At 42.1% G+C, this 71,324-nt stretch overlaps 4 protein-coding genes across 5 annotated transcripts; 3 read left to right on the top strand and 1 right to left on the bottom strand.

Moving 5' to 3' along the window:
- Positions 1–1,610: 1,610 nt before the first annotated feature.
- prodhb (proline dehydrogenase (oxidase) 1b) lies at positions 1,611–13,799 on the bottom strand. Its single transcript, XM_040154529.1, has 14 exons — positions 13,694–13,799; positions 12,357–12,568; positions 10,184–10,218; positions 9,945–10,094; positions 9,634–9,698; positions 9,406–9,522; positions 9,157–9,230; positions 8,398–8,479; positions 7,872–7,964; positions 7,265–7,411; positions 7,018–7,193; positions 5,990–6,091; positions 5,784–5,872; positions 1,611–4,792 (listed from the first exon to the last, which is right to left on the bottom strand). Exons 2-14 carry the CDS (start codon positions 12,563–12,565, stop codon positions 4,602–4,604), a joined length of 1,530 nt encoding a protein of 509 aa, XP_040010463.1. The 5' UTR covers positions 12,566–12,568; positions 13,694–13,799; the 3' UTR covers positions 1,611–4,601.
- Positions 13,800–16,207: 2,408 nt separating this feature from the next.
- On the top strand, positions 16,208–35,532 carry scarf2 (scavenger receptor class F, member 2). 2 transcript variants are annotated; one of them, XM_040154526.1, is made up of 11 exons: positions 16,208–16,948; positions 19,614–19,672; positions 19,771–19,872; positions 20,485–21,004; positions 21,542–21,760; positions 22,017–22,145; positions 22,512–22,615; positions 23,949–24,063; positions 24,398–24,495; positions 30,343–30,498; positions 31,621–35,532. In XM_040154526.1, the coding sequence occupies exons 1-11, from the start codon at positions 16,839–16,841 to the stop codon at positions 32,856–32,858; spliced, it is 2,850 nt and encodes a 949-aa protein (XP_040010460.1). In that variant the 5' UTR covers positions 16,208–16,838; the 3' UTR covers positions 32,859–35,532. The 2 variants fall into 2 exon arrangements, with proteins under 2 accessions (XP_040010460.1, XP_040010459.1); XM_040154525.1 differs by having other exon boundaries at positions 23,925–24,063.
- A 9,864-nt stretch (positions 35,533–45,396) lies between these two features.
- selenoe (selenoprotein e) lies at positions 45,397–47,495 on the top strand. The gene is made up of 4 exons (XM_040155980.1): positions 45,397–45,504; positions 45,827–45,903; positions 46,182–46,260; positions 47,277–47,495. The coding sequence occupies exons 1-4, from the start codon at positions 45,397–45,399 to the stop codon at positions 47,418–47,420; spliced, it is 408 nt and encodes a 135-aa protein (XP_040011914.1). The 3' UTR covers positions 47,421–47,495.
- A 704-nt stretch (positions 47,496–48,199) lies between these two features.
- Positions 48,200–50,304, top strand: zgc:112294 (transmembrane protein 17A). The gene is made up of 4 exons (XM_040154631.1): positions 48,200–48,326; positions 48,919–49,025; positions 49,558–49,671; positions 49,984–50,304. Exons 1-4 carry the CDS (start codon positions 48,200–48,202, stop codon positions 50,302–50,304), a joined length of 669 nt encoding a protein of 222 aa, XP_040010565.1.
- Positions 50,305–71,324: the final 21,020 nt, after the last annotated feature.

The raw sequence follows: 71,324 nt of genomic DNA, 5'->3' as shown, positions 1-71,324 counted from the left end.
ACTCTATTCAGACCGATGAGTTTAGTCGTCGCCCGTCCCATCTGTTGTGTTTACGACTCATTTGTTTACTCACTGGTTCAAATCAGAGCTTTACTGCGGCCAGGGGGATTCTTTCAGTGCAGGGCTATGTCCAGGCTCTGAGGTCAACTTAGCTCAATGATTCATTACATTTCCCACTAAGTGGCTATGATGAACAACACAGATTCCCCTCATTTCTCCCTGTAATGAAAGGCAAAGTAATGGAAAATTGCCATATGACAGAGCCAAAAGGAGATTTGCAGACAAAACGCAAGTTTTGACGGTGCTGTTTGGTCAGGTCAGCCGACTATGTCACTACCTGTGGATCTACTACGTCGTTAACCAGGACTTACAACTGCTAATTTACCGGACACGGTTTGACAAGTCAAACTGTTTGCTTGTGGTTGCTGTCTACAGGGAAATGGCTGCAAACAAGAATAGGGCTTGACAGGACAGGTGGTGATGTGAAGCACGCCTGCAGTAGTTTCACATTATGTAAATGAGCAGTACAGGCACAGCTGGAGACATTCACAGTCAAATAAAACTGAAACCTGAAGCCCAAAGCTGCCCACTACAATATTTTAATGTCTGACAGATGGGAATTTGCAACTATTTGACCAAGTTGTTTTCCACAGGCTTATGATTTGCCCATCCATCCATTCATCCTTTTTTTTTTTTTTTTAATATATATACCAGCGTGTACTAATTCTAACAAAGGAAGCTTATGATAATATATTTTGTTCATATATTTTGTTATATGAGATAATCTTCACGCATCAATTGCTTTTACAAGTTTTACAGACCTAAAAGAATAACATAAATAATTAGTGCAGCACATATCCTCAGTCGGAGGTCGCTTTCGTCATGTGCAAAACAGTCAAAGCTGCTTCAGCTTCGGGCTACAGCTTAATTTAGACCTGACCCCTTCTACACACAGAACACAGTGAAACCGAACTAGTCTACATGAATAAATAATTTTAGAGATAAATGCATTGAAAAAAGAAAGAAAAAACAGGGAAATGCTCATAAATACCTTTTTAATGGGAGTGACCGAATGTTCCTCATCAAGTTTTAGTTAGTTAGTTAGTCTCTAGCGATCTGTCTCATGTAACACACGGTATCACTGGGGGAATAGTTTGACGGGTAGATACGAAGCTTCCGGCAGCAGCCGGCCGGTTGGCTTGGGTCAGCTCAAAGACTGGAAACAGGAGGAAACAGCTAACTCAGCTGTGGTAGCAATAACAAAATCTGCCTACCGGCACCTCTAAAGTACACTACTCACCAGGTTACATCTCGTTTCATTTTTTTTCCCTTCCTTTTTTTTGAGGACGGGGGGGGGGTTGTTTTACTGTCTTGTTTCCTTGTTATACTGGGGGTTATGTCCTAGACTATTTCGTGGCCGGGCGCACTGACTTCCTGGAGTCTTGTTAAGCTGCATATTGATTGCACAGACATGCGAGCGGTATCAACGTTTGCATCTCTCAACAAAGCAAATATGTGTGTTTCCCAAAATGTCAAACTATTCCTAACCATATGTCGACTATAGAATATAGACTTTGGTATTTCCAATTATTCGGTTTCTATTTGTGGGATATTTATTAATTAGCACTTACATTCGGGTTTGTGCCACAGTTGCTCTTAGGTAATTACTTTTTACTGTGTGCCTTTTATTATAAAGTCATGCCAATTATATTACCAGGGAAATGTCAGTGTCTTGCAGAAAGTTGACAATCCTTTCTCCTTGTTAGCAATCTGAGCCATGTTAGCCTCAGATGTTGCTATAAAATATTGACATGTCCTGCAGCATTTTCCCTGATGCCAGTATACTGAGTTACACTGTGCTTGTCATTCTGGATGGCCGTGCAGAGACGATGTTGCAATGTCAGGAAAGTCTGCTGTCTATTGTCGAAGGTCTCCTTTCGGCACTTTCATCCTACCTCCGTTGCATTCAAGTTCAATTTTGTACAGAGGGACCAAACGACTTAAGCAGGTCAGCGAAACCTTTTTGTCTCGCAGAATACACCGTGTGATGATCAAAACTGGAAAAGCAGCTAAAATGGTATCTCCTGTTGGCGTTGAAGTCGAATAGGAGTCGAAAGTCAAGTCAGCAGGCAGTTAATGAGGGAATACTACTACCGTTGCCACAGTCACATATAAGAGTACACTGACGGACTCAAATCACTGCTGTGAATGTTTAGGCGGGGGCTACATGGAAAACATTGTGCTGGCAGATTGAAATTCCCTCGAAACTGTAGCGGGAAGAGGTCTTCTGCTGTATATCGCGAAATGATTTTTGACCTTTTTCAGCCCTCCTGGAGTGAAACAAAGTTTTTAACACCACCTCATACTGTGGGTGTGATTACAGCCATTCAGTTGCATGCGCCCAGGCCTCGTTTTCTGTTTTGTGCACTGTGAGCCACTAATCTCTCAATTTGCTGTCAAAAGATAAAAATGCACAATACCACTGGCCAGCTCAAAGCCATCGTACTCCTCATTGTCAGTTCATCTATTGGCACACAAATGCCGATTAGAGATTAAATGGCCACCGGGATGCGGCAGCGAGCCAATCTGTCCATTGTGTTTCAGTAAAAACAAATATTTTCATACTGGGAAACCTGGAAAACAATGCTCAGTATGTTTTCGAATCAGGGCCTGTCACAGCATACGTCGCAGTACTTTGGAAAGCACCCGACCGCTGTGTGGTCCCACTGAAATCACAAAGCCAAGGGCACAGTCAAACAAACAATCCCAGACGTCAGAACATGTGGCGCCAACGGCAAAGGAGCCCAGAGAAATCGGTTACGTATGCCGTCCTTCACGACTTGAATAATACAATGTCAACATTCATTCCATAAAGTAAATTAGTCTCAGCTGACTCCATTACAAGCCTGTGTGCTTTAATGTGGGGAGAAATGCTGATAAGTCCCAAAGAATATGCTGAGCCCATGCTGCTTTTGACTGACTTGTGGAACTTGTGTAGAATTTTCCACAATATAATGTGTCCTCTAAATCATCTTTGCAGATGAATCTAACCAGGAAAACTCCAGCGCCGTGTAAGAAGGGATTTATTGGCAAATGTATACCCGAAGGCACATCTTACATCAAAAGTAGACTTGATTCTTAATTAAACCGATAGAATACAGCTGCAGTGACAGCTCTGTGGCGCTTTGCCTCAGTAAAACTTAACAACCACTAAAGTTTCTTCTAAGTAATGATTCATGCACCCAATTTCTGTGATCTGTACTGAGCGTAACATCATGGGTAATTAAATGATGGTCTACAGAGCACTGGCTGCTCTCATAAAAATGACTAGGCCATAATTATCATGGAGCTTGGTTACCCTCCGACTGAAAAACTAATTGTGTATCAATAATCAAACAAACCCAAAACAACCCAAGCTGTACAAACAGCTCACAGCTACAATACTGCAGTCAGTAACATCCAGTCCCTCTTTTAACTACATTTTTATGTACACTTTTGCTATTCATACAGTACATAGTTATTTACTCGAGCAATTTCACGGGTCCATAAAGTGAGAAATGTAAAACCAACATATAGGATAGCCGGCATCAAACACATTTACATCATCAAAGATAGGAGTTACACAGTTTTAACCTGTCAAAATGTAATAAGACCAAAAGGCAACCCTCTTACTTATTATCCCCTTGCATATCATCTATGTCACGGAAAAAAAAAAAACCCCAAAAAACCAACAGCCTGCCAGACACGCAGGCATCTGTATTAAAAGGAGATTCACTCACTGAATCAAAACAGTGTGTTCCCTTGTAACACCTCAGTGACCGAGAATATTCTATAGCTTGCTTCGGTACATACAATAACAAAAAACACTGCACTCTTAGAAGAAGAGGGATGTGCTGTGAGGAACCATTACGATTTTATATTGATTCATAAACAGGCATCATTTCCAAACCAGCAGTACAACCTCAAACAAAGCACACAAATATGGAGTAGAGAAAAGCCTCCTTGGGGTACTGCGTGGCATTCCCAGAGTCAAAAAAACATAATACAGCAGGGGAATATTGATGTTTCCTTTACTTCCTTTTAAATCAAGCCTGTTATTTTTATTATTGCTGTCCCTCTCTAAGATAAATAGGGTGATAAAAACAGACGCCCGCCCCAGTCTCGTTGACATTTTAGGGAGTCCTTTCGGAGCAGTAAAGATGCCCAATTGATAGATACCAGAGTTCTATAGAAAACGGAGGGACAAAGTGGTGGTTGCTTATGGATGCAGAGGTAGATAAGGAAAGAAATAGAGAGAACATGGACAGTTCATATAAGTAAGGATAGGGGGTGAAGGTGGGTAACATCAGCAGAACAGAAGGGGGGGGGGGCAAGAAATGGGGAAAAACAACAGCGGGAAGACAGAAAAAGGGATGAACGCAGACACAGTTCATCAGCAAGGAAACTCCGAGACAGGGTAGAAACAGGAGATTCACATCCCAGCAGAGCTGTACTGAGGGAGAGACAGAACAGACAGCCACAGCAGCAGCCGTCAACCAGAGGAGATAAAAAAAAACTCGACACATTGACACACTCCCTGCTCTGTCTCCTCTCCTGTGTTTTCAGTACACCGGTCTGTAGAGAAGCTCCCCAGAGGCAAGTCTGCGTTTCAGCTCCTTCCAGAGCAGCTCCCTCTCCTTTTGGGCGCCCTTCATGAAGCCCCTGTTCTCCTGGGCTCTCCGGGACAGGTAGGGCATCACCTCATTCACCGGCCCATAGGGGACATACTTATAGACGGGGAAGCCTGCCTGGCCTGCGGGATGAGGTGCATGGGATGGGAGACAACAAGAGAAAAAGGGTCTTTGTACAACGGCATGGATGGAGAGGATAAACATAGACAAATCAGACTATTTCTCTCTTTGACTTAATGAAGGTGTTAAAATGTAATTTTGTTTTTGATTGATTCAGCCAATTTCAAGTGTTGCAATTTCAGAAAAAAACATCTTTTATACAGGTTATCAAGGACAAACCCCAGAGAGCACATCATAACTGGACGTGGCTCCCCTCACTGAATGATTGCCTCAATCCTTCTTATCAGGCAAGTGTTCAGTATTTCCACAGACATCCTCGGTTTGCTGCATTGGAATTAGAAGAGCTGCTGTTGTCAGCCAGTTAGGCTTACGTACTCGGACTGTTTTGCCAGGGCTTGCTCTTTACTCCGTCTCTTTTTTAACCAATCCACAATTACTGCCGAAGCATCAGACATGATGAAATAAAACAAGGTCGTGAAAAGAACATCCTCAACCACAGCAAATCGTGAAAACCGAAAATGGCACCTTTTTATTAAAAAAGAAAAAAGACGCAGCAGTGACTGCTCTATCCCTCGAGAAAACAAAAAAGAAACACGAGTGCCTGTTGACATCAATACTGGTCAAGGCGGTTTCAGCTTTAGCCCTGACATTGAAACACAACTGCCCGATGCTGCCGTGTCTGTCTTTGACTGACAAATAAAGTGGTGACAGCAGCACTTCGTTAAGACAGCTTGTCAATACTGAGTTGTCTTAGTTCATATGTCACATTATGGGCCCCAGACTGACGTCCTTGTGTGCGCTTCATGCGCTTCATGCGGTCTGTGGGGTACCTGTGTGACTCAAGGGTATTAGGAGGCGCAGCTGAGAGTTACAGAGAGGGATGGCAAATACTGATTCTGTAGAGCCTGGACTGAAACTGTCAAACCGACAGCCTTATGTAGGGCAGGAGAGATCCGTGCATAGTCATTGTGTGGTTGCGCAGAATTTTCTCACCCAATGGGAAGCTGATCTGATCGCACATGCCCAGTAGTTGACCGAAGTACACCTTGTTCTCTGTGGGAAAGAGACCCAGCTCATTCATTCTGAATGAGAGAGCGAGAGAGAGAGATAAAAATAACTTGGTTTACAGAGATGCAAAGCTGTATAAAAAAGTCAGTCGTGTTTTCAACAGTGTGATTGGATAGAGTTGAAACCGTTACCTCTTTAAGGTGTGTTTCACTGTGTCTTCATTATGAGAAGCAACCATTACGTTGGTATTGTTTCTGTTGAGTGCAATCTCATCCAGCACATAATCCAGACACCTGACACAAGCACGGACACATGCAAACACACACAAGGAAGACGTGATTGTGAACGTCTTGGCTGTTAAATGGGAAATGCCGCAATTGCTTTCTACTAAACTACTGACTATAAAATTTTAAACTGTATAGGATATAGTACATTGCATGCATATTGTGGCTTACCTTGTTTTCATTACTCATCCATGTAAATCTTTCTCTTTGGCATGTAAGATTTGTTGTATGGTGCAGGACTACCTTTACACATCTAAACAGTAAAATAATTTATCAGAAATCTTACCAATCTATTCTGGGAGGACCTCTGGATTCTGATTTCCTAGCGTAGCTGTGTTAATACGCATGTACGTTACAACCATCTGCAAATTCTGAATCCCTCCTCATGCTGTGCTGCTTCGGCCAAGCTTCGCGTCTGTCCTATATTACTGTTTACCTCAAATTCTAATCAAAAGCTCGAGGAGGCTGACCTTTTCCTCGTTTTGTGCAAAACACACTGATCTCCACAGGGCGATCTCTTTAAGCTTGCCTCAACGTCGGAAAGCCGAAAAACTTGTTACAACACCGCACGCCCAAGGCTGCAAGGTTTCTGTAACTTGCACAAGGACGACTCAACAGGGTGACCCAGAAACTCCAGGAAGGACCACTTCCCTAAAATGAAATCCCTGTGCTCTCAATTTGAGGCGGATTTGTGCCTATGAGGTGGCCGGTTTAAATTCGTGAACCACACGGGAGTGGCACAAGTGGGGGGAGAAACTTAACTCTGAGCCGTTCGCTATCCAGTAGCAAGAGGCTATATTAATAGCAAACAGCTTCAGTGTGAATATGAAAAAAGGAGAGCTTGGCTTGGCAAAAAAAAGATCGAACTTTGCAAGTGCAGATTTGGACGGTCGTCAGTGGTTAAGAAGCAAAGAATAAAAAGTCTTGACTCCTACCTGTGGTACATTCGATTGGTGGACTCATAATCCGGGTTTATAGGGTCCTCATAACCCATTTCTACGGCCCTCTCTCGCTCCTGATACATGTAGGCCCCACGCACCAGCTTGGCAGCAAAATTCCAGCCCTCACGCCGTGACACTTCTACGTCCACGGTTATGTTGTCGTAGGCCTCCTGCAGGACAAAAATCAAGATGACTCGCGCTTTGGCAAAGGTTCATCTGGATCAAGTGCTTCGGGTTTTACCTTTAGGTAGCATTGGTACGTGTTGAAGATGACAGGCCTTCCTCTGTTGTAGATCCTCTGCATTTCTAACGTCAGTCTGCTGATGGCCGGCTGGAAGTAGCTTTGCTCCGCGTCCACCATCAAGCGAACGCCATTGTCTAGGGCATGCTGGGACGTGAAAGATCCCATTAATTTAGTATAATATCACCTAACAGTGATTATGATTCTTAAGTTCATGAAAAAGTAGTGGTTTTCTTTAAGTAAACAAATGTGATCAGTGGTTCTGTCTACACATAAATTGGGACTTTTTAACTATTTCTTAATACCACTGATACTCTAGATTTGTTATTGTGCTCATTCTTAAAAGCGGTTAGCAGCACTGCAATGGCTGCGTGTATTCAAAATGGCTCTCTTACATAACATGGGTTTTACACAACAGCTAACAACACATTTGTACTGAGATCTATCCATATTAGTGAGGTTATGTATGTTGTAGCATGCCGGCATGTTGAAAACGTGTCATCCTTGATCCTTGCTTATTGACAACAAATGCATTTTCTGCTAATTGTGTGTGCACTGTATTTGCCTACAGTGATCAGTACGTATGCCGTAGTTTATGCGAGATTACCTTGGCTAAGATGTCCACACGCTGTAACATCCTCTTCATTTGTTTCTCCTCCTCCATAGTGAATTTCTCCAGCAGAGGCTCCAGCTCACCTTGCTGAGTAAACAACCCAGCAGAATAAACACCGTGAGATGCTAACGAACCCAATATCGCACGGCATGACACCCATTAGTGCTTCTTACTTCATCCACCCTTCAGCTGTCCTGAGTCCAAGGGCAACAGACATGCTGAGGGTAACCTGCCCATATTTTACAGACATGTGATTAACCCTGACCCAATATTGGCCAGTATCTATATTAACATCCCCACTATCCATCATTCTGGTTGAAATCCGGTGCCGCTTGTTACTTCAAATCTCCGGCCGGCTGTAAATTGTACACACGTCAAATTTGGAAAAGCAAGTAGCAAGTCAATTATCGTCTCCGGGGAATTTGGGTCTCGAATCATATTTAAAGATTAAGGATGGTTTTTTTTAGCTGCATTTCATCGGAGTAATTGCCACTTTCTTTCGGTGGGTTATTCTACTCACCTTTACGTTTGGGACAACCAGGAGGTCCGATACCTTTGTTCTGGCATCTATTAGGCTGTTCCAGTCGATCACGTCAATGGTTCTGTCAGGGCAGAGGGCAGAGAGGTATTACGGCACCAGTATATTGCTGACTCCAAAATATTACCGGTATTCATTTATTTCTCTAGTCACTCTGTAGCGACGCATGTCCTTGAAGAAGAATTTTAAAAATAGCAGTAATAAAATGGTGGTAAATACAAAATATTACAATTTTCTTTACTTTTTCATCAGATGACTTATAAACTACCGAAAATGCTGACTGTTGTCCCATCTCTACCGTCATTGTAATTATGCGGCAAAATCTGAATTTGGCTAATAAATTCCAGCAGTAAAATAAGAAAAAGTCATATGTGATCTTATTCTCAGCAAATAATTTGCCTTTAAACAGCAATGATGTGCGTACTGTAAAATAAACCATGACAATGAATAAATCAAGAATAAATATGATTAAATGTGTATTTAGTTTTGCATGCTGGAAAAATAGTGGTGATTCTTATGTGATTTATTGATTACATGTATGTCTACTATAACCACTGTAAAATCCATTGCAATCCATTAGGACACAATTTGTGTTTTTCATCATCATTTTTCATTGAATGAATTTTCCTCTAATTTGCCTTGAACGTAAAGAAATACTTCCCCATGTGCAACAGTGACATTGTCGTACCGCTGCAGCAGAGGTATTTGCTGTCTATTGTGGTTGTCTGTGTTCTTGCTTACCCTGAGGTTTCCTCTTTCCTGCCAGTAAACCAGCCATAGAAGTCACCTTTTGCACCCAGTTTGGTCAAGAATTCCTAGATAGATATAAAGATCCACAGTACTGCGCTTCAGACACCGTAGCAACACCTGTAACAATATCCTCACACACTGCGTGTGTGTCACAGAAGTGTACAGATAACGTGGCACGTAATGTATCACTATAATTAAACATCAGAAATGAAGCGGAGGAGGAAAAAAAAAAAACTCTACCTGTAGTTGTTTCAGCTCCAGCCTCTGCTCTAAGGCTTCCATGCCATCTTTGCCCTGCTGTGATGCCAGGAAGGTGAAAAATCGCTGCCATTTCACCAGCACCTCTGAGAATTTAAGCTTTTGAAAAAAAAAAACAGGACACCAGTCTGTCACACCTTCATCACAGGAGTACACAAGAGTATAAACTAAACTGCTGCATTGCCCCTTTAACTGCCCCTTAGCGCCTACCAGAAACTGAGGTCGTCCTAGCGCGGTCATTTTGACGGCGGAAAAACCGTCCATCGAACTCCCACCTACAGGTCAAACAGACATGATGCTAAATGCATGTTTAAGGACAGTGCTGCATGTAATAAATAGAGTGGATTATGGAGCTGGACCACATGTCCATTGGTTGAGGGACGGAAATATTTGCAACATTTGGTAGAAAACACCTGAGTAATGCATATGAGCCAGTATAGAGTTACAACTTAACACAACGTGCCAAAACAGACATTTTGTAAAGTTGCATTACTGATGTAGTTTAGTTTCTGTTCCCTTACCAGATGCTTTGATGCATTTGATGAAGGTTTCCATATTCTTGTCACATTTGGCCTCGTCGGCGTAGAAATACGTGCGGGCTCCTGTCACTCCCCCACGACGGTCCCCAAACTCTTTGTGCGCTTTATATTTTTTCTCTCCGTGGTCCTTGCCTGGAGGTGAAAACAAATTTGCGTGCCTATTACTTCTAATTACATCATATACTCTGTCCACAAAATGGGAACAAAACAAGGCAGCTTACCTATGCTCTCCGCCTCTGCCGCAGATACACATGAGCTAAATTAGAGGGAATAGAAAAGGATCAAATAAGTTAATGTGCCCTGTGTTTGGGCAATTTTAGAAATTCAATTGCATCATAATTTCAGCAAAATGTCAAGCATTGCTGGGTTGAATTTAGGACCTGGGATTCTTTCCGTGAACGTTTTGTGGCAGCGGCATGCCAGAGGCTAACGCTGTGTTTAGTGACCCTATGTATGCTGAACTGTCCTGCCGTCAGCCTGCTGACCCTACGGAGAGGTTCAGCTGTAGCGTCACTCCACACTTGACCTATTCCCCCCCTCTCTTCATAAGGCACCGGGGAGCTCGTGTAACTAAACAGATGACTGAACAGCAAGCACGCAGGATTTCAGAGACGTCAGTGGGCTTCAAAGACAGTGAAAACTAAAGGGAGTTATCTTCTTTTAACGTTACGTGCCGTGTGGCGGGCACTTTTACTGTAGAAACGTGGATGAAACTGCAATTGGATCCACTTTACACAGATCGTACTGTCTTAAACACATTTTATTTAATATTAAATATTTTATTTAAAATATTATCAAATATAATATTTGATATTTCATTCGATAATGAAAAGAATGGTAGTTGCACCTCTAAAAAACAGAAAGCAATCTCAGAGATCTGAGTAGCATTGAATAGCTATGGCTGACGTCCCTGTTGTTAGTACTGGGCCCAGTGGTTTACGTGTCCAGTGATATAAATTTGATTTCAGCAATTTTCTACGTTGCACTGCCAAAAATTCTTCAGTCGTGAATATGACTACTGGCACAAAATATTGGTTATAGGCAGCTTTGTCACAAAAATGCCAGAAGCCATCCTCAAAAGCCTGCATTCGTCAAATCCAAACGGTAAAATGCATATTTTTTAGTACGGCCTATGAATCTGAAGGCCGGGATTGTGCGTGTCATGCTGTCGCCGTCAAGCCAGGACTTTCTTCTGTTCCTGTTGCAAGGAACTGACTAATGTTGCTGTTACTATCTCCACGGATCATTGGAGTGCCCGTCGAACGCTGCCGTCTGAGATCAAGCTGGCTTAATGTGCCTCGTCCTCCACCCTTGACGGTTTGAAGGTGTATTTTTTTTACCCAAACAAAAGCTTTCTAGGCCAGGGTTTGACACCTCTCTTGATCTTTCCAGGCGGGCATCCCCAAGACAAAGCAGTGATATCTTGTTACCAGTGATATGGTAAAAAATAAAAAATAAAAAAAAAACCTACATAGCAAATCATAGCAAAGGGGCTTGCCTGGGAGCTTTATAGCCTTACAGCATGTGATAACTCTATCAAACAATAATAGAAGGTATTCTGTTTGGCCTAAGATGACATTGCAGTCAGCTGTCACTCTGCATCCACGGACTTAAACACCAGACACTTAAATACTTCCTAACGGCCTTGTTTATTCACGGCATCGGGAGTTTATAGAGCTAGAGCCGTTGTGAGATCTGAAAGGTCAGACTTTTCCGGCTGAGTATTTTACTTATGCTAAGTAAATCTGACAAGTGCACTTGTCTCTTTCACATCACTGAAATGAACATCAAATATATTCACTTTAGGAATTTTATTCACTTACTCGACTGTGAGGCAACTCCTAAATGGGCCAAAATGTCCACATTTTTATTCTAGACTCCGAGATTGGCCTAATTACTCAAAATGCATGAATGCCCACAGCCAAACTTAACTAACATTGCTGCTGCTGCTGCCTACAGAGGCTGCTTGCGTAAGGTTTTGGACCGTCATCCAAGTTTACATCGGCTCACAGATCAGATGGCCACACTGTCTTGTGCTCCGCATGTGACAGGATTCCTAACAAGTGAGAAATTCTCTCCGGCCGCCCAATGGAGAACAGGGGGCCGTGACCGAGCCGACAAATCATGTCGTAAACAGTGTTCACTTCCTGGTTGTTATAAATATTAATTCATTTTTGGCATGAAACAGGAGGAGAGTATTGAGTTGTGCAACACTAGTTTTTACTCTTGATATTTGCACTTTGATATTAGTTTTTGTTAATACCCATGATTCCTCTGTACTTTTATTCTAACTGTTGAAAAAATCCCTTGAAACACTGACAACACAGGCCCAGAAGCATCTTTTTTTGTCCGTAATATCTACTGTACTGCATGGCAATGCCGCAGCTTTCATACTCCCTCGGCTCTTTCTGTTCCGCCTCGTCCTGGCCGATGTCCTCCTCGACACCGTAGTCCAGAACGGAACCAACGCCAAAGGCCTGGTTCTTCCGGATCAGCGGCCCGATGGCCCTGTGGTCCTCGCCGGCCACAAACTGGCCATAAAATGTCATCTTCATGAGCAGGTCGAAGCCTCTCGGGCCGAGGATCTTCTTGCCTAGATCCATTATCTGCACAGGAAGGAAGAGGAAAATATGATCACTTGCGCCTGTAATTTCTAACTGATAATCCTAATGAATTCTACGTATTATTCGGCCTAGTTTATTTGATTCATAATGTCCCAGAGAAGAGAGACCGTGTCTAGGAAGGTTTTGAAGGCCCCGGGTTCACCTGACAGACTACGGGAGAAAGACAAAAAGCAGCAAGTTGATCTTTCATAAGCTAAGGAATGCAAATCATGTTCTTAACCCCGAGCTATGAGCTACACACAACTACAACTAAAACGGGGGGCAAAGAAGTAACCGTTGCAGCTGAGGTGAAAACCAGAGAAATGCCAGATGAGATCACTGCTTCGCAGTCGAAGTTGCCACTTGTTTTCACGACTACACAACCAGCTTCCGGCTGATTCACTGAGGGTGCATAAGTGTGTGTGGGGGGATAGAAAAATGAACCTGAGGGGCTGCAAGTCTGTCAAAGCTACTGCAGCCCGATGCACCACAACAGTGGCCTGAAAGAAACAGCCTTTTTATTCATGCGGAGTGCGCCTTGTGCCCTATGGAGGCCCACGCCGTGTAATAACATTACACTGCTGTAAAGGTTAAGTACCTGCTGCCCCCGTAGAGGTAAAGTAACAAGGACTGAATGCTTGTAAAAACAGGTTGTCATTTGAGATGGGTGTTATCCTTCAGCGCGGGGCCCAAATACTTGGGCCTATGGTTTCAAGCCGGAGGACTGTATACAGTAGGTCTTCCAAACGGTATGTGGTTCCAGCTTGACACTGCTGACTGGGGTCGTTTACCGCGAACACAACTGATGGCGTCTCAAGTCCAATTATATCTCGCAAATAAAACGTCTCTGTCTGAACGCGGGGGCCATGTCGGCCACACAGATGGTGGCCTCTGGCCTGCGGTACGTTCTGTTCTCACACCCGCTTCTGCTTTGATGTAGACAACCCCCCCCCCCCCCAACTTTGCCCCCGTCTGTGCCGCGTGGAAATGTCCCACCTGGAGTAGACGAGCGCGGTAAACTTTAATATAGTGACTCCCGTCAAGATCAACCGGGACAAAATGTGGTAACCCTGCCCAACCGTCTCCGCGGATAATGGTCGGTCTGCACGTAGGGCTACACCTCATTACCTCTTTATTCTTATCAACCAGGAAGTTATAGGAGCAGAGTTTGAAAACCAGCAAACTTCTGAGCAGCTCCAGCGAGTCTTTGCTTCTGTACGCCTCCTGGGTCCGGTCAAAGTCCACCGAGACCTCGCCGTCTCTGCCCCCTCTCCGCGCCGGGTCGGGTCGAGCGCCGCCGCCGCCGCCGTCCCGCCGCTCCGTCTCGGTCGGTGTCGAGGCGGCGGTGCACCGGAGTCGTCGGCCGGAGAGCAGCCACTTACCGGGAACTGCCGCCGCCGCCGCCGCCGCCCGCGCCAGGGCCGGCGCGCTCTTGACACGGGACATCGGGCCGGAGGAGGCGGGTGGTCAGCGGAGCGGCGAGGTCGCGCACGAACACCTGTCCGGGGCTGGCGGTGTCAACAGACGGCGAGCCGAACCGCCGCCTTAGCATTATTTGGGTGGTGCAAAAACCTGTGACGCACGAGTTCTCGCTCATCGCACCCACTTTTTTTGCACAACACACCACCTGCACAGGTGCACTCCCACTGTTTTCCTGACTGAGCGAGTGTTGTTATAGAGGACCAGTGTGTTCCTTGTACTATACTCTTCGAACAGCTACATTTTATTTGTTTTAATCGGCCTTTCATCCTTTTTGGCTCAACTTCACCGGAAAGCCCACGACCGTGGTGCAGTGGTGGACAGAACCAAAGTACATGTGCTGAAGTACAATTTTTTTTTTTTTTTTCCTTAAGCACAAACTTGAGGTGTGTCAATTTTTAGGCTACTTTACTGAGTGTGCTCGGGAAACTTTTTTCTCCACCATAAACATCTGCAGTTGCACTGCAGATTCGGTTGATATAATTACCCAATAGTAGCCCATGATGAGTTCAAATGAGCTCTTCCTCGTCCGGTTACAATATTGAAATGCCGCTCACAGTCAGATAGATATTCATTTTTGATTGATATCTAGGCTGGGCAGAGCAGAGATTCACGAGAATCACTGGTCCCAGATCTTGCAAGGTAAATCGTACGGCATGTCGATTTATACTGCAGAATAGAATAAGTATGAGAACAGAGACTGGGCTGAATATACACTGTACAATGTGCCCTAAATAAGAGACTGTACATTGGCACAAACGTATGTTCTACGCAGTTAAACCAATAATAATACAGTACATAATATTCCGCTCTGAAAGGGAAGATTTTGTACCATGAGTACTCTTGTAATTTACCCTCCATTTTGCCAATGATACCTCTCTGTGAGTGAACCTTGCTCTTTTAAGTATCCATCCACGGTACTTTAAGGGCCTAAACGCGTCTCAAGCCGCCGATTGCCTCGACACGGTCACTTCAAAAACATCTCACCTGGGGGGGGGGCGCTGAAAGGGAGAGGGACTGGCTGCTACGGCTGATACCCGCAAACCAAGCCCCCAGACTCGCCCTCGCGTGGTCCCACGCGCTTTATCTCTCGGCGCGCTTTTCAGTACAGATAGTCTCGCGCTAGAGTCCCATCTCAGTAACTGTGGGAGCCACGATTCGCCACGCGGAACGTTGCCGCCATGCGTAGCAGTGCACGTGAATTACACAGAGACCTTGACCAAATTTCTTACAGTCACAAAATCAAAAAGCATCATTCATTATAACTTTGAAGTTGTTTAATATTAATCATTTATAAAAATAAAAAAAAACCTGTCAAACTGGCCTGAGCATTTAACTTTTTTTTTAAATTTTGGCAGTGGGATTTGTTGATTTATCGCAAATTATGCGAGTAGACTTCAATTAAAAAAACATGTCATAATATTTCTTTGGAGGGTCGTGAATAAATCTGTTTTGGACCCGAATCCCTCCGAAGACCCCTGGAGATCAGCAAAGCCCGCCACTGGAATGAGCTCCTCGGAGAGAAGGCTAGACCCCGGGGCGCAGGATTGTGCAGCTATATTTTGAAGAAGATATTGGACTGAGTCATTATTAAATCTAATATAATCAATAAAAGACACAATATTTCTTTTGGCTCCGTTCTGCAGCTCCCAGGGATGAAGGGGCCTTGGATTTGCATTCGCAGGATTTAATCCAGGAGGTGTCATATGCCAGCATCGCTCCTGTTAACAGATGGGGGAGCCATTGTTTCACATGTAGTTGTTACACTCCTGCCCCCCCGCCCCTCCAACTCCACACACACACACACACACACACACACACAACCGCACTTTCTTCATCCATAAATTTAAGACTACCTCAAATTACTGTTACGTTAAAGTAGGTTACTATTTTGAAAATAGTGTCTACAAATCTTTAATTTTAAATTTTGTGTGACAAATCCTAGATATACTTAAAAAGTGCAACTGTCAGTAATAAAAGTGACAATAGTGATAATTTCCATTACATAAAAGAGCAGTTTTTTTCATCTTAATTGCCTCATTTTAGTGTTTTGTTTTTGTTTTTGTTTTTTTGTGAAAAATTAGGCCACCAGACATTTTGACCAAGGCCATTAAATCCGACCCTGCTGCACACGGGCGTATGTAAATTTTGGTGGCGCACACATGGCGCACGAAGCCAAAGATAGAGTAACAAATCAGGAATTTCCCTCCTGCCACTCCTGAGAGCTCAAGAGAGGACAAAAGTTACGGATTAGGCGCTTCTCCTCGGAGAGGGAAGAGCGAAAGGCAGCTAATTCGCCTCAACTTTTTTGGGGCCAGATTATCATCAATCCGAACGTTTCCGGATGCGTTTTGAGGACATTATATTGAGGGAAAAAAAGGAGGAAAAAAAAAAAAAGTTATTTCTGTGTCACTATGAGTCTGGACCCATCAGCTTTTGCATGATGGCTTCCTTTAGAAAAACTCCCCTGGAATAAATGGCGCACTGCAGCAGAGCAAAGTTTCTGAAGAACACTGTGATACTCGGGTCCCGGGTTTGTGACTTTTCCGCCGGTGGGATAGCTGTCGTCGGACACTTCGCTGCGGCAGAGCTCCTCGATGGCGTAGGCGCTGGTGAGACTTTTTCCAACACCTCGAGGACAAGGAGTCCGCGTTCGTGAGGCAGATACATCTGGATTATGCGCGTGGAAGAAATCGGAGTGTTCTGAAATACAGTGAAAACCCACCACCGTTACTTTTGGAGGAGGGAAATGCGGAGTAAAAACGGCGTCTAGAAGGATGCTGCTGCTTGTACAATGGAAGTGAAGAACTCTTTTGCCGTTGTTGCGGTGGTTTTGCTCTTCGTTTGCTCCGGTTTCGGCCAAGAACTCAACCCTAAAGGCAGGAATGTATGCAAAGCACCTGGGTAAGCATCGCTGCATGAGAAAATCGAATTTATTCCACCGGTTGTAAAGGCAAAACCAGCTTGTCTGGAAGTTTTCCTTGTGACATTTCGGCCTCATACACCCACATTTCAGGACTTTCTTTAAAATAGTCCGGTAAGAGTCGGAATCACATCGGAACAACTGGTTCTCATCTGGTTCCGTCAGATTTTTTTAGTTTTTTTTTTTTTTTTTTTTTCATCATTTTCTTGAAGGGGAATTGCGTCTTCAAAATTGGGCAGGAGACATTAATGACTTCATAAAATGGACATTTTGTGCGGTGCTGGCCGTGTGCACGAAAAGCGGTTCTCACTACAGTGAGTCGCTGCTAACTCGTTGTGAAATAAACCACTGGCTTTAATCCAGAGGCTATTTAGATTTATTTTTTTCAAGTGCATTATATCAAGAACCACTCGCAACACCGTTATTTTCGACATATCATTTCACTTTGACTTCTTTCTTTCCTACATATAACATGTTCATTGTATAGCAGGAGGCGGAGTCCATTGAAGAAAGCGGCTATACAGATGTGTGCATCTGGCGCAGGAGTGTTTTATTGCTCTGTAGGGGGCGCTTTTAGTGACCTTCACAGCATTCGTGGCACCTTTTGATAACACACTGTGGCTGAAGTTTTGGAGAGTTTAGGGAGGTTTATGAGAAAAGTTTAAAGGAACACATTTTGGCTACCAGGTGATATTTCAGTATAAATATCAAGTGTGCGAAACAGTAACAGAATTATAATCTAGGAATCCACATATGTAGACAGCTTTCCCTCAGAGGTCAAGGTATCCAAAAAGCATTTCTTGATGACCTCTAGGAATCTAGCCGAGCCCGTGAATGTCTGGTCACTGGTGCGAAGGAAAACCATCCAAGTCCACAATTGCTGACTGCAGCCTCCAAGCTTGTTGGACCGACGTCTGTGAATTTTGAAATTGTGGCAGGCAAATGTATTCTAGGGCTCATCCTCCGATATGCTATAACAGATGTACTTTAAGAAATCATGTGCTTGCAGTTTGTTGGAGTATCTCTTGTTTCCTGTAACATAACATGACCTCCTTTACAGACTTTGGGACACATGAGCATGAAAACTAAAAAAAAAAAAACAACAAAATATCCTGTGCATTCAAGGTTCTTGGGGCAAAACTGAAAATAGCTTATAGGAAAAGCCAGACTGGTCAAAGTCAGCTTGCAGAATGAAATGCAGTCAGAATGAAATGTAAAAGTAATTAGGAGCTGCTCTTCAAAAGTTGAAGTTGTGCTGTCACCTCATAGATTTCCCTGTGTTTCCCCGTGTGTCCAATTTGCTGTGTGGGCAGCAAATTGTCATTTACCAGAAAAATGCAGCCTATTTTTGTGTTTTGTGAAGTTTTCAGTGTGACATATATATCGTACTGGCTTCCACTGCTCTACAAGTTTGACTTTTTGCCATCCTTCCACTATTCAACATTCATAGCAGTGAACTTTCCACTCACCGCTCACTTGTTTTTCCCATTATGTTTTTATTTTTTCTTACTCGAATCAAATGAATAGAAGGAAGCAGTTCAGCATTTATCATCACCAGTCAGTTTTTCCAATCTGTGTCTCCGCATTGCAAAAATCCGCCGCTGAATCTAGCTGGAACGGCAATACATCCTAAATCAACTGATGCCTTCAACGCTGATTGTTTTCTAGAATCAACTGTTCCTAAAAATGTCTGGGAACAAAAAAAGCTGTTAGCCATGTGATGTTTTAAGTACTGATGCAGAAAAATGTGTTTTTAAAATCAGTGAAAGAGCAGTTATTGAAGTCCTTGGCAAAGGTATTTGGTGCATTCTATACAGAATAATGAAAGGCAAACAGGAATGCAGCTTTGCCTCTAAACATTAATTTAATTCCGTAAAATAGTGAATGTAATCTTTCTCCCTGAGTGCTTACATGGATTGGCTGTGTCTTGAAGGTCAACAAGGGTCAACTCCATACATTTTAACTGGACTTTGTCAGAATTTGGAGCAGGCCAGCTACTAAAACTTAAATCCAGTGCCATGTTATATATATAAAGTGCCAAAAGGCTTATTTATTCCTTCATAACAAGTGAAAGCATACAGAGGTTAGGCCTGTGATCTCTACCATGCATCTATTTTGGGATTAAAAACAGCATTGCTCCCTGCTCATTGACTGAAAGCAAACTGCCATCTTCAAACACTTTGGGGGAAGCTGACGTGTTGCAGGGGCCCCACAGAGGTCACAGGCGTGGGAGGAAGAAGAGAAGCATCCGTCCTTTCCTGACAGGCAGAAAACGTGGCTGCAAAATACTCTCTTGGAATATTCATACCCCTCCTTCAGTATTTCCCAAAGGCCGGAGAAAGCTCTAGAATCTGGTAAACAGGAGATTCAGGGGTTATGGGCTTTTGAGAACCGCATACAATGGGATGTGAACAGCCCGTATTCAGAAAATTACGCAACCACGTGCTAAGCATATGCGTCATGTACAATGCCCATGATACGTTTGCCGAATTTAGCATCAGCCACATCAATAAGAACTGTGAGATCAAAGACGGGTCGGTTGGGTGTGGATTTTTTGTCGCTTTTGATATGTGTTTGTTTTACTGTATTTTAGTTGAGTGCTTTATCTTTCCCCTCTCATTCTGAATCTCATTACCTCTTTTCCAGGTCGTCGGGATCGGCGTGCTGCAGCGGATGGGGGCAGCTAGGGGATGAATGCCTGACACGTATGTAGCCTACGGACTGCTAACATTTATCAGTGCATGTCATACAGCTCATTGTGCAAGCCGATTGAATAATGTGGCCCTGTTCTTGTTTACCCAAGCTCTCTGCGAAGGCAACTTCACCTGCAAGGAAAATGAGGTGTGTGTCAGGCCCAATGAATGTCGCTGTCGCCATGGATACTTTGGAGCTAGCTGTGATACTAGTAAGGGACTTTTTTTTACAATTTTTTTTTTCTCTTTTACTGAAAATGTTAGAACTAAAGGAGAAGTAGAATTGACTGGGCCTTTTAACCATGCCAGCAGCATGACGATGTTGGTTGGTCACTGGGTTGGTCCGGCAGTATTGGACGGATTGCTGTGAAATTTTGTACCAATATCGATGGTGCTCAGAGGATGAATCTAATGATTTTGCTGGTCCCGTAACTTTTCCTCTAGCGCCACCAGCGGGTTGACTTTTGTGATTTTGAGTGAAATGTCTCTACACCTATTTCAGTGGATGCCATTAAATGCGGTATACACATTGATGTTCCCCCTAAAGATGAATTGTAATAACTTTAATGATCTAATGCCAGCATCAGGTCAAAGTTTTCATTTCTCTTTTATTTGGGATTAGGACCAAATACTTACAAATGCAAAACTAAGATGGTGACCATAGTAAACATTGTACAAAAACATAAACATTACTATGCCAAAGTATAGCCTCACAGACCCTGCCGCTGCTAGCATGGCTGTAGACTCTTACTCTTGATGGAGGATATTTAACAAGTCAGAAGACTTTTTGCCTGTTTCCTGATGACAGCACTGTCTTTTAACAGAGTGCCCTGCCCAGTTCTGGGGCCCTGACTGCAAAGGGAAATGTAATTGTTATCCCAACGGCCAGTGCGATGACTTGACCGGCGAGTGTACCTGCAACCACAATCGTTGGGGGCCAAACTGCGAGAACGCATGCTTATGCCAAAAGGGCAAATGTGATCAAGAGACGGGCAAATGCACATGCCACCCTGGCATCTGGGGTCCCCAGTGCAACAACAACTGCTACTGCAGCATCAACTCTGTCTGTGATGCGATGACAGGCCGTTGCCTGTGCAACCCTGGCTGGACGGGGAGGAACTGTGCAATCCAGTGTAACTGTAACAATTCACCATGTGACCAGTTCACGGGACGTTGTCAGTGCCGAGAGAGGCTGTGGGGCCCACGGTGTGAACGATACTGCCAGTGCATCCACGGCAAATGCAACCAAGCCGACGGCTCGTGTACCTGCACACCAGGGTACCGTGGGAAGTTCTGCAGGGAGCCATGTCCTGCTGGATTCTATGGTCAAAACTGCAGAAACAGGTGGGGGAAAAAAACTTGGCGGAGAGCAAATGTACCATTTCAGAAACACAGGAAACATGCAGTTTTACAGATGCCTAATGTTCAAGTCCCTTGTCCGATCCATATTATGGTGCGGTTTTGTGGTTTTGATAGGAAATAAGATTTGATATATGTTACAGCTGATAAGCCTTAAAATATCTGAACATGTCCTTAATGGAGTAATAATAAAGTGAGATTTGGGACTCGGTATTCACATTATCCCATAATCATCAGCAACATGTAAAAGCAATTCAGGTTAAGTGCTTTACCTTTCATGGATGGGGCTGTTCTCACACGATAACAGTTGCTAGAAACCATAAAAAACGCAGAGTTCAGTGTTGTTTATCTCCCTCTTTAAATGATCATTAGAGCAACAATTTAACGCATGCAAATACAGATGCCTTTCATTATGTTTCAGATGCCTTAACAGTTAGTAATTACATTTAGATGAGATGGAGGGACTTTTGTGGAAACAAGATAACTGAGAATTCTTTTTCTCTTTTCTTTGGCTGGCCACAGGTGTGGGCACTGCAAGGGCCAGCAGCCCTGCAAGGTGACAGAGGGACGCTGCATCACCTGCGACAGAGGCTGGAATGGGACGCGGTGTGACCAGCTCTGCTCCAAGGGCTTCTTTGGCGAAAACTGCCAAGAAGTGTGTCCCACCTGCAAAGACGGTCACCACTGCGACCCCATTCATGGCAAGTGCTCTCACTGTAACCCCGGCTGGATTGGGGACAGGTAAGAGAAAACACGCAGCGCGGCTTTGGCGTGTGTGAAAGAGACTAGCAAAAAAATATTGTTTGTTCATATTTTGTTGTTCCGTCAGAACTTTTTTTCCCCTGGTGCTTATCATTTCAAACGTTAAAAACATAATTGCAGTACATTAACTAGTAGCTACTCTAATACCATTTTTCCACACTGTGGTAATGTCCATGACTCATACTTGGAATTTTGAAAATGACTATAATCATGGCATTCCTTGTGTGTGTCATAGGTGCGAGGTGCGCTGCCCTAACGGCACCTATGGCGAGAACTGTGAGAACAACTGCAGTCACTGTTTTAACGGCATCTGTCATGTTGTCACCGGAGAGTGCCTGTGTGACGCGGGATTTTATGGCACCTAGTAAGTCATAAGACATCTCATACCCAGAAAAACTCAGGTGTGTGCCGTCGGAAGCACACAGTGCTCGTTGAAAAGGACTGATGCCTTTCATATTACGTTTGTCACACACTTATATATCTTTGGAATGAAGGAGTAAGCTTGTGCTTGAAGGAGCGAGCTGGCATAGATACTGATAAAGTACACGCTTGGAATAAAAAAGTCAAATTCCTACAAATCACATCACATGTCCATCACAGAAAAAATGCTCGGAACAAAGAACTGATCCTATTTATCCCTTTTCACTTTTTCTATGTCTCATTTTTACACATCTGTCACTTGGAAAGGACATTAAACAGATGTTGTTTTTGTCCCTTCTCTGTGCTCAAGCTGCAATATGACCTGTCATCCTGGCCAGTACGGAGTGAACTGCAACCAAACCTGCTCTTGCCATGACAAGAACTGTGATCCTGTGTCTGGTGCCTGCTATCTTCGTAAGAGAACCTGCATTTGTTTTTTTTAAAGAGCAACCACATGCTTTTTAAGGGGTTTTCTGTGAGCAGCGGTTGTCTGAAACTAGTGTACCTTTTCCAAGACAAAACAGATATTTCTTACTCTCATACTGCACATACAGAAACAGTTCAAACCCTCTGAAATTGCTTGTCCAAAAAGCCAGATGCCAATAGTGCTACCTGTGTATCAAATGTCTAACTGTTGACGATAAACACTGAGTACCAACAAACACACCTATTCAGGTCAGTGTGTGCAGTCGGAGAGTTAGCGTAGCGGGGCCTTGATAGCGTTTCCAGACCCAGACCGGTGTCCTTTTTATGGCTGTGTTTGTTGGCTCTGTTCCTGTCCAGCTCAAGAGAGAGAGAGAGGAAGGAAGAAGAAAAAAAAGAGGGGGATGAAGAAAAAGGGAAAAGAAAAAGAGAACTTGGAAGGGAGACAGAGAGTAGAGGAAAAAGTGGATGTTTGGAAAGTGATGATTGGACGCAGGCAGGGAGAGGCATATCATTGTGTAGGAAGCGAAGGTAGCAGGGATTTTGGCCTGTGAACATGATGGGCGGCAGCAGGTTGGTTAGTGATATCATAAGACCTCGTCACTTCTACCGTACCCCCCCCCCACCACAAACCAGCAACACCAACATGCCACGCCTAGACTGCCCAGCCATCCATCGCAGCCTTATGTGACAGTCTAAAGACCTGGGGGCCACCACTACTTCACCTCTTAACTCATGGTTTTGCCCCTCCGCTGGAGTCATCTGGCCTTTGTGAGCGCCAAAATGTCATCCGTGCTTACGCAATACGGCACATATTATCTTTGGGGTGTATCCCACTTGAAGAGGGAGGGAAGCTAATAAATCACCGCGTTATCATGAAGGGTGTGTATACAGAGCGAGTGAGGGGAAGAAGTTGCTTGCAGGAAATCAGCAATGAAAGGGTAAGTGGTCCCATGTCTTGAGGGAGATAAGATTAATAGCAAATTATTTATGGTGAATTTCAGCCTCTTTCAATTTCATTTCCTCAGATATGCTTCATGTCAAAGCAGCTACCGACAATCAGATATTTACAAAACACCATGCTCTATCTTTATTTTCGAAGCGCACTATCACATTAATAAAAAATTATTGCCCTTTTTAGAGTGAGCTCAAGCCCGTACTCAAGTCATTTGAATGGAGCTTTATAGTAAATCATATTAATTTAGCATACTCCAAGGTTTTTAGTGCTACGTGATGACAGAGAGAGAGATTTGTTGAAACTGGCATTCAGAGCTTCCCTGTGCCAATGTGGCACACCCAGAATTCTCTGCATCTCGTCTTTCAGAGCCCAACCAGCGGATGGGTGTGATTGCGGCTGGAACCCTGGTCTCCTTTTTACTGATTGTCCTCCTCTCGCTGCTGTGCTGCTGCTGCCTGTGTCGACACAAAGACGACCACAAGTGAGTGACGCATAGGTATCTTCACTTCAGTAGTCCACCATGGGGGCTCTAGTTCGTAGTAGGAGGTTTGAATCAGTTGTGAAATATAGAGAAAAAATGTTTCTTTTTTTGCTTTTTCTCACACGTACCAGGTTGTTAAACGAATAAATGCATACTAGTTGTATTTTAAGTAGTTTTATATATTGACATTACAGAGTGAGTAGCGACGTGAGCAGCCAAGTGAGCCCTCATAAGAGGCACAAGGCCAGGTTTAATATGCCCCTTTTGAATCATTCATTTGGATTTCCATGGCGTCATCCCTTTTCAGTCCTAACCAAGACAACTCTACCAACAGCAAAAAAGCCAAGCGGATCCTGTGTGGACGATTCAGCCGAATCAGCACTAAACTTCCCCGGATTCCACTGAGGCGACAGAAACTGCCCAAAGTAGTCGGTAAGCCCCAAAACTTTTTCTCATAGTCCACCGCAGCGCTGCCGGAAGCTGCTTTAGTTTATGCAATCTTTGTCTCTGGTGCTTGTACAGCAGAGCCTGCTACAAGTCGCGTCATTGAGTTAAGAAAGTCCCGTCATTCTTAAGTTAATTAATAACCAATACATAATTAACATCAGTTACTCAGATTTTGAAATAACAATGGAGATGTCAGAGACTATAAAAACTGATTTCCGTGGCTATTAGTGCTTTTAAATGTCTTCAGGTTAGCACGGCGGAGACGATGACAGCGATGAATGGCAGTCAGAGCGCGCGTTTTACTTCAGTGCCACCTTAGTGTGCCTCTTAGATGATGAATAGGGTTGAATAGTGTATGGTGGCTGCCAGGCGAGTATGGGGTTTCATTTGAAAGGAATGCGCTGGTTTTAGAGCCCCTTATTATTCTTGGCACCCTCAAATGCCATGTGTTCATATTATTACAACCCTAAACTGGGGCTTTTTTCTTCCCATTTTCTTTGCTCGTTTCCATCGTCCTTTCTTGGGCCGAGGAGGAGGCTGTGTTATTAAAAGAAGGCCAGTGGTTGTCGGGGGGCCCGGGTGGTGGTGAGTGACGCGCTATCAAAGGCCACACTGTTTGGCTGGACACTGCAGCCCTGCTGCTCCATGTGGAGGTCTCATGGTGTGTGACAGATCTGTCTGTGACCTCAGTCGTGTTTTTTTTTTAAATAGCAGACAGAGGAGATATGCTGATCTTTTAAACCCCATCGCACACAGTTTAACGTGGCTGTTTTTGTTCAGGGTTTACGGGTAGTTTTAAAAAAAACACACTTGATTATCTGAAATTCTTTAAAAATTTGTTGTCTCGCACCCGTTAGCTATAGGTGTTATAGGAAGCTCTTCTATCTATATTATTCTTTGCTGTGACCGTACGTGCAGTTGCAGGCTAATATGTATTGTATGTGCATGTATTGTCATGTGCTGCAAATCAGACCACAGCGGCTATACTTTTCTGTACTTCACAAATTTTTCGATGGAATCTCCAATATTTCCGAGACATGTAATAATTCTTCTTACTGTACAGACCTGTAAAGGAGCCCTTATTGTGTAAATGTGCTTATCTACTACGTGAAGTGGGAGATGAATTATGTTTAACTAGCAACACTGACAGAATATAGGGATGACATTTGAAGGTGTGCTAAAGCAATCAGTCAATTAAACAATTAGTCCAGTGACCAAAACCTAATGTACAACAATTTCTTTTTTAAATAATCCACATTTATCAAGAATAAAAAATGCCACACATTCCCTGGTTCTAGCTTCCCAAATATAATGATTTGCTCCTTTTTTCTGTTTTGTTTCATTGTAAACTGAAAATCTTTGGACTGTTGCTCAGACAAAACAAGTAATTTGAAGATGTCAACTATTTTTCTGATATCTTGTAGACAAAATGATTCATTGATAGGGTCGGTGTTTGCTGTGGATTAAGAATCACTATGAAAAAATTCCAATGTGATGCTTTAAAAGAGGTCTTTTGAAGTTGGTGCGGTGCGGCAGGAGTTAAAACATGATGACCTGGTTTCTTTTCCTTGTGTGAGCAGCACGTGCCTCCTCAGTTATCCAGCTGATTATTTCAGCCAGTATCTGCCTCATTATATCTCAGTTCGAAATACAGTACTCGGACAGAGTTGCCTTTGTCGTGATACTGTGTGACATAAATATATTTGTCTGTGAAGAGCCAGACCATGTGAAGCAATGTGCCAGAGGCACAACGTCATCCTAGTCAAACGTCTTTACAAACGATCTATTTCATATTTGTGCATTTACAGTGCAAGCAAATTTTTTTTAAAGAATTTTGAAGCTTTTACAGTGAAGATTACTTCATTTTCAGCCAGCAAATGAGACATACATATACCAATCAAATGTAAGATCAGATCTCAGTTCCTAGTCGTCTATCACAACTGCTCAGTGTCTCTCTTCTCCTTCCCGGTTTGCCCTAACCAAATTGTTTTTACTCTGCTTTCTGTTGGGCTACCCACAGAAGTGCGGTCTGCCAACATTAAGAAAGTCTAACTCTGACTGGGTCTACGCTGTCCTGCACACACACATTCCAGAGGGGGCCCAATGGGGCTGGAAACAGGAAGTGGTCAAATTTACCCCAGCCCGTGTCAGAACTGTGATTTATCCACACCAGGGTCAGTGGCAACAGATGTGGCAAGAGAAAATGAAAAAGGGACGGGGGCAAGCAGGGTAGGAAGACAACATTTACCCATCTGTTAGCATAGTTAGCCTCAGAGAAATAGCCACATAAACACACTGTCACCTATTCCCCTTTTGGCAAAACTCAGACTGTTTGCTTGTAGTTGGGATTCCATTCTAAGCATATTTACCCCACGCCCTACAGATTCACGTCTGTCCGGCATTCCTTGCATCCTCTGTGCTCAAATGCTTCCCCATGGGTGAGTGCTGAGAGCAGCACAACCTGGTTTTTTTTCCCGCATCTTTATTTATCCAGGGAAAGTTGGCCGGGTTTGCAACTGTGTTTGCATTAACACTCTCTGCTTCACCTTCATGCAGTTGTGAGCTGCCTAATAAAAAGGGCAAAATAAACTTTCTCACACTATAAAGTCGCTCTTAAGTGCGTGGGTTTAGACGAACCAAAGGAAAAAAAAATTTGCTCAATTTTTAATAGTGTGAATCAGTGTGTATAATGCTACATCTATCTATATTTGTTAGTAAATATAATTAGTGACTGGTCTATAGGCTCTGAGGCCATGTTGGATGTGTAATGTACATTTGTTCAGAATGATTAGACCTGTTTAGCAACGCTATCCAGTAACTCCGACATGGGCTATTTCAGGCTGAAACATATTGATTCTTCTTGTTATTGGCAACTACTATTCCCATTCTGTGCCCAGATTTCCACAGCTGGGCCAGACATTCAAACTAGCAGCTCTTCTTATTCCGGCCCAGCTCGCTAGCCTCTAGACGTCCACTGCCCCAGGTCTGTAAACGCGTCCCCCCACCGAGCAACTGTGGTGGTAGAACTCTGCAGCTGGGACATGTCAATAATGCCCTGTTGTGCTTTGGACTCCATGTAGGGAGAGATCACAGTGGCATCCAGTCGGCAGAGCAATCTGCCCCACTAGACCCACAGTCTGGAGGAAGCAGCTTTCAAGGGCAGCAGTTGTTCGTCGCTACATACAAGTAATGTTGTAAAGTGCCCATGTGTTAGCTTGTTGACTAACTTAACTGAAGTCTTTGCATAGGCTAGCTGCTCTACATTCCTCAGTTCCTCAGAGTCTCTGTCTATCTGCCTGCTGCAGAGTAACAACCCTGCAAGGGCAGAAGTGCAGACAGAGCACACACTCTGTCTCATTCATTTATTTATTGCTCTGACTGAGTTTGGGCTAAATATTTTTGTGTCTTCCACTCTTCTAGATAAATGTTTTACCGGCTTCTGTAATATACTGTATACTGTTAGTATGTATGTTGTTAATAATCCACCGCATTCACACAAAGCAGATTTTCTTTTTTGCAGTTAATCCGATGGGAATAGTAGTGCCATGTTAGACTTTAGAGTCATTTGTGTAGCCACTACCGTCCAACAATGACTACAAATGTAGATAGAGCAGTTTGGCGTTTCTGTGGTAAACAGGATATCCTTTACGTGCTCACATAGACTGGTGCCCTTGGATCGAGGTACCCTCTACATACAGATCCAAAACGTTTGTTATTTTGGTCTGTGTTTCCTCTTAAACACACATCTGTACTTGCTTATCGTAGACATATTGCACCTGTGTTGACATTATCCACCCTACCAGTAACACAAAGACATTAGACTCCCAAATTTGAACAAGTAGTTCAGAGGTTTAGATCACTTGTTCTGTATAAATGTCAGGAAATCGTTTTAAGGAACAATGGTTTTAGATCAGTGTAGCACTCTACATTAAACTAATGAGTCTTATTTCTCAAACTTGTAACACACACACACACACACACACACACACACACACACACACACACACACGCACACACACCCTGTAAAACCCACTTCTGATTTGACCATGAATAAATCTGTTTTCTGTTTGGGAAGATGTTGAAAGCAAGAAAGGCACAAAAGAAAGTCACATGGTGTGAGGCAGACGGGTGGACACGGGAAGCAAGACAATAAAGACCAGACCGGTTTACGATGAAAAATAAATCAGACATGTTCAGTTCACATTTTTTTGAGAGAGGAACAAATCATCTGCTAAAGTTATATGTGTCTGAATGTTGTTAATTTCAAGATTTTCTTGATTTGTTGCATTTTAAAAAGTACATGTATGTCAAGCATTAATAAGGGAAGCTGCAGTGAGAATCCAAAAGAAGCTATGTGAAATCTGAGTGACATTGGTTTCTCATATACTGATATTACACATGAAATACAAAGTAAATACAGTTTTTCATCCGATAGTGGGTCTACAAGTCGCCCGTTCTACAAAAACCCCGCCATAGATCTCATAAAGTGGCTCATCTTTTTAGTTACAATCAAACAGCTAAGGAGCTAGGATTTGTTCCTGGCCTGGGTACTGGTACAGTTATGGGATTCCTTGCGTGGAGGGTTTATCTGAGGTTTAAACAAATGGATGGATGGACCCATGTGTCATGGGGCATGTAAACAGGAGCATCTGATGTGGTCGGTCATGTCGAGTTAACTCCCAGTACAGTTAGGGCCAAAACTGTTCAAGCCAGATGGGGAGATCGGCCGCAAGTATCCCTCCGAAACCACAGCTGTCCTGAAACTGAAAGGTCAGCAGAAAGCTGCATTGTCTGAAGGGGAGGAAGGAAGATGGAGAAAGCAAGAGGCAGACAGCGAGAGAGAAACATGACTTGACCTACATATTGTTGTGGGAGAGGATCCTGTGGAAGATGATGAAAGAATCCATTTGGGGCTCATCTTGCTCAACATTTAAAGACCGTAGAGACGACCAGAATAAGAGATGACATGACGTTAACATTGCAATACTGACTGTGTACAGGCTAGCAGGTGCAAGACTACCCGTTTCTCCTTGCTTTCTGTCTTTATGCTAAACTAGGTTAAGCACGTCCTTATTAGCTTCATGATTAATGCACAGAGATGAGAACGGTATCAATGCTCTTTTCTCGCTCTCACAAAGAGATGTATATTTTTTTTCACTGTATACCGAACCATCACTTTAAAGAAAATCATATATTTTTTAAGTCCTTTAGCCTTATTTCAGCTTTCAGTTCATTTAGTAGAATTGGAATATGTACTTTAGAGAAAATAACAATAGATCATAGCTCACATACTCCTCTAATTTATTTATCAATTCATAATTGAATGAATGATTTAGTAAATGAATATCTACACCTTAGTAGCTTTATGTGGTAATCATTTAAAGGAGTACTGGATCTCTTGGCTCATCATTTGTTTAGGCCACAAGGAGCTGTTGACCCACCAAAAACAATGCTGTTAGTCTTAGGTTAACCAAGAATTTCTGACTCATATGATGGTCACCATCCTGTTTCTTATCCGTCTTTAAACCTGCTAAGATGAAACTCTGGAAAACCTGAATTGATTTAGCTTTTGGCATCAAAATATGAAAATACTGAACAGCTTATGCAACAAAATGTCTGCATTTGCTTTCAAAAACCCATAATGTTGGAGTGTTTGTTAACTCATGTGCAAAACCAATAAAACCCAATTTTTCCACAGACTCACTTAAACGAATGCTTTCTACAACTCTGCTGCAGTTGGGAGAGTGAGTGAGAACAGACTGTTGTTCTTGTAACACAGTACAATACCCTTTAGCTGACCTTTTGGCTTCTGCGTTTGTTTTCTGTTCTCAGTAGCCCACCACGACCCAGAGAACACCTTCAACTGCAGCTTCATTGAGCCCCCCTCAGTAGCCGAGCAGCCCTCCCCCTCCTCCTGGTCGTCCCAAGAGTCCTTCTCTTCCTTTGAGAGTGGAGACGAGGGGCCAGTTTACTGTGTGCCCCATGAAGGTGAGTCATCGTGAGAATAAATAAACAGTTTAGTTATCTGGAATGACGCACATAAATCCATAATTTGTCTTTGGCATGGAGGGGCCTTTACACACACAAACACACAGACACACACACACACACACACACACACACGCACACACCAATAGACACGTTTCTGACGAAGTCAAGATCCCCACTGTGCCGTGCAGCGACTCGCCCATCGCTGTAAATCTCATTACGGAGATAGTTGGCCCTTTATCATATGCCATCTAGGTCCAGGTTTTGCTTCGAGAACTAGGAGAGTATAAACAGGAAATGGAATAGCCAAGTCAGCATATGGCACAAATCCAAACAATGACTAACTCCTTGAAGTTTGGTGGAAAACACCCATTCCATCATTTTCTATTCTGAAAGTCGGACAGTGCAAGTCAGGTTTTGTTTGTGGGGATTTTATATGTTTTTTTGATTAATGTATTTTTAGTGCTCTGTTAGTAGTTTGGTTTAGTTCTCATTCTCCCCATGAACGGTTCAAGGACTTTGAAACAATTGATTCCAAGTAAAAAGCCTCAGGCACAAAATAATTATTGTAAACAGCATGAAGGGGATTTCAATTAGAGTTGCACAGATAGGATCTTTTGCATTGGAGCCTACCCAGCTGTCAAGTATGTGTATACACATGAAATAATGAAGCGGTACAGATATCACTCTTTAAATAATGTGTATGAGTGCTTTTCTGGTGGAAAGAAAGTAATGTCTCCTTCCAGAGAAAACAATGAAATGCTGCTATTTGTGAAAGTTTAAATAATATGTAGTCTGTTTTCTACTATATATTGACAACGGCAAGATTTTAATTACTTGTCTCGTATTGTTCAGTCAATTTTATTTATCGACCTCAGAATCACATATAACAAGTTAGCTTCGAAGTGCTTTACAATCTGCCTAACATACAACACCATCTATCCCTGGACCCTTGATTCAGTAGAATTAAAAATAAAGAAAGAGACAACAAACTTTTTTTTTTTATTGATATACAGCAGTTTCATCTGTTTGATACAGTCATTTTATTTGTTTAAAAAATTTGAATTAAAATGAAATTAATAATAATTGATTAATACCTGTTGATTTGCCAATGATCCACAGAATCTATGAATGAAAGCAAAGAGAAGCGCAGCCCCAGCCCAGCAACAGAGAGGCTAGAAGCTGTCCCTAATGAGGATGATGCAGGGGAGTACACCTCCCTGAAAGACACCAGTGTCACAAAACCAGAAGGCAATGAGCAGCCCCTTCTCAAGTCTTCTGACAGTGAAGGCTCCACCAGTGGCTCTGAGTCCACAACTGCAGCTCTCTACGCCCGCATTGCCCGCCTCTCCAAGCAGTCCAAGGAGGATGATGGTAGTGGCAAGGATGGGGACGGCACTCCTACACCAGAGGCCAAGCGCAATGGAAAACCACCACCTTCACCTGGCAAACCCAAACCACGCCCACCAGATCCATCCACTAAGCCCAAGATATCGTGGATACACGGAAATACCACAGGGTCTCCCCAGCCAGAGCAGCAGGGGCAGGGGGGAATGAAGGCACTGGGAGTGCCAAAGGAGAACAAGAGGAGCTCGAGTGATGGCTCAGCGAAGAGCGAGGAGCATCATAAAATGAAGGAGAGGAACCGTGAGCAGCAGAAGAAACAAGAGGGCAAGGAGGCAGACGCCAATGGCTCCCCCAGTAAACACAAACCTCTGCGAGGTAAGAAGTCTGGGGACGAGCACAGCAGTCCCAGTCACATGGAGCACATTAATGGTGTTGTTCAGAATGCCCTGAAGAAGATTAGTAGCTTTCACAGCTCCTCATCTGCAAAGAAGAGTGCTGACAGTCCAAAGGAGACACCCAAGGAGCCACCCAAGAGCCCTAAGGTCATCCATCCTCATATGAACTCTGAGGCTGCCACGCTGCTGGCTGCTCAGCTCAAGGAGAAAACTCAAAGCATCAACCGGAATGAGGGGACAGGCCTGACAAAGACCAACGGTCTCTCCACACCCAAGGGAAACCGGGAGAAGCCCACACCTCCACAGAAAGCCAAGAGGACCCCCTCCAGTGGATTGAGCCAGCAGAGCTCCACCAAGCCCCTGCTGCCCACCTCTAGCAGCCTCCAGAAGATGGTGGCACCCGTCACTACCGACCTCGGAACCCCTGAAGCCAAGAGCCCGGAGAAGCAGGACTTGAACGGGTCAAGGTCAGGGGACCCAACGCTGGATCCTACACCAAGGAAGACTCCGATAAAAAAGCCACCCAGGAAGAAAGGCAAGGAGGGTACTTTGGATACACCTGAAAGTAAATCACCCCAGCAAAAGACAGCCATCATGCCACCACAGGTAGTGAAATAAGTGTTTCTTAAAGACTAATTGCACAAAGTTTGTGATGGATTTCAAAAAGACTAAAACGGATTTGTTGGAAGGTGAATCACATAGTTTATCAGTCAAGGAATTTAAAACATTTTCCTGTGTGAGTGTGCTGTGACTTCAGGACCAGTCAAGAGTGAGAAATGCTTTTAAATCAAGGGCATATTGGTGAGTTGTATTATAATGACCTCTATACACCATTGTATTACATTTCAAGAATCTTTTTTTGTGTTACAACTAAGTATCAGTCTCCCACCACAACCTGTGGCTAAGCTGGACACAACTATGAGAACAGTGGCGCTCAGACATAATCCATAGTTCATTCATCTCTATTCCTCTGCAGTATGTCCACCACTATATTTATATATGAATTGCTTTTGAGGTTGCATAACTGTAATTTGCTATGCAGATGTCAGAAAAAAATAGCTATTTTTATGTACACTCTCCACAGGTACTGAAGGTACTAAACATAACAACATTTGGATCCTCTGAGGATTGCAAGCTATTTGTTTTTGTTTGTTTGTTTTCCTCATTTCAATGCAACAACATGCACAAATACAGTTAGATATAAGTTAGATATAATCCTCATTTTTGATGTCAAGACTATTCTTCGCCGAAGAGGGTCTACTTAAAATATTGGCAATTAAGAGCAACACTTTTGCAGTTTCAGTGTGATTTGTTGGAGAACTTTGCCTTTAGCAAATAAAGCACATTTTTTAATTTCTTCCCACTTGTTGCTACTAGAGCACGTTTCAGGTTGCTACCCCATGTTATTAGAAATGTTTTTCTTTAATCGACTAAATCTGACGCCCCAAAGTGCATAAGTTATGTTACATTAAGGACCTAATCGTTTTCCACACTTGTGAGTCATCTTTAATTCCTGAGCTTTATTTTTGCGTTCAAGGCTCTTCCAAACAGAAATATAACATTTTTGGATTTAAAGTCTTAGCTCTCGTTTGTCCAACTCTGTCAGATAGTTTGTTGAGGCATAAACAAGCCTTTTGATCTTTCTGCAAAATGGGCTATTTAGAACCTCTTTCTTTGGCTAACACCAAATCACCAGAATGTGCTCTTACTGTATGTTTTATTCAGTCAGCTAAACCACTAAACCAAAAAATGAAACGCCAAGCTATCCTATGTCCTCACTTTATGTCATGCTTATAAATCACTTTAAACTCACTTAGTTCCTCTGTATTACAGCAACATCTGCAGTTTCTCTACGCTGTAGTTAAGAAAACATACCGCAGGACAATATCATCCTGAAAATCAGACGGAATAGATAGTTTTGTTAAAGTAGTGGCTGTTAGTAGTGTACTCTACAGATCCTATTACTGCCTTGTGCCATGTGTCTTTATTTGCTCTTTCAGTTTAGTTGAGAAACTAGGTCAATATCATTTTACATGAGTTGTTTATGCCATCAGGATATTGTTTGAAAAAAAAAAAAGAAATCTTGTCAAAGATGTTTTGTCCATTAAGGATCATATTTTCTTAAGCTTGTAGATCCATGCTGAACAAGGTGCTTTAATTTCATTGTTGTTCATAGGGTAAGACTATAAGACTAAATGGTACCGTGCCTCGAGTGTTAAAATGTGCCTCAACTGTGGATCAGTTTAAGCAAAAGACGTTTTGTTAGCCTAAATGTTGCTGCCAACTTTTATTTCAAGTGTTTATCCTAAAATAAGTCAACCAAACAAGGTGGTGGGGCAGGCTACTTAAACTGGACTAATTTAGTTTGTCAAGCGGACAAAGCTTTTTTTAAGTTACTGGTGGATAGCTATTTTGAAAGTAGCACTTAAAACATGAGCTTTGAACAGGGGATGATAGATTAAAGTATGCAGCAAGTTAATGTTCATTGGTATGTTTTGGGCTGAAGAATATTTTACATTCACAGCTGATTTGAAAAATTGTCTTGGTTTTATGTTTTTTTATCAAGGTACAACACATTTCTTTGGTTATTTTTTCAACATTTTCTACTTGTATACTTTGTGTACTTTTTTATTATCTTTGTAAGCTGTGCTTATATGACCTTTTTAGTTCTTCTGTTTTCCTTGGTGTCAATGAACTGGCTTTCATGTTGTATTTGCTTTTTTTTTTTTTTTTTTTTTTGGTATGTCGCTTATTCTGGGCTTTGAAGCAAACCTACAGTATGAGTACTTTCCTCCTGTAAAGTTTACATTGGCTTTGTAATTGTCCTCTGTTGATGTTATTGTTTGTGTAACACTTAACTGCATGATGCAGAGTGTAATTATATGGCATTAATAGCTGCACAGGAAATCTGTAATCTTCTTGTCTTGTTCCCTCCAGTTGTTATTATTTCCTTACATAAAAAAATAACTCATACAGAAAGGATTGTACAATACAACTATGATACCACTGTTGAAACAATTGCATATACTTAAAACTATAACATTGTGTAATTATGAAGTGGCAATTTTTACCTGACTGGCCCATGCCTATTTCTATAGGCTTACAGTGCAGTTTTGTAAAGATGGGCCTGAAAAGCTGCAAAAACGTTACCAACTGTAGGCCTAAGGTATACAGTATTTTGTCTTTTGTGGTTTGTTTTTAGCAACTTTGATTTTCATTTGTGTATGGTCATTAAATTGGTGTTTCCTCATTTACTTCTTTGGAATAAAAAAGCAATACATGTAGCTCTAGTCCAACCAGAACTTAAAAATCGGTCCTTATTTAATCGATTCACAATGACAGCCATTATATACTAATTCACTAAGACCCCCTGCGTTCTCATGGGGTCATAAACTCTTGTTGGCTTCTTCTCCCAGTGTCTTATTCCAGTGTACCGTCAACTAGAGCAACAATAAGGGGAAAAGAGATATATTGAGTAATACACCACATAAATCTCCTGTTGTATTCTCTAAAGAGATTCATCCAAATGTTGACTGATATTTGACCTTTTCCTGTGATTCTGGGCTACTGGGCTGCTGAGTCCCGAGGACGAGGCAGGAGTCCTACAGAGTTCTTCAGTCACAGCGGTTCTTCAAAGAGCCTGGGGGAACCAGGGGACTGTTGATTTGGCTCCTTCAGGATAGGGGGGACAAGAACTCCTTTCATAGGGGGAAAAACATTGGAAACTCTGTGCTAAGGAGTAAATCACGCGCTGCATATGTGTCCTCTTTTGGCGGGGAGAGGAGTGATATAGCCAGGGCTGGGCCGCAAGGCAATGAAGGAGGATGAATGGATGGATGTAAGGATGGATGGATAGGTCATGTGAGGGGTAATTGGAACCAGAAGACAAGGCAGCTTTGTTTTGGATTCTACTCTTTTGACATTGTGTTTTACCTAGTACATACATGTGTATAATGATGTGATAAGTTTTATTATTGCTCTAGAACTTAAGTTTGGATCCGCTTTGGAACTCATCACAGACTCATACCTACTTTGTTGTAGCCTTTTCTTAATGTTGACCACTTAGGGATTTTTGACAAATTGATAAACTGAGACGGTTGACATCAAACCTTTTACATAGCACTAGGTTAGGACTGTCATTGTGAGCATGATAGCATGTTGATGTTAGCGTTGAACCTCAAAGAGCCACTGTGTACAACATCACAGAGTGGCTAGATTCAGTACCGGGACGGAGAGGAATGCTGACAAAACTGCCTCCATCTGCCCATCCTCGTCTCACAGATGGAGAAGATTCTCAGCTGAGCATACCAACACATGTTCTCTGACTTTTCATCCCTGACATGTTGTGGGAAAGACACAGCTTGGAGATGTGCATTGCGTGTAACCACTGCGCAGGATTTCAGGATAAACTGTGCCGATTGAGCATGTGTATGACTTGTGACGGATTTCTACGCTCGCTGCTCTTGAATGGAGTTAAATGGGAGAGGCCTGTGTATGATTATGGAACTTTGCCTTTTGATATCCCCTCTGCAGGTGGCTAAGAGTAATATTTTACTCGTTTTATTGACCGGGTATTGAAGGTTGACGTGTGAAACATAAATTCGCTTTGGCGTTGCAGCACAAAAGAAAACAAAGGAGCGACTATACAGGATAGCGCAAAGCGTGGTCAAAAAGTCAGGGTTAGGAGTGTGGGAATGGGGTTCAATGACATGTCTGCTGCCAGTCTAAACATGACTTGGAGCTGAGGCGCCATCAAAGTGCCAAGTCTATAGAAACAGCGAGGCTTTAAAACTCAGGCCCTATGAGTCAGCCAAAAGCCCTGGACTCAGAAAACCTATTCCAGTCCCTGTGTTTCCATGGCAACGGGAAAAGATTGGAACCACATCTGGTAGCCATTTCAGTCCCTGCAAGGAGGGGAAGAAAGAAATTTATGAGTGAGGGGGAAAAAGACAAATATTTTCTGCAATGCAAAGCAGAAAGAAAGTGGAGTCAAATTACACTTAAAAGGGGCTGAAATTATTAATTCTACCATGGACTGAGTCGAGCAGTTTGTTCGATGCCCATGTAAGTTCAGGATAATGGATTAAGCTTTACTCCATTTGAGTTGTAATCTTGAAGTTGGAAGTGGCTTTCAGTGGAAAGCGACTTCCATTAGCATACATGCATATATATGTCCCAGAAACAACAGGCAAGATTCCATGTGGTTATAGAAAGACTTCTCGATACTAATCCCTTTATTTGTTTTGAAAACTTGTGGTTGAAATGCCGCTAGTGTTTGTGATCTTCGAAAGTTATTTTATTGGAAAACCTCAATGTAACAGAGTCTGAGGTCTCGACATATACAACTGAAGTAGCTTTTTTTCTTCTATTGTTCAAAAGGGCCGACTGTTTCACTCTCTGACATAAATGTGTGTCTGTTGCAGCCCGATTTCCTAAAAACGCAGTCGTTTCCCTGGCTTTTACATTGCATCAGACACGGCCAGAGGAGATCTGAAAATGCCGTTTTCATCTGTTATCCCTGTCGACGCGCTGTCTGCGAGAAACACTGTCTAATTGCAGTCCTCCTTACACGTTAAATGTTGTTTCTCAGCCCTGTGGAAATGCAGGAACTATGAAATGACATTTACTGGAAATCGAGCTGGTGCTTTTCTTGAGCCAAAACCACCGAGAACTGAGGTCAGTGCACAACCAGAAGAAGGGGGAAGTGCAAGCATCAAATGTGTGTTTATAGATTTCCAGTGACATCTAGTCACTCTGCGATTTAAGACTGTCATTATAATAGACCTGAAGCTCCCTTGCAGTAGCACTGAGCTTAAATTAGGCCGCTCTTAATGCACAAATGAAGAGCAACTACACAAGCCGACCTCCCAAACAGATGCTCAGACAAGCTGGTGACTCGCTGAAATTAGGTCAAAAGAGCTGAAACTGAGGAAGTCTCTGTTTGGGATGGATGAACTTATCAGTATTGTTCTTAAAGTCAGTGTATGAGACTGAAAACTAGTGTTTACTTTAGTTCAACCCACTTAGCTGGGTCTATGACACCTCAAACTACTTTGAGCCAGACTGGGGCATCATTATTATGGCAGTGTTAGGACACAGAGCTTCTGGAAGACACATAAATAGAGTTGTCATTAGTCACTAGTTCTGTAAATGTGGAAATACAAATGAATATGAATAGCCAGAAATGTAATTAAGCCACAGTCGCTGTCTCGATCCAGATGGAGATTTTTCTTTTTTTTCCCCCCCTTTTCTTTCACATGGAGGGGTGTGCAAACAGTCGTCTGGGACTTCAAATTGCCCTGAATTTTTCCCCCTTTGTCAGCATAATTCTATGGAACGAGTGTATTAGGGGAGAAGATTTGGATGGCTAACAGAAAGCAGATCAGTCAGATGATCTTTTTTTCCTTTCTTTTTCTTTCTCTCTTTTCAAACCCTCTCTCCTTCTCTGGTGCTTTTTCTCTGTAGCCTATTTTCCTTCTCCCTCATTCACTCCTTCCTCCTTCGCCCCTCCCCCTGTCCTTTATTCCCTCACACACCCATCCATCCGCTATCTGTGCAGTAAAGTGGGACTTCAGACTTCATAATGTGGCTTGAGGTTTCAGCTTTCACATAATTCCACAGGCTGACCCAAAGTTGTTTTTTTTCCCTCTCTGCTACTCACTCGCTCTAACCTGGAGCAGCGGAGAGAGGGAGCGAGAGCTGCCGCATTACTCCAGATATTGGGATGGAAAATGATCACAAGACCGAATCCGTCTGCCCAAACCCAAGGAAAATAAGCAGATGGCTTATGTTTTTATGCACTGAACCCCAACTGTCCCGACAATCAGTCCTGTCTGTGACCGACCAACTGTAGCTTACATCAGCTTTGTTGTTTGAGATGTAAACTTTCACTTCAATCTTTTGCCAAAGCCAGTTACAGAAACACATGTCGATGCAGAATTACTCACCTGCAGGGCCATTCCCCCGTATTACAAACTGCATCCGATTTGCTTTAGAGTCAAAGATTCAAGTTTATTCACACCCCTCTAATCCATGGCTTATTTGGTTAGACACACTTTGATAACAGCCTAAAAAAAGGCAGAGAAGTTGCTTTCACTTGTATATGAAATGCCAGGATACATTTACTGTATGCGGGTGCAGTGCACTGGCATGTGTAGGGAAGTGTTGGCTGTATATTTACCATCCCTGTGGCTGTGTGCTGGTGTGTACATGACCCTCACAGCCCTGCTCTACTTCACAGGACAACACTGAAGCCATTATGGGGAGCCATGTGTTTCTGATTACCCAGGCACAGATTAGAGGGAGGGGAGCAGCGGCTGCTGTCTGCTCGCTCCCCGGCTCCTCTGATGTGGCCAGCAACTGGACACCCATCAGTCCAAATCCCTTTGGACGGATCCCACCACTCTCGCCCCCTTACCACCTCCTCGCCAAAACCATCTACCGCATCCACCATGATGTCACTACCAGGCCTATCTATCACCTCATCCCGTTCCCCATTTAAATATGTAAACACTGAGGTCTGCGTCATTGAAATTATCCCTGCTTGACCCACATATCTTGCCCATTGCACCAGGCTGTCACTGCTTTATGACTGAAAAGGTGCTCTTGTTGCTAAATTGTGGACACAGTCGTGACTCTGGCGTGTCACTGCAGAAGACAAAGAGCGTGGTGTTTGTTATTGCTTCAGCAGTATGATACTTATTTGACCTTCACGGGGAAATTCTCTTTTGACCCCCCCCCCCTTCAAGGGAGGTCAGAGGTCAGGGTCAGCTACAGAGCAGCACCCCAGAGAGTGGGGGGGGGATCAATGATTTGCGCAAGGACACTTCAGCAGGGTGACTGTATTTCATCCACGCGCCTGAACCCAGATTGGTAGACCGAGGGGGTACTTAACCAGTGGCCAGGCTGCCCGAAACGACAGCACGTGTCGATTTCTTCACCTTATTCATCACCACAGTAGAAATGTCGAACCTTTCTCACAAATGCAGTTTTTAACGATTACATCCAAAAACCCAGAGTTGATAATCCACGAAATCCTGGTTTGACAGATAATTTGTCAATCAGACACTGTTGCAAGTAATATGAGGTCCCTCCTTTAGCATTTTCCGTCATTGGAGTTTTGAGTTTCTGCAGTTGAATGTGTTTCATTGTTGTTGTTGTTGTTTGTTTGTTTTGCTCTTTTCATAAGTAGTCACTATCATCGCTGAGGCAGCCAGTTTCTCATCATCCATTCTAATGAGCCAGATGGTGTTTAGCAACAACAATGTTAAAGCTTTATCCCTTCATCCCTGTGGATGAAAATTTCCATCAAAATACAGTTTTCATGAAAAGAATGCTTACATGGCAAGTCCCCTAACCTGTCCTGAAGGTGGCAAGGCTAGGAATGAGGAGAGCGAAAGAAAAGCAAAAACTTCCTCTGGTTCAAGAGATCAGTGAGCTCAGTTCAAGCTCAGCCACTATAGTGTTATTTCAGCCTACGGCAGGAGTAGTTTATCACTTAGACAGTAATACCACAATCAGGTATGATTACTGGGCTGTTGAGTCGGTGCCAACTGCTGGCATGATGTGAAATTCACCATTGTATGGAGCGACGGAAGCCGGACTCAGATCGTTTATTGAAAGGAATAGTTTAACATTTTGGGAGTTACAAGTATTTGCTTTGTTGCTGAGGGTTAGAAGAGAAGACTGATACTCCAATATATAAGAAGCTGGAGCCAGCAGCCCGGTAGCTTAGCTTAGCATGACGACTGGAAACAGGGGAAAGCAGCCAGCCAGTGCAATGGTAGCAAAATCGGCACCTCCAAAGCTTAAGTAAGTATAAGTATAAAAATGACAATTCACAGTTTTACAGGGGGTTTTATGTGTGGGACTTTTTATTGGACGGGCACAGTCAATACCTGTTGCTCTCATATGAATCTTCTCATCAAACTCTCAACAAGCAAACGTGTAGGTGTATATTCCCAAAATGTCAAACTACTGATTTAGGTAGGAGTAATGCGACAGAGTAAAAATTCTCTATCCTGCACTAAAATTTTTACCTAAGTAAAATAGTATTGTAGGCAAAATGTATTGAAAGTTTCTGAAGTAATGATTGTTGTAGCCGGTTGAGGTGGAGCTCATTTTAAAAATAGCCTACTTTATATATACTGTTGGGTAGTGGTGTAATAACGCATCACAAAATGAACATAATGTTTTGCATAAAAAATTTTAATATGTAAAGTCATTTATAAATACAGAAGTTAAATGAATATAGTGGTGTAAAAATACAATATTTTCCTGTTGTAAGAACGTTTAATATCGTATGGTAGAAGTACATGAATATCCCTTCCATACACTTATCCTGTGAGGGTCGCAGGGGGGACGGGAGCCAATCCCAGCTGACATTGGGTGGGAGACAGGGTACACCCTAGACAAGTCAGCAGCCTATCACAGGGCTGACCGTCTATCACAGGGCTTATGGTGGAACTATAAAGTGGTATAAAATTTAAATTCTAAAGGTAGAGGATCCCTCAAAATTGTACGTCAGTAGTGCACATAAACCAATGTACCACGTCACTTTCCGTTCACCAAGAAGAGTGTGTCAAATTCTGTGTCATGTACTGTCCCACAAACTCTGACTGAATAGACCATAATAAAAAAAGTAAAGAGTAGCAGTCCTTTCTCACCCTCACAATCAACATAACAAAGCCACTGCGAACGAAGTCACTGGCAGCAAACCTACCGCGTCATCGATGCCTGTGCGACACAGATTGTCCGCCAAGGCCAGCAGCGTCGCACGGCCTTCCGCGGCCTCCTTCTGTGGGGAAAACTGGAGCCGCGTTTTTTTTTAGGTCGTAGGTTCAAGCTAACCACAGGCTAAATCAAACTCAGTGACGTTCTCGTTTACTCCATGAGCTGTAAATTTGCCAGACTTACTGTCACGTAGAGACATTTCACTCCATGCCCCTTTTTTTTATTGCCTAATTACCAGCTGCGACAGCGTGGCTGGCATTGTTGTCACCTTGTGAATCTGTGTGTGTGTGTGTGTGTGTGTGTGTGTGTCATAGTGGCAAAATGTGGTCCTGGAGACACCTACTGTAGTGGAAACCACCACAGAAGTGGGTTTGAGTACTTTGTCGGTCTGTCTGTGGACACAGTTTGTCACAAAAGGGCAAGATACAGTCCCGAAACTTTGCAGGTGTGTAGTTGAGATCAAAATGAAGGAAGTTTAACCTATAAGTTGTCCCTTTTTTAAGGGTCAAAGTGAAAAAATCGGCATCATGACAAATAAATGCTGCAGATCGACGATTTATAGAGTTCTCAAAAAGTAAATTAACTATGTATAAGTGGTCCTTATGGGAATACAATAAAAACAGAAACTAGCTTTTTTCTTCCTGTTTTTGTTTTGTTTTGTTTTGAAACATAATCTGATGTTACTCTAAGTTTTGTGCTGGATAAACAAATTGCCAAGTAGGAGAAATAATGTTTCACAACTTGAGCCTGAACCTCCAGGAGGTTATGTCTACTCACTGTACAGCGTACAGTAGAGCACACTCATTAGCATTGTATTCTTAGTGAATGATGGGTTGAATGCCTTCAACGTGGCCCTCGCTCCCTTCGATGCTGCCTCTCTTCTTTATGAGCAGACTGGAGCACAGCAGGCAGACAGGCAGCAGGCTTCCCTCCAGGTGCCCCGAGGCTCCAGACAGATAGGCACACACACACACACACACACACACACACACAGACACAGAGATAACTGTTAACGCTAAAACTAATATTTTTATTCGTCAACCCTGCTCTTCCCTAAATAATCAAATACATTTCCACTCTATAAGGCACAGAGAACTAGATATGAGATCCAGGTATACTTTCTCACAAATGACTGTGCACATCATACGAGAGCGGACGCACAAGCTAATGTCCTGCTGGCCTGTAGGCAGCATCCGGCGTTTTGAAGAAACAGGAAGTGTGTGTGTCTTTATAACAGGCTCTCTGAAGGAGGCAGGCTAACAGTGAGGTGTTTTCAGCGTTTGATCCTTTGCCAGCTGCAAGTGTTGCAATTTGCAAAAAACACTCCTCATGGAAAAAGTTGCTCAGTGCAAATTTTGTAAATGTTTTCGTCTACTTCCCTGTTCCATAACCCTCTAGTTATAAATGATAGCATTCTCCCCTTTGTCAGCAGAATAATAATAACAACATCCCCTTTTTTTTTTTGGCAGGAACCGCGTGATGTAAGCTGAAATGTGCTGATTGTGAACACATATGGTATGCATCCCCACATACAGACTGAAGAGTCAGCCGCAGCAAGATCACCCCACCCCCACTGCTCATTATGTTTTCTCCTCCATCTCATCTCATCTCATCAACTCTTTCCTTCTCTAACTCCGCTATTTGAGTTTTGTTTTTTTTTCTTTAGGTCAAACATAACGTTGTGAGTAACAGGAGTGGAACTTTAATACACAAAGACGTAAAACTCCAGCAAGAGAAGCGTACGGGCCGAGGCGGATTTACGACGGCTGCCGAGGGGAGGAAACCCTGTTAAAACAGGGGACTGTTTTACTGCCATTTGACAAATAATCTCAAACAGTGGAGCGCGGGGCTCTGAGCTGCAGGGCTCTGTGTCTGGAAAAAGATAGAGACAGAGAGATGGTTTTGCTGCAGCATTCCAGGCGGGAATGGTTTATTTTTGTTGGAAATATAATTGTCTGTGGCCAGGATTTGGAAGTACATTTTACCCGCCAAACTGCCAGGAAGCGTACGTGCGGGTGTCACCGCCCTCTTGTGGTGACCTTATGTACTTGCTTTTTCATAACACACAGGAGTCGGGTAAACTTGGAGGGGAGAGATGTTTTCCTCTTCCAGGGTGTTAACACAGTGCAAATGTGCTGTGCTGTCACAAGGTCTGATTTCATACGCTAGTACACGATGGAATTACGCATTACTTCTCATGCAACTACAGCGCTGTCATAAATAAGGAGAAGAAAACGGAAAAGAAAAAGGAAGAAAAAAAGTGAGAAAGAAATGAAGTGGAGGCCTGTCATGTAGTTTGATTGTCTCTGAATAAAGCTGAGGGTTTGGTCTGTATAACTACTGCAGGATATACAGAATACAATCGTGAAAACTTACCTAAACAAAGGTGTCTTAAGATTTTTTTTTATAAAAGGATATCAAGACCTGCATACAGAATTCAGACTTAAAGGCATAGTTTGAAATTTTAGGAAATATGCTTATTCACTCTCCTGGTGAGAGTTATACATGAAGACCGCCATCATTCTCATGTCTGTGTGCGAACGATCTACAACTGAGGTGCGATTAGCTTAGCTTAGCACAAAGACTGGAAGCGCACGGGGAAACAGCTGTTTTGGCTGTTACCGGTGCGCCTCTAAGACTCACCAATTAAAGCAGCTATAATCAATATTGTTATAGGAGTTGGTGGTGACCAAAAAATGTAAAGAGAGAATAAAGGTTGGTGTTGTACATTTGCGAATGTGAAATGTTCCTGAAAGAGTCCCAAGATGTACACGTGACATGAAATGATATGTTGATTCCACCCTGTGACACCAGTTCAAATCCACGTGTTTAAGTTGGAGAAGGTAGAAATGTTCCCTTTATACAGATAATATGGATTCTCTCCAACCAGAAACTATCCCCTGAGATTCAGAATACTTACTCCAGCAAGTTTCTCTATAATTATTGCTATAAGGTTTAGCTGAGTTTTGGCTGTCAGCAGCTATGAGAGTGTATATGGCTCGCAGGAGCCATCAAGCACCTGCAAGTTTACTGGGAAAAAGTGATAAGAGCACAGATGTCCTTTGGTTTCTGTGGACCCCCAATGACATCCGATGTGGAAGAAACTATAAACCATAAAGCCAGGGGCCCCTGTATGGCTTTTGGAAAATCAGAAACTGCTTGATAACAAAGACAACAGAAATAAAGGATCACGAGAGTGCAGGCCAGTTTTCTACACAGTGGTAAACTGCTCAGAAATTAAATGTTTTAATGGAAAAAAAGAGAAGAATCGGTAAGAAAAATCTAAGCCGGGTAGGCGCTGCTCCCCTATGGGAATATTTCATGGTCTTGTCCACCCTGAGAAACTGTCCAAGTGGATGAGAGGGCTAGATATAGTTGGCAATAACGTAGGCAAAAGTACTCAAAGATACTAATTTGTCATAAAATGTGGGCCTTCCTGGTGCTCGCTCTTACCGTCACTGTTGGGGCGTCAGAAACTGACAACAACACATCGCCTGAAGAAAAGCTTGATGTAGCCAGAGGTAAACTGCTGGTGAGTACGGAGGGAAATCCACACACCATGGCTAGCTTTACATTGTATCTGGACTTTGTGGTACTGGTGCAGAGACAGGAAAACTTTAAATGTCTAAAATAAAATATTCACATGACAAGAGGAAAAGGGGAACCAGTTATAGTATTCGTCCAGCAAATGGGGAAATGAGTAAGAGGAGGGAAGAGCCGTGTGCCGTCATGTCAGTACGTATTCGGCAAAGATACAAAACCTATTCCTGGCACCTTTGATCACACACAGAACGAAGCGTGCACAATGGTATTTGTCTAGCTGTTTTAACATCTGTCTGTTGTCATTCCTGCAGGCTCCCAGTGTGGTTGGATGAGGCATAAAGAAAATGCCCGAGCTCCATCATTTTCTCATGGAGCGATGGGCTTTGTAGTATCCTTCTGCTCTTTTAAAGGTTCCTCAGGCTTCTTGGTGAGACATGACCTCTCCAGAGAAACGCCACTGATTTTCTCACGACCTCTTTCATAAACAAATAATGCGCCTAGCAAACTGCCAAGTCCGGTGCCAGCTCGGTGAGCTTTCCAAAACTCTGCTCCTCCAAGTTGAAATCGTGTCGAGTGAGTCTAAAAATACCAAAACAGATGGATGCGCTTTACTCTTCACAACACTGCATACCTGTTGTTTCCCTTGATCCGTGCTTCCCTGTGTAGCCACAACTTGGAATACGATTCCTCGGAGGAGAAGAATCCCCGTCTGATATTCTATAACGAACGGGACGAGGTTGTAAAGGTGAGATGTGAGTTCAGGGATCTTTCACTCACGCGCCTTGTGACGGGGCTTATCTAGAAAGCGCCAGAATGTCAAGTCATATTCATGTACGGGAGTTTAAAGACTGCTGCATCTGATATCAGATCCTCTGTCAGATACCAGGTCACACAGATAGAGTGTGTTTGAAAGGGCGAGACGGGGTAATAAAAAAAAAGAAAAAGAAAAAAACTGATGGCAAGAAAGAGGGAGAGTAAGAAAGTATATAAATGAGAGCTTCTGGCAGCTGCGGAATATTTTTTATATTGAAACAGGATACTCGGTGTGAATGTTGATATAAATGTGAACATTTTTATGCCCTGAAATTACAACTTTTCAAAGTTTCCCGCAGACTTAGATTTTTCTTTTTTTTTTCGTGCAGTGTGGAAAAGCCTCAGAACCTGCATTTAGGCCAGCTCGGGACAATTAAACTGTCCACTGAAACCACCATCAATGAATTTCTTTAGTGTTAGCCTCCTCTACACGCACTAACAACCACTGCTGTGACTGAAGAGTAAACTGTTACCAAAGTTTACTGTTTTCTCGGGTTGAGTTTTTACCTTTTATTTCCCCTTATAAAGCTTCTGTGGGATTTTTTTTTTTTTCTCTTTTGGTCTGTCTCAAAATCTAATGTTTGTTGTTTTCTGTTATTGCTTCATAATGTGGGCGCCCCTTGAGACTGTAATTTGAGTTTAAATGAAGAATTATCTCAGAGACTGAATTATTTAACAAAATAAATGAAAACAAATGTGCAGGAGGAACCTCTACATCAGCGGTGACTGAACACGTTTTAATAAAAATCCAATTTTGGTGAATCAAATTAACTTATCAGAAAAAAAAAACTTAATGATAATGCGAACATACCGTCTGCAAACACATACTACTCTGCATATTTCTACTTAGATCTTCGGTTCTGCTTTTAAGCCTTTAACCATATGTTTGTCTAATGTGTGTGTGTGTGTGTGTGTGTGTGTGTGTGTGCGCGCCTCCCGACACGTCAGACTGTTCCCGTGAAGAAAATGAAGGCAGACGAGATCAGCAGCCTGCTGGACTCGCTGGGCTTCTACAAGAGGTCCCAGAAAGGGGAAGAGGTGCCAGAGGAGTTTCAGCATTTCCCCCTGCGCGCCCCGAGGGACGAGCTGTGAGGACACCCCGTGGCCAAACTCTGCCGCTGCACCCCGGTCACATTAATGACGCGTGGGGCTCCAAGGCCGAAACGACAGGCCAGGCTCCACTCTGAGGACTTTGCTGGCCGGGTGCCGTGTGCAGGGTGTCAGTCAATGCTGTGTCATTCTGTTAATGTGCTGAATTTAAATAAAAAATAAAAACTGGCTGCAAAACATCACAGTAAATGTTTGAATGGGAAACGTGTTCATGTGCCTTCTTTTTTTTCACTAAAGTCCCCGGGAATGGTTGGTTCAAATACTGAGAAAAGAAAGGTGTATGATGGCAGAAAACACAGTGCATGCTCACACACTCACAATGGAGTTTCATCTGTATGGGAGGGGGATTATACTCCTTTGTAAGCTTCGGAAAGATTCTCTTTAATGAAGACGCATTGGTCTGGTTTTCATTTTTGGTCCATATTTTATCTCTGTAGTTCTTAAATAACTGTTCAACTCTCTAATTAGATAAACAAATTCACTGAGCATCATAAATGGCCACTAACTGACTAACATGCCTCTGATTCAGCCTAATCCTCAGCCCGCCTCCTTCAACATAATCTGATTAGCGGTAGTGTCTGCCAGCATGCGTCTGTGTATTTCCTTTTGTATGTCAATGTTCGTGCAACTGTGCATCTGTGCGACTTAAGACAACAGGGATTAGCAGCAGACACTTAAACACAAAAACACTCGGCGTGGACGGTTAGATTTCCTGGCACGGATTTCCCTGGGCGCGGTAATGGTCACCAGCTCTACCCACAATGCCTGTGTTTTATTCACCTGTCCCCGAGAACCTGCAGATGGGTCTGGCCTACATGGGAGGCTCAGTGTTCACCAACAACCGGACGGCGGACAGCGACTTCACCAGGGAGCAGGACGACCCATCTGGTTAGTCACCGGTGCAATGGTACAATGTAAAATAAGATCTGAGAATACAGTATGATATATTGTAGTGAAAATGAGTGATCATGTGCAACTGGAACAAATTCTGACATCTTATGACTGTGCGCACAAACCGCATTAACTCTGCGGTAGATCACCGCTGCAAACAGCTGGCGCTGGACAAAGCTTTTTGTCTGGTGAGTGGACTGTTGTAAACCAAGTCTGTCCTTGTCATATGCCGTCACCCTTTTTAGTGGACATTTTTACTGAAATCACTTTTGAAGATCTGTTACTTGTCTTATAATGCTTTCAAAAGTCACACAACAAAGTTCTGATTCTTTTTTTTTTGCAAACCTTCTCTATACCTGTTTCTGCTCTATATTTTTGATGCTATCTGCAATGCTAAGCATACCCCCCTGGAATTTCAGTTGTGGAAAACTGTATTCCATGCAAACCGGTTGCTAGGATGAGCCAACCGTAAGTAAAGCCGGCCGAGCAAATAAAACGTTTTGATCGTTTTTGATGGCGAGAGTGTTCATGATAGCGAATCGTGGCTGTGACGATGAGTGTTTGTACAATGTTGTTATTTGTCCTGCAGTGGTCAACGAGCTGGTTTCCCACCTTCCCCTGCAGATGCTGCTGTACTTCAACATGTTTTATTTTCCGTGTTGGTGGTTCTCAGCTGTGTTCATGTTGGAAGCAAAGGTTGGTTGGGTAGTTGGAAAGTGGTACCGAGCTCAGAAAATAATTTAGTACACGAACACAAGATAAAGTCTTTTCAAAAGCAGTGCAAATCAACTCACTGGAAGAGTGTTTATATTTTCACAGACCTTTCACAGAGGCATAATGAAGGAACCAGGAGCTGTATTTGTGGAGGCACATGGACTGACAGCTGGCTAATTCATTAGAAGTTAAATTTAAATCAATCCACTTAAATTCAGTATCTGATCAAATCTGAAAACTTGTGACTTTGGCACCATCTCTTGGTAGCATCAAAAAAGATCCTACCAGATCCAACCCCCTCAGATCCAACCAGAAACACTGAGATGAATGAAGTCAAAGCAAAACAAAAATGGACATCATTAAAATTCTACACATACATAAACTTGTATTTCAGATTTGCTAAAGAAAAAATCTGTGTGTTTCTCTGTGTTTTTAAGTAGGCCTACTTTTGGTCACTACATTATGCTGTTTTGTAAATAAACATACTGACTCTACAGCTGTGCTTTTTCTGCAGTTCTATTATCTGCCGGGGTACTACCAGGCTCTGCTCATAACTGGGACGATCCTCCTCACAGTCATTGAAGTGGTCCGACTTTATCTGGGCTACACTGGCAACCTTAAAGAAAGGGTAATTCAAACCAGTATCCCTCTCCGAACCACAACACAGAGCTCTTTTACGGAATATTCCCCTGAATAACACAGCGGAGGAAGCGGCTGCTTAAGTATTCTTCCGGCATGTTTTAACACCCAGCTCTCGGTTACAACTGTTTATTGAGATGTGTGTGCGCGCGTGTGTGTGTGTGTGTGTCTGTGTGGGTATGTCTGTGCTTTCATGCGGATACAACTGGAGCACTTGACGCCTGACTGCTCTATCTTTTGCATCTTCTCCATCCACCACCTCACCAACCCAATTTCTCTTTCCTTCCCTCCCTGTCATCAGGTGCCAGAGTTGGCAGCCTTCTGGGTCCTGTCTTTCATGTTCCAGCTGCCAGTGCTGCTGTTCTTCCTGACTGATGAAGGAATTATCATCCTGCCCCTGGAGAGGGCCGTCCACTCCGTGTACCTCCTCTTCCTCCTCGCCCAGATCCTGGCCTCCTTTCTGGCGCTCAGGACCATGACCCGAAAGCTCACCCTCCTCTTCTATATGCGTCAGTTTGGCAAGGTGGAGAGCTTCCGCCATGCAGGGATGAGCCCTGTCTACGGGTTGCCCTACCATCGGAGCGTGCTGCCCCTGTCACCGACCCACGATATGTACCATTAAAGTAAAAATCCATCCTCAGCTAACCTCACTCTATTAGATATTTTCAATCTGGGTTGACTAAATCTAATTTACAGTACTTTTGTTTACTTACTCTTCAAAAAACTGCAAAATGTACTATACATTTCCCAGAATGCCTCTTAAAAACTGCCAGAGAGTCAATGTAAGCTTGTTACTTTCAATCGACTGCTGCACCGTGAGCATTTAAATACAGCTCTCCAACTATTTTGTACAAACTGGATCGTGTCATTCTATATGTTTTGTGCGGTCTGGTCTTTTTGAGGTCACTGTTAAATATGCGTGTGCCAGTGTAATTCCTGTATGACCTCTGATAACTGATTTAAAGTGACAGCTCGAGAAAGAAGCCCCTACTATTTGATTTTAAAAAAAACAAAAAAAAGAAAACAAAAAACACTTGAGGCCAAATGCTGACATGTGCTGTTGTTGTTTTAAAAAGATGGGGAACATCATTCCCACCGTAAATGTCACAACCTGAAGCCATGTCAACCAAACTGTCATGGACTGACATGACTTTAAAAGGGGAATAGAAGAAAAATACACAAACGACAAAATGGGCTCAGTAATACAAGGCACTACATTCCCAGTGGCTGCTTTCATGAGATTTTTTTCTTTTTTTCATTTCATTTCATTCTTTCCTCCTCTTTAATGATGATGGATGGCGGAGGCTGGAGTGCTGGAAGAACGGAATTGTTTTTGCAAAGGTAGATTCAATTTTCTGCCCACGAAACAAGATAAGTGTTTCAAAGGTAGAAAGCCGCCTGTTCTTTTATTTCTGGACGCTACTGTGTGAGAAGTGGGAGAGAGGAATCTTTTTTTTTTTTTTTAGGGCTTAAACCTAGCTGCAGCAGAATTGTGTTAAATATTTATGACCACAAAGTGGCAGTCAGTGACCGCAACAGGGATGGGGAGCGTTTGCCAGTGCTGCAAAGTCCATTGAGAGCAGATTACCATGCAGCTCGTGTCCTGATCAGGAAACCCTTTGGCAGAGGAATAAAGGTTAGGCCTGTCCACACTTCAAAACGATGTATTATTTGATAATCTATAACTCCAGGTCGTGGAAATTGATTTCATATTTTGTTGTCTACACCTCTTTTTTTCCGCTGTTTGGATATGAAATGATTTCCCACTTTTTTTTCACGACAAGCCTACAGCCAGCTATTATTTCTTTGCTGATGAGAAATTATTTAGATTGCGGTGCACTGAGCTGTCAACAAGCTGGCTATGTGAGAGAGGCACACTTTCTGCGACACAACGCGCTTATTCCGCTCTACTTTACATTCGGGAAACAACAAGCTGCAGCGGCTGCCCTGGAAGACAGACTGGAGACACATTCGGAGTGGAATGTAATGTAATGAATGAAATGTATGCTTACTACTTCATATAGAAGTCAGTGCTCAAAGGACACCGTAAGAATGAGTTCACATATTGCTGCAAAGGAAAAAAAAAACAAAACATCAGCCCGTTTAGAACTATCTATTGGTTGTCCTTAAAATCTTAACCAATGCTAACAGTAGAAAAAGAGCAGTGGACTGTGTTTTTTTAATTTTTTTTTTTAGATCCTGTACCTGGAATGTCAGCCAAATACAGCAGCGACATACAGTATTATGCCGTATTAAAATGTAGAAATTTAGCTAGATAGTCTCTATTGTCCCAGAGGGGAAATGTCTTTCCACAGCCTGCGCATGCTTGTGTCCTCTGTGGAAAATGTGCAGATACTCACCACGCAATCACTTATTTCTATTTATACCCGTATTATGGTCATATTTAGACATATAGATTTGTGCCAGTGCACATGTACTTGCATATGCATGTAGACACACATTCCTATATACGTATAATATACATGGTGCTCAACTGGGAATTTTATTTAGGACTTGCAGAGCAGGGGGGACAAAGCTCCTGCCTAAGCGAGCCCTCTGCCTTTTTAAAGTCCCGTGACCAGATAGAAGTAAGGTGAGGAGTGGACTGAGGAGGCGACCTGTGCCATTTACTATTGCGAGTGCTATGCATGTAGTTATTTCAAATAGTACTTTTTAAATATCTTTTTTTTTTTCTGAAAGTCTTAATATATTCATTTGGAGAGAAATGAGACATGATTTTCTCCTCTGAGATGTCTCCCTTGGTTAATCACCTGATTTTGTTCACCTGTCTGCTCAGCTGCACCTTGTCACTCATTAGCTCCACAAAGGTTTTATATAGAGGGCGGGTTGGCACTGCTGCTGCAGCAGCAGTTGCTGCTTTTCCAGATTGTTTGTTGTCTGTGTGAACCTGTGATGTCTGAGTTTTACTGTTCCCTGAGGCCAACAGTACCTCTGTTACCAGCACAGACTGCCTATCACGTATAGGCGCCACTACCACTAATAATCACCGTCATAAAATAAATGCAAACCCAACTTTACTCTGTTTGGATGAATGATCAGTGCAGTTTTTGCGAGTAGGAGCTGATCGTGGCGTCTATGCCGCAGCTCCTACGAATCTGTCCGTATCACTTCACACTCAGGAAGAGAACCTGGTGGCTGTTTGTCTTTTTGACTTAGTCTCTCAGTGCAAACAGAGGCAAAGCCGTCTCAGATGACGGCAGGTGTTGAGACAGGTGAAGTGCTCACGGCAAAGTCACTTTCAACATGTTTGTCCTCCTCGGTAAAGCCAAAGAGAAAACAAACAAATGCAGCGAGTACACAGGAAAAGGAGGCAAGTCGGAGAAACACTAGCTCTACTAAAGCCGCAGGCACCAGGTAGAGCTCTGATCCTCTCAACCATTTTATCATTTGTTGACAGTAATTATACCAATAAATCATAGTTAATCTTATTGCCATGTCCTGATTCAATGTAAATACTTCTGAGTATCTTTCAATAGTTTGCCTTTATGATCGACAAAAAGATAGTGATCATATATCAAGAGCAATAACAGTCCTGGTGTCAAGTTTATATCTTTCTCAAACTGATAAAAGTCTATAAAGGTGTAGAAGTGCTCTCTCACTCCTCACAGTCCAGAGAGTACTGTATGTTCACCCCCATGCTCTAACACATTCAGCTTTTCCTGAATCTGGTTTTAATAAGTATGAACTCTATTAGGTTCTGGAGAGGAAGATTAACCTGCTGGCGTTGAAAAAAGGAATAGAAATTCTCCCCGGAGACACAGTGGTCGCATCTAAAGCAGCTGCTCGCACCTTTTCGCCTTATCAAATTGCCTTTCTGTGGTGGAGTGTGTTGAATAATAGCTTTGGATAAACTGGGGACATAATGTCCTCTAACTACAGTAAACATATTGTTTCCTTCATCCTTTTTAGCATCCTTTGAAAATCTGCGCCTGTAACTTCCGCTCAAGTTTCCTTTTCCTTTTTTTTGCACCTTTTCCACAATAACGGCGCGTAGCTTTGTCAGCTGGGCTTCGCCGACTCTGTCATCACCTTAATTATGATTGGATGCAGCTCAGAGGCACTCACAAAAACGTGACTGAAGAGGCTGTGCCAAGCGCTGGCGGGAAGCCGTATCCAACACATCACAGCAACATCCTCATCCCTTCTTTCAGTAATCCCTCATGGTGGAGAGCTCACTAGACCTTGCCAAGGTGCCTGGAAATGTGCCGTCCTCTTTAATCCCAGGTGGTTTTACAATGAGCCTTAACCCTCTCAAACTATTGTTTGGTTCAGCTTCATTCATAAAGTATGACGACAGGTTGCTAATGCACCACATGATTATAAAATCAAAGGGTTACGTCAGACAAATTACAAAAAACCAGAACATTTTCTCACTTAAAGGATATAAGGCCAGTGATATTCTATATTTTTTCTTAATGTCAACAAAACACTAAAAAGACCAAAGCCAACAATGAATTGAACCTACAAATAAGTATTGTCTTTGTAGCCAAAGCATGATCATCTTATTCCTCTGTGCCATAGAGCTCGACTGTTGTCCTAAAACTTTTTGCAACTATTGCACTGGGTGGCTTTAGTGCCTATAAAATGATAGTCCCTATAAAAGCAAAGTCTGAAAATACTGGGACCACAATTCACCTCAAATGTCATTTCCTTCCGTTGTATTGTGGTGAAAGTAGAAATCTCATGAGACGTACTGTACGTGTATCCCAGGAAAGAAAGCAAAACTCCAGAAAATCTGAAAAGCATCTTGCTTGTTTTTTCGGTCTGTATTTTTATTTTGTGTCGTCTACAATGTTTCGATAATCGAAAAATTACCAACACCACTAGAGGTAAGTGAGAAAATTTGCTCGCCCATTTGGGTGAACCACTGCTTTTAACTATGTGACTCTGCTAAGCTTGTAAAGAAACTAATTAAACCACTGACACATCCGCAGCTGACCGACCTCTGCATCCCGCCGCTATTCCTCCCTAACCTGTTTCCATTAGCAACTGAAGGAAAACACTTCCATGAAATATACTGAGCCTCGGTTCTGCAGGCCTGCAGGGAGTGCCAAGCCGTGAGCCTGCTGTTAAATCCTCTGGGACGTCGTTCAATCTTTCTTATTCATTTCTCCTGATAGAGGAGGACCTGGCATCTGCAAAGAAATGGCAATGGTGATAGCTGATGGGAACACATGTATGACTCCATTATTCGATGCCATTCCTGTGACCCAGCTGCCTCCCCACTCAAATCAGAATGACTGGAAGTGCCTTTTTCGGGGGTACAGAATACATATTGTCCAATTACTGACTCTAAGTGACACTGGGCCATGAAATTCAAATCTCCATTATAAGCTTACTTATATTGTCTCCACTTTTACAGCCAGCAGGATCCATAGGAAATGTGAACATCACACTGGCAGGCAGCGACATTGAAACTCAGACTGAAATTGGCAGCTGGGTGTTTTCAATTTGGGTCTGATTACCTGGGTGAGGGGGAATGGCAGGGCAATTCACTTCTCCCAGTGGTTAAAATGGCCACTCACAATACAGTACAGATGAATATTTTCTCACCAGAAACAGTATTAACTCTGTCGTGTTTCATGACACACGAGAATGTACTGCCTTTTAGAGCAAAACCACATAAAAGCTGTTACATTTCGTTTATGGGGAGCTTTATTTTACTATAATTTGAAAGGGTTTTGAATAGAGCCATTTGCATGTTAGTCGAATTTTGCTCTATACATGAGGGAGGTTTTATTCGCTCTGGAATTCTAAAATGTTTTTAAAACTTCAGACTTGTTATGTACGCTGGGAAGTGAAAATACAGCGGAGTATCAACTCAAATGCACACTTGTTATTGAATGTTGTGAATATTGTTTCCCAGCCTTTAGCAAACTGGAGACACTATGTAAATGCTGACCTAAAAAAAAAGGACAAGATTTTAATGATCTGTTATTGAAAGATAAGGATTTTGACTGGAGGATGGTGATTATAACGTATCTGTATGTGGTGATGTGCTGAACAGATGTCCCATATACCTCTAAAATCTCAAAAAGATAACACCATACAATTTTTATAATTTCAGTTTATTAACTGTTCAATACTAAAATCTGCCCTCAGTCAATCAAGCATAAAATAGTGACTGTGTATGGAAAAAAACAAAAAAACAAACAATCTGAACTAAAAGTTTACTCAAAACTCACTGAAGCCAGGTAACCCAAAAAAAGCCGGACTAAGAATAACTTCGTCCCTTCACGATGTGTTTTCCTGATTCAAAATCAACACAGGACACAAACAGTAACTCAAAACATTAGACCTGCTTTGGTTAGTCGATCAAACATGAATCAATTTACTATTACTTTTGTAATCGAATAATCATTTTAACAATAATCGTCATTTTAAGGCAAATATGGCAAAACATCTGCGGGTCCCACCCTCATTGGATTTGATGCTTTTCTGTGTCATGCATAGTAAACTGAATACCTTTTTTTGGGGTTATGGACTGTTGCTCAGACAAAACAAGACATTTGAAAACGTCCGCTTTTGGACTCTGGGAAATTAAAACATCAGCCCTACAAAACATCTCATTAATCATAAGTCTGCACAGTCTGTCAGGCAATTGCTCTGACATCCAGATTTCAATTTGCATTTGAAATCCATTGGATTAGTTTCTTCTCTTGTAGACGTTCCTCGCAGATTCTAGATATGGTACAATACGGGAGGTTCCTCTTGAATGCAGCATTTCTGACTTCAGGGGTTTCCAGGAAATGTGGATTCCACCACTTGTAATCTTTTTTTTTTAGCTTTGATCACTAGTAGAACATTAATGATCACAGGACTGTTTAAAGTCAGCCCTGTTGTTTGGGGATGTGACGCACAGATTTGAAGACCAGCGTCAACATTTATTTGAATTTTTTGTCCGCAATGGTGTCAGTACCAGCCATTTGCAAAAATTTTTAACAATCTAAATGTGGTTTTTCAAATTTTAGTTTGTCATGAGACTCGCAGCTCTGGTGGTCAGTCGTTAACTTTGATCTAACGCTGTTCTGTTACTCCAGTTTCTGGAAGCCAGGCTGCCGGTCTTTGAAAGAAACGCTTATTGTTTTGTTGCGTTTAAATACATTCTGTATGCCCAGAGAGGAGCAGCCATATTGAGTGGATTATCCTTGCAAAATAAGGTGAACTGAAATTGTGCCACACACACACATAGTGAGTAAGGAAAGCACCATTGTACATACTGATAAGGACTCTTCTGTTTACAAAATGTCTTAGCTCTGATTTATGGACACAATCGAGCAACCAGCTTCAATCATGAAACAAACATTTCTATACAAAACAATCATCTAACTCCTCTGTGGCTATTTCTCTGCTCGGAAAAATCTAGCCAGGACTCTTGCCAGCAAACAGTCCGTCCATCCACCACTGGAAGCTATAAATCCCCTACCACTGCAGATAAAATTTGACTACACCATAAAAGCAATCAATCTGCCTGTCAAATCCCTTGTCCATGGTGAATTCTACAAGTAGCATTTATTATTGTGACACTTTTTTTTTCCTTTTTTTTTTTTTTGTGTGTGTGTAGGAAACAAGGACTCGTAAGGCGGAGGAGGAGGAGGTGGATATAACCGACAATCTGATAGATGCCTCATCTGTGGTTGCTATCAAGCCTGTGACCCTTCAGTTAAAGGACAATTAAGTTACATGTTTACAAAAGTGAAATATGTTGCAGAAGGCAACTTCATGAAGTGCAAAAGAAAGAGGCATCCCGTCTATATTAAACGATACTCATTAGAGTAGTTACTTGCTTGAATAAAATTCTGGTGTTGCTCATTGTCACCGGCAGCACATGATAGTGATGAATTAGAATGCAAAATTTGCAACCAAGCACTCCAACCAAGACTCCTTTGGTCTCTTTTGACTTCCTTTAATCCCAAAATGATCCCTCACAAACCGTGATGTGTGCAATTTACTCACATTACATTACGTGATTTCTTGACATTGAACCTCAAGCTGTTCTAGATTGTTACTCAGTTATCTTCCCCTGTGATTCAAGGTATGGCATTGCGTATATGGCAGCTCCAAAGTCATTTGTTGCTACTTTACCAAGACCATTGATTTAATTTGAAGACATGTCAATAATTCAGGGTTTGTGAGACAGTAACCACTCTGACCTATGCTTGGTATAGTTCAACCTATGAACGAACAGGCGACAAAAACATCGTACTTGAGCAGGTTTGAAATACAGTTTAGCCATTTATTTAATCAAAGGGTCTGACATTGAGTGCACAGGTGGGGGTTAACCATCTCTCGGTATCTCATCTCTCTCAAAGACACTTGAGCTTGACACCTATTGGATCTACAGTAACCTTGGCTGTTGCAGGGACTGAGCACATGAACCTTCTTTCCTTCGTCACCTTGGAAATATCATCATTCCTGCTTGAGACAGGCGCTCACAAAGAAAACGAGGCATAGCTTAGCGACGTGTTTCTTTTTCTTTTGTTGCTACTTTATGTAGTTTTCTTATGTAAGAAGGCATTGAACTGCAGATCAAACAAAATGCAACAGAATATTGACTGAGATCCAAAGGAGAGCAGATGTGTACACTTGAGAGGGAGATTGCTTGGTAACTGACTTAGTTTGCTGGTTTTTAGACTCCAATGATACTGTTACACTGCTACTTTTTTTTTTTTTTTAACATATTGCAGAAACATTTCAGTGGTTTTATGATTAAAGTAAAACAAGAAGTAAACACACGGTACTGTGCCACAACAGCAGACGTTAATGGGTTTTCTGCTTGTGGTTCCACTCTCAACGGACCGCTATGACCTACAATGTGAGGGTCATGTGACTGATGGGGGCAGCTGAGCTAGCACTATGGCTAGCGAGCTAATAGCTAGCATGTTTACTGCTGTGTGTGTGTGTGTGTGTGTGTGTGTGTGTGTGTGTGTGTGTATGCTGTTACAGTATCAATTTATGTACACCACACTGGCTGTGGGTTTAGCAGAATTAAGTTATTTAAAAATCTTACAATGGACACTTCAATAGGAATTGATTTATTGAAAATGTCACTCTTTTCACTACAATACCACTGATCTGTGTTAGTTCACAAGCCTTTATTTTCTCTCAATCTTTTTTTATGTATTGATATAGTAAAATCACACTGACATGGTATAATTTCATCAAAATAAGCCTAGTTCAAATAGGTGAAAAAATTAAAGCAACACAGAACATCAATTTAAAAATACTTTATTGTGCTTTTCCTTTTGCTGAAGTTTTTTTTTTTTTTTTTTTAACCAATTTTTCTTGGACAACTGTCATGCATTTCAATACTCCTCACCTATACAGCAAAAGTAGAAAAGCTAGCAAGGCTATCGAAGGGTGGCTTACTGGTCTCAGTCATGTGACCCTTGCCTCGAAGGTCCTAGGAGTCTGTGGAGAGTCTCCAATTTCTCTCGCTTATACCCAGGTTGCCTAATGATATTTTTAAAGCAAATATTATTTATTATCCTGCATCTTGTATCCACAGTGGCTGCTGTTCAACAAAAGTTAGTGAATTATTTTTAAAGTTTGATTTGGTTGGATTATAAAAAAAACATGTAAAATGTCCCAGTGCTTTTTGTTGACATTAATAGATTCTAACAGATGGGGAGAAAATGTGATTTGTTTTATTTTTTTTGTTTTGGGGGGGTGGACAGTGAGAAATGCTTTTCTATATCATGTATTACATCTTACTCTCAGCTCAGATCACTTTAAAGTTGTAAATGTTTCAGATGTACGACAAAAGGAGCAAAGGAAGGTCAAACATCTTAAATCTGTCATAAGTAATGTCAAAGTACAGAGTTACTGTATGATACGTAGGTATACTGTTACAGCATCACATAATTTAATGTGTGTCAATATTTGTGGCATCTGCTGTTAAGTCCGATTTAGCCAACTTTGGTCAAAAATCATATTTGAATTTTTTTTTTTTTGTCTCATTGTGAACCTAAGTTCTCAAACTTCATTTATATTATGTATTGAGTCTGAAGTTAAAAGTCTTCAGTTAAATTTCCTATTGGTTTTGGCTTATGATTAATGCTTTCTTCGCTCTCAAAAGAAATTTTGATGATGTGACTATGAATATAAATATGAACGCTCATTGCGCCCCTCTATTAAGCAGCAGAGCAGCAGTGTTCCACGTCCAAGCTTGGATGAAGCAGTCGCAGGGCTGCCAGCCATTTGATTCAGGGAGCGCTCTGATATCTGTTTGAGGTGTGTTCTGACAAAAGTTTCCAAGCCTTTGGTCTATGAGATTCCAGGGGGATAGGAGCAGTTTTTCTAATTGATCGGTGGGATATAAGAATGTGGTGCGTGTGAAACCACAAGAAAAAGCTCATCCATTTTTGAATGATAATTTATTCACTCATTACCCCTAACTCCCCTAAAAGTGCTCTCACGTAAACTCTTTTCAGCATGTTTGGACTGTTTGCCGAAGCCACTGGGTTTCGGAGAATTCTCCACTGGCACACATGTTTAACTATGACATGTTTTAACTGTGATAGTTATTCGGATGATCGAGCTGCCTCCGAACTGACAAACAGTTGAGGGAAAACATGGCAGAGAGTGCTGCCAGGATTTTGAAAGGAGGAAAAAAGAAAAAAAAAAATTTAAATAACTCCTTTCCAGCATATTCATGTGAAGCCCAGCACATCAAAGATAAAAAGCAGAAAGTATTTGACAATCAAGATACAGAGATTAAAATTTATGATCAGAAGAGTGCACAACTTCCATCTCAGAGCCGCATTTATAATCATTTTTCATGAAATATTTATTCAGGCTGTAGAGTTTCTAAAGTAATGGTTTGTTTATATTATTTTCATTCAGTCTGAAATCAAGCCACATGTACTCTGACCACGAAAATGTCAGAGAAAAAATGATTTATTGATATTCACTGGCTAGTAACCTATTTAAAGCATCCAGTTAATACACCCTAACTATCTCATGAATATTGTTAATGCCCTGCTTGGTATTTTTTTACCACGGGCTACTGGTAGACCCCTCGGGAGAGCGAGCTTCTATTCAATTAAAACTGGAAGTTCGGTGACTCCTGATCCAATCAAGTCTTGGCTCCAGTCCATGACCATGACGTGAATGATAATGCCACTGAAGACAATCACAGAGACAGACAGAAACATGACACAATGTAACTTGGCAGGCAGGACCATGATGGAAATTTATAGCACTGAAATGAATTAAAACTGTGACCAAGCATATGTCTAAGTTATTGGAGCTTGATGGCAAAATGTCAAGAGACAGCAACGATGTTTCAGTTTGAATGGTAGAAGGAAAGGCTGCGAAGGAAAGCAGTTTTCCCCCAATGCAACAGTGCTGTACTGCTCCTTCAGGCTGATGGAGAAAAGAAATGAAGCATTAAGTGATGACAAGAAGAAGCGAGAGAGAGATGTAGGGAGGTGTGGAGAGAGAGAGAGAGGGGCAAGTTTTTACTGAGATTCCCATTGGATTCTTCTCAACGCCAGGATGTACCTGGCGAGTAAAGGTAGAAGAACCCAAATGCACAGTGACCGACCACTCAAAGCACTTTACATTAACACACACTCACACATACTGATGACACAGCCATCGGGGCAATTTGGAGTTCGGTATCTTGCCCAAGAGTACTTTGACATGTGGACTGGACGAGCCAGAGATCAAACCACCGACCCTCCGGTTAGTGAACGAAATGAATGAAATAGTCATGATCTTGCAAAGTTGAGGGACACTGGTTTGGGGCTGAGACTTGTGCTTCCAGTCTTTCCGCGCATTACTGACCTTCCACGTTCATCCCGTTGCACAGGTGGTGGTGGTGGCGGCACTGGATCCTCTGGCTTGGTGAGTGTTGAAAAGCGCCTCCACTCTTCGCCTCAGTGGTTCCCGGTATGGGGTAATGAGGTTGACCGGTGCAGTCAGACACGGCTATCCCCCATCTCCCACGATAAAAGTAACCAGATGGTGGGTAAAAGCACCAAACAAACAGCGGGCTATTTCTTAGTACCCTGGGGTCATGGACTGAACCAGGTTAACCAACAAATACGTCACAGATTGCCTGAAGCTGGATAGAGAAGAAGAGTTTCCTGTTCAGGTAATCTTGTACATGTTGACCACGGGGAGCCTTGATGTGGACGTGGCATCCAGTCCATCAACGGCTCCCACATAGTGGCTGAAGGCTTGGCTGTTAGGTTGGCGTCGGAAGCCACGGCCAACTTCAGCACACTGTGCCAAAGTGTGGGGGAAGTGGACCCCTATGTCCAGGACAGACGGGATTGCGTCACACATCCGATGTAGAATGTCAAGCACAGTCGGCTTTGGCACATCAAAGACCTGGGAGACAACGATGTAACACAATCCATGTGCCAGCCAGTAGACCATGAGGAGGACCTCCATATATTGGATTCAGCCATGGGTCTTTTTCCCCCTGAGAAGGGCCATATGTGTCTCAATGGATGGCCTGGACATGCGGTAGTCAAAGCGCATGTCTTTCGATAGCTCTAAATAGATATGTACAAGAGGGATGTACGTTGGGGGTGGCATATATTTTGTTCCTCTGCTGTAAAAGACAAAACAAAGTGTAAATAGGAAAAGAAAGCACGAGTTATGCATTTTCAATTTATTCTGTCATATTTTAATTTTTAAACCTAATTATGCATAATGATTCATCCATAACTGCTATATTCTACATCAAAACACATTAGATTTGAAGGAACAATTTCAGCTTTGCTTTGACGGTATGTCCCATTTAAGCAAGCTCTGTGATCTATGTTCAAAAGCCATATCAGCACCCTCTTACCATTTGTGAACACAATGCCATGAGCCTCCGCAGTCGTACCCTCCTCCTGTGAACGTCTCTACGCTTTCACTGTAAGTTGAGCCACACAGCAGCAGCAAGCTCCATATCTCCCATTTTACTCTAACTCTGATACTCCCCAGCGGCCCTTTTATAGGCCACTAATTGAAGATAGACTCATCAGGATGTATACTACTTAGCTGGGTATATTGGTTATTGGCCATTCACTGCGACACTGAGTGCAGTAGTGTTGGGCCCTTGATTATCTGTCCTTGGGGAATCAACTATTTCGTCACATTACACATCCACAGCCTGTATCAGACAAAACATCTTCAAAACACAATCTAAGTCAACATTTCAAGGTGTTTACGGAGTTGTGTGGTGGATCTTAATATAATATATGCATAGGATTACAATCAGATTATAATCACCATATAAAACATAACACAGATGTCTGTCTTTCAAGAAAAAGGGGAATGAGACATTTTAAGAAAGATGAGGGTTTTTAATTCAACATGTTTGAAACTTAAGCTCACGTTTGTCGTCATTCTTAACATGTTATGCCTATCTTGCATGAATTTAACTTATTTTAATACAATCATACTAAATGGGATTCATGTCTGAGTGGGCAGGAGGGAGAGCGTGAGCAACCATTCTCAATGTGACGACCATTTTGTTCCATTTTTGTGACTAATAGCCTTATACTCCCTATTTTAAATCTTAATTCCAACCTTGGTAATGAAGTAGTGTTTTTTTTTTTGTTTTTTTTTCCATCAGGTTGTCCACATTTATACAGCCTGCATGAAACAACATGTTAAGTACACATGGGGTGAAGTATCTGTGATGCACTTTTAGTAGTCCATCGTCAGAACACTGCAGTTTCACTACGGCAGACCCATGTCAATAACGTCCGCCGCCGCATAGTTACGTAGCCTAGTTTAAGTGCAGTGGCATTCAAAGCGTTTTATCTGTAGTCACTCTATAATATGTGACCGATTCCGGCAGCACCACCACCTGACACCCCTCTGAATCTGTGGTTGTGGGATATTATTCATCCCTGCAGCCGATCCTGACTGGGTTGATGGCCACAGGCAGAGGATCACGTTTCTGGATGTTAAGATCCAGGTTCCCTACATTTTAGGCATTACAGACTGCTCATGAATTTGATTACCCATGGCCTTTGTCTTACTGTGTCCCTAAGCTTTTAATTAAGAGTTTTGTAAAGGTGAAATTGTTAGGCATTTTTCAAACTGGATCTCATTAGGTACAAGAGCACTGTTTCAGCCTTTTGTGTGAATGGAAAGTTACAGTACCTCACAGTAGGAAAGGTTGCTAGCATTTACAATGTATTTTGTCATTGTAAACAATCTTTTTGTGTAGTCTTTATACATATTTCCAGGTTGTTAAAGTGCATACACAAGGTACACCACAAAGGTGTTTTCACTTATTTTGGCCGATAAGACTTATTCTCTCGACTGTGTGGCAATACAGGCTGTTCTTGATTAACATTGTCCGGGTTATTTGTTAGGGTGGCACAGCTTCAACTTTATTGCTTATTTGGTGTTGGAGACGTTCACACACAAAATCTGAAAAACTATTAATGAAGTCCTTTTGCTTTAGTAGTTTCCTCAATATTTTTGTCTTCCAAAAAAAGACTGGTTTTCAAATTCCCTTAAAAATTCTCAATCTAAATATGTCATAAATAAGAAGGTAGCACCAGGAATATGCATGGCAACATAGTATTTTGGCTTACACACTGAATTTCAAGTTCACTGAAGTTCTTTAGTTAAATCCTAAAATCCAAAATAAAACCAAATGTCATTAAATGCCCTTAATTCTGTATTCAATGGAAACAAACTCTGAGTCCATCAGTATTGGTAGACTTTGAGGTGTTACACATTTCCTGTAATTGCTAGGTTTATTTCTATCATCAGAAATAATAAGCAACCAACACGTTGTTGTATTTCAACAGAATACTCAGTTAACAAAGAGTCTTATGCATCAACTGAAAGATGCAAGTAATATATTAATTGGCCTTCATGTAGTTCCTCTTCTGACCTCTCAGTAACTGCACTGCTCCGATCAGAGCAGAAAACTACACCCCCTGCTGTATGAAAGTGTGGGACTGCAAAGGCAGGGAATGTGAGTTTCCTTGTTTTCTGAAATCTTCTTCCCACTGATTAGTTATATATTAGTATTTGGTGAGCTCATGTACATCCAGCAGAGCTCCACCCAGAGCACAGGTCTAATCAGTTAAAGTGACTAACTCCTGTGCGGGTGTCCAGAGCCATTAAATTATTTTGGATTTTTCTTCATCGAAAAATTTATTAAAATCTCAATAACATAGCCAAACTAGACATCTGTGATCCAGCTGAAGCTCTGTCACATTACTGCAGAAAGACAAAAACCCCAAAGTTCTTCCTCCTGTCAAAAAAATAGAAAAGAAAAAAATCCATCATATAAACGTAAATAAACAGAAAATAAAACTTGAAACCTCAGATCGCTGCTGCCGGCCCAACATCAACAGTGAGTGCTCCATCTGCTCCCATCAAGTCCAGCACTTATAACATCAAGCAGGTCCCCAGATCCTCACTCATAAGCGAATTGGCCTTGGCTTCAGGGTCGATTTGAATGACATCTCTTCTTGGCAGGAAATATAACATTGTTTGATTTCCTGGAAGCGTGTTGATTACTGTCCATCTCCTGAGCTCTGAACGTGCTGGACAACACACAAGGCAGGAGGGAGGCAGTGGCAGTCTGAGCTGGACAGGCATGTTGTTCCAGAGATTGGTGATTTATAATGGAAGTTGGCTGGAGATAGGCTGCTTTTATGTTTGACTGTGTGGAAACCTATTAGAACTTATTTTGTTGACATGCAGTTTTAGTTGCTAAAAAGGCTGATACACTCATATTTCTTAGTGTCTTTGTCAGTTGTGTTATCCACATAATGATAACGCAGTCATGTGAGGAAAAGCCTGCAGTCTGGGGCAGTTGTGTTTGGTTGTCCTTTGACTAAGTCAATCGTGGGTTGTTTCTGGTCTAGGGTATTTTTGGGATTTGGGTGCGGGGTTAAAATTTAATTTTCGTAAATGCTAAATTTTCAAGAATTTAGGTTAACAGTTTTAATTAGGCATAGAATTAATGGTAGGGTAAATTTTAGGGGACATAGGATTAGGGGTCTAGAGAAGCTTGAATCCACGCTAACTTTACTCAGGTCCGATGAATCATCTCTAAACATTGTTTCAGCTAAGTGTTTGAGATGAACCCTCACAAACGTAAGGGGTTGCACGTTGAAGGTGTTTCAGAAAGAAAAGGGAGCAAATTTTCTCACCTCATTTGTGCAATTTTAACAGCTGGACTGTTTGGGGAGAATAAACAGACAGCACAAACAACAAATATACAGACTGTGTTTAGGGGTGTGTGTGTGTGTGTGTGTGTGTGTGTGTGTGTTTGTGTGTGTGTGTGTGTGTGTGTGTCCTTTCCCCTCATCCCTGTACATCCATGAAGCAGCTCTCTAAAGCCTTGAGATAAATTTTTATTTTTTCATGCAGATATAAGAGTTTTATGACAGTGTGTAACAATATGGTAAATATATCTGAGGGAGGCTGAACAATGGCCACTGTACATTTGAAATGTGTGGAGCATGCATTCATAAAGCCTTGTGTCTCTAGTATAATGAAAGTAAAGTGGATCTTTTTTACAGAGACGTGTATTCATTTGTGGTCGACAATAACAGTGCTATTGATCACCCTGAACTTCACTAAAGGGCTTTAATTTTCTTTACCTTTTGTTTACTATTGATTACTGTGATTAAATGACTTGAAAAAAGCATTAAACAATTATAACTCTGCCCGCACTGAAATATGAGATTGAAAGAATAAATCATTACTAAGCTCAGACCCCCTGGTTTCATCGATGGAGGCTAAACAGGCTCATCAGTAATGGATGAGATATGTCTCCATTTTTCTGCCACTGCTGAGAATCACTCCTTTTAATCACTCGCACTCCGTGGGAAATCACAGTCTGGCCTGATGCGACTGCTAATGTCCCTGTTGAAAACAATGTGATCTGATGGTGCAATATGCACTGATACAAATTGCAGTGCTGCCGTTTCGGAAAGCTTGCTTCATGTATGGATCACAAACAAGTAATCTGTATGCAGCCTGGGCCGTCCAAATTGATGGTGATTGGCAAACACTACAGACGGTCCCTAGACAATTAACTCAGCTGAATAGTGCAGATGCATTCGGCACCTTTATTGGGAAATGATAATGATCTGGTGTGCTCAGACACCCGGGAGAGCGAGGACGATTGAAAGGACTGGCTGAAACAAGAATGTGCAGCTTTTAATTCTGATATTGAGCTTCACTTCGACCTATTACTTTGCAAACGCTTGTATGCACATTCACTACCTGCACACAAGTATGTACAAGGCACCTGACCGGCAAACAATCAGGCAATTAGTGATTTAACGTTCAGTGTTTCCCAGCATGATTATTTTTGCCCTTCCATGTGAACATTTGCTTATCCATCTAAATATGCTTTTTATGGATTCGGAGAATCCCCAGAACAAACTTTTATTTGCTCTCTAATTCGCCCTCCTACAAAAATAAATCTGATTACCACTGGTGCTCCACCAAATCGGCTTATCTCTAGTGCTTATTTAGGTATGGTGGGGAGGAAAACATGCTACATTGCCTCTTATGTTTGTGAACACAACTTCCTCTAAGGGTTTGCATAGCCCTTAGCTCTTATCTGGAGTATTTTTGACACATGTTCTCATGTCCCTTCTCCCACCCACTGGGCTCATGCCATCTTTGGGTTTTTGAGTCATATTAAGAACCATGCCTAACCTTGGCTTGTTCTTTTGAAGCGGCATCAAGATATATTTTTTTTTTTAAATGAAAAGCCTTTAAGCTTTACCAAGGAAGGGAGAATGTCCCTGAATGCACGAAGGCACTGGTGATATGCAGAACTTCAGTGTGAGCCCTTTTATGGACTGATGCAATAGTGCTCTTTGTGAACCCCGAAGTTGAGTAATAAAGTTACCGTGAGTCATTGATCCCACAGAGGAATCTGGGATAAATCTGGCTTCTCTCCTGAAAAAACACAAGACTTTTGATTTGGGCACTCCACCACCGTGTTGAAACTGACTAGTGGCTCTTCTTCCATTATGATTTATGCGCTCATGTGGAACTTGATTTTCTCACCTCCATTGATCAACAGGTCAGTGTAATGGTTTGCCAGTCATTGCTGGCTGCTCGCTGACCCCCCCCCCCCTTTTTTTCTTTTTTTTGTACCTTCAGGGTTTTTACTTAGCACACAAAGATTAATGTCATGCCAGTTATTTCCTTTTGAGTACCAGTGGTCACCTCGAGGCATTCGGCAACTGATTAATGTTGAGCCAAAAGAAATGAAATACTTATCTTATTTCACCTCTCTCTGGTTTGTTCATTTTGACAACGTTTGGAACATTGTAGAGCATATCAAGTTGGGAAAATGTGATAAAGGACAAACATAATAATCACTGAGTGATCCATTCTCTCATAGTGACATCGTTACAATGGGTTAATGCATGAAAAAGCTCTCTAGAAGCTGCTTTACAATTCTCCCTCAAATTTTATTTGCAATTGCAAACACTTTATAAACTCATTTATTTCTTTTTTTTTCAACACAATTTTGTCCGGGACTAAATCCAGTCTAGTATATGTCTTAAGTTGCTGCTATTTCAGTACATGTACAATGTGTATATCTCAGCATGTTTCAGCAGTGCTTAGTCTTAGTCTCTTTTAGCTATTTCTATTTGAGGCATCAGTAACATGCAACATGAATCATAATACTGTTGTCTGATTTCAGGGCAATGTTACAGCAACTGTCTCCTTCGACAATGTGAGTCCGTTTTGGTAATTCAGTATGCAGAAATGAGAGGTTTGACACTTAGGTTTGAATGGCTTGTGTGGTGAACATAGAAAAATACGTCAGAATGCAAATATACCAAAGCTTTGCAATGTAGCCGTTAGGTGCACTGCCATTTAGAAGGGACATTTGATAAAGATTTTAATGCTTCTTCAAACATTTGGTAGAGTCCATTTTAAATTGTGGGATCTTGTTGAAAATAAGAATTAGAAAAATGAACCTGACTGAGCCATCTCTAACAATCAGTTCTAGTGTGTTAGGCCCAAAAGAATCCCTAGGAGACACTGACATGTTATGGCCAAACCTTATGAGATGTCTTCCTTTCTTAGATGTTTTCAGTGAAAAGAGTTTTTTTCACTCAGAGATGGGAAAATTCTGCCCATAAGATGTATCCAGATCGAAATGTTAGGAAAAATTAAGTTTTCTTTTGTTAGAATACAAGTCTACAAGCTTTGTAGAAAACCATAAAAGGAGGATTCATCACCCAAAAGACTGTGCTGTTATTTTTTGCTAATCTTATCTTCAAAAAAAAAAAATTCATCTTAATGTGTGTATATGAACATTTTAATTCACTGCATTCACTTTAATTGACATAAATCTATGCATATTGTTTGAAGTTCACGTTTACTGTAAATGCACCTTTACCTATGATAGCCGAATGGATATGCCAACTGTTTGTTAGCATTGTCCTGAATAACACCAAATGACCAAAACTCTATGTATCGGAGATTCCCTTTCAATCAAAGGGAAGTTAGATTTCCGTCATTCAGAGCTTGTTGTTTGGCTCAGTCTGTTCTGGGACACAGGCCCCGTACCTCCTGGCAATTCAAGACGCTCCTAATCTCCTCTCACCACCCACTTGTATATTCAGCAGCTCAAGGATGGAATACGGTGCTGTGAGCAAGAGGCCAGCATCCTATCATATAGTACATCATCACAACATTTACTAGCAAAAAAGGCAGCTTCAAAAAAGCAAATGTACATGCAATATTAACACCCCAGTATATGTATGTTGGATGTGTTACCGCCTCACAAGACGTCTCCGCTTTGATTTTAGCTACTTGCTACTTGTTACTGCGCCAGTTAAAGTTCATGAAGGTCACAGATTACTTAATAAGTTTAAGTTATAATGGTGACTTAGTGAACTTAGGTAGATAATTACATATGCATTACATGTAAACCAGCAGTTTTTTGTGGGTTATTGTTGCACATGATGTCTCCAGCCCCGACCATCGCAAATGGACATAGGAGATATAAGAGGCGATTTTGTTGGGATAAATTTGACAGATGGGGCCCAAAACACTCTAAGCCAAAGGGCGTCTCGGAGTGGAATAAAGCAATCCACGGATTCAGCGAACCTTGAAAAATCCATTGCTTTCCGGGGAATTCAATGTGAAGGATAAAGATTTCAATCAATACTGATCCACAGCATTTCATAGTCATCTCCAGCTCTGTGAATGAGGATTTTAACACATCGAAACATATCTACAGACACACGACGTGGTTGGTATAGGATTTTATTCATGTGAAATACCATTCCACGGACATACGAGAAGAACATCAGGTGGAGTCAATGAACAGATATCACATGGTCAATAAACATTTTTGCAAGATCCAAAGACAAGTATCAAAGTACAGTTCAATGGAAATATAACATTCAGTAGACTATCAACAAGTTCATAGTTTTTTTTTTTTCATCTGTAAAAAGAAAATAAATATTGGTTTGTATATTTTGCTTCTGCTGAAAAATAATAAACCCATGATGAGTGTATTTTATGTCTGTGCACAATGGCAAAGTATTTCAAAGAATAAGGCAACAAATTAAATTATTATAACAACTTTATTCCCCATGAAAATGTCCCCTCAGTAATGATCTAATAGAAAACGATTGAGACAATCACTTGTCTATCATTTAATATTCTTTTCCGTCACATTCTTATCACAAAAATAGATACTTTTATGGTAAAGTAATTCTTTATGCCTAAACTATATCTGGAAATGGTTGAACAATCATGGCGGTGAGTTGTTGTTGTTGTTGTTGTTGTTGTTTTGGTTGTGCGTGGAAGCACATCTTAAAGTGCAAAATGGAAACAAAGGTATTCGTTAATAAATGGGCTTTTTTTTCTCTCTTTTTCTGAATGTTTTCTCCACAGACGTGACACTTTTGCCAAATTGGCCTGGGTGCATCAGATAATCGTTATCCACCTGGCTCTGGGCGATAGGGTAGTCTAATTTTGTTGCCTCTGTGAGGTTCTGGCTCTTGTGTGAGATCCAAGTTTGGGGAGCTGCCAAGAGCGATCCTAAAAGGGGATATTCATAAGATGTGAATTATTTAGATCTCATTATTGCAGTGTCTTCTTTTTGAGGGCATTTTGCGGGGCTTTTTATCTTTTGACTTTCCAAACATGTCTTTGCCCGGTCAAAAATTTTAAAATTTTGGTTTTAAAACAATTTTTTTTTTCAACTGGTTACAGGTAAGATTGAATCTTTCAAGATGAAGATCTACTGATCAGAAAATACTCTGTACAAGGGGCTGTGGGACTTCTTTTGGATTTCAGGTTTCTTAATAATTCAAATGTTAATTCTAAGAGTTGTTACTAGGCTTTTGCCTGTTTTGTGGCCCAGTTGTGTTGTCACAGATTCCTCAAAGCTTTGGTTGAAGTGGGTTTATATGTACAATACACATTTATAAGTCAGACCTGACCCAGATGCATGCACAACAATCTATACTACACCCAATCAAATTCATGTGGCGCTTCACAGATATTAAGGTTTTATTGCAAGAGTTTACACCATTTGGCCCCTGTCCAACCTCAATTCACTGGGCAGCCTCTGACATACAGGTTTCCACTCATCTGTCCAATCTTTGTTTGTCACTGAATAGGAGCTGTGCTCCCTGTTTG

Source organism: Xiphias gladius, chromosome 19, assembly GCF_016859285.1.
Source record: "Xiphias gladius isolate SHS-SW01 ecotype Sanya breed wild chromosome 19, ASM1685928v1, whole genome shotgun sequence".
In the NCBI taxonomy this organism is placed as follows: domain Eukaryota; kingdom Metazoa; phylum Chordata; class Actinopteri; order Istiophoriformes; family Xiphiidae; genus Xiphias; species Xiphias gladius.
This window is presented reverse-complemented; position numbering and strand designations above follow the sequence as displayed.

Excerpts from the sequence above, each read along its gene's own strand:
- prodhb (XM_040154529.1), bottom strand. The coding sequence starts at position 12,565 with ATGGATCTAGGCAAGAAGATCCTCGGCCCGAGAGGCTTCGACCTGCTC. Across the intron at positions 7,412-7,871 it reads GTGTGGACATCTTAGCCAAG|CATGCCCTAGACAATGGCGT; the intron begins GTAATCTCGCAT and ends TTCACGTCCCAG. Across the intron at positions 5,873-5,989 it reads GTGAAACACACCTTAAAGAG|AATGAATGAGCTGGGTCTCT; the intron begins GTAACGGTTTCA and ends TCTCTCATTCAG.
- zgc:112294 (XM_040154631.1), top strand. The coding sequence starts at position 48,200 with ATGCCTGTGTTTTATTCACCTGTCCCCGAGAACCTGCAGATGGGTCTG. Across the intron at positions 48,327-48,918 it reads GGAGCAGGACGACCCATCTG|TGGTCAACGAGCTGGTTTCC; the intron begins GTTAGTCACCGG and ends TTTGTCCTGCAG. Across the intron at positions 49,672-49,983 it reads CTGGCAACCTTAAAGAAAGG|GTGCCAGAGTTGGCAGCCTT; the intron begins GTAATTCAAACC and ends CCCTGTCATCAG.
- scarf2 (XM_040154525.1), top strand. The coding sequence starts at position 16,839 with ATGGAAGTGAAGAACTCTTTTGCCGTTGTTGCGGTGGTTTTGCTCTTC. Across the intron at positions 19,673-19,770 it reads AGGGGATGAATGCCTGACAC|CTCTCTGCGAAGGCAACTTC; the intron begins GTATGTAGCCTA and ends TGTTTACCCAAG. Across the intron at positions 30,499-31,620 it reads TTACTGTGTGCCCCATGAAG|AATCTATGAATGAAAGCAAA; the intron begins GTGAGTCATCGT and ends AATGATCCACAG.